The 72,089-nt window shown below is 40.3% G+C and overlaps 1 non-coding gene across 1 annotated transcript; it reads right to left on the reverse strand.

Annotated features, from left to right (window-relative positions):
* Window positions 1-19,319: 19,319 nt before the first annotated feature.
* Window positions 19,320-19,393, reverse strand: Trnat-ugu (transfer RNA threonine (anticodon UGU)). Its single transcript has one exon. It is a non-coding gene; the product is annotated as a tRNA-Thr (tRNA).
* Between the last annotated feature and the right edge of the window lie 52,696 nt (window positions 19,394-72,089).

The raw sequence follows: 72,089 nt of genomic DNA on the forward strand, positions 1-72,089 counted from the left end.
TATATGTTCAATATCCCTTGTTCGTCCTATCTGGTACTGATTGCAATTCCCCAGTATTGTACCAATGAACCGCACGCGCTTTACCTACAAATATGCTTATATGATCGTTCCATTTCATACCCCTACAAATTTATACACTCAAGTATTTACACGAGTTAACAAATTCCAGCTGTAGTCATCGGACTACGTAGTCTCATTTTGTGTAATGTTGATTTTGTTGATATCGTCCCTGTAGAATATTTGACTATGCTAACAGAGCCTCAACCTCACCTCTGCTTGCACGGCTTCGAACTATAAACGTCCTCGAATGTGTTCCGTAAGTTTTGGAGACAGACGAAAATGGGATGGGACCAAGTCGGGGCTGTGTGGAGGTCAATCGATGGCAGTGAACGAACGGCATCGGAGTGCTGCAGACGTCGCAGCGCTCGGCTGTAGTTCGGCGTTGTAATGCTGAAGAGGAGGGTGTTCCACGTGCGGACCAACTCTTCCAGTTCGTGCTTTCAGTTGTCTGAGCTGTTCCTCACGCACCGACACAGTTACATCACACACCGCTATGTTACACGGTACAAATCGGAACCCTGTAGCAGCAGAGGGCTGCAGATATGTAGAATAAAGATGTAGAATGTTACTAACGTTTTTTAACTGGAAAGCTTAAGAGTTTTCAAATAAAACATTTGGAGTAATTACTTATCAGCACGCCCTTGTGTTATATGCACAAAACCAAGAAACGGTTTCCGAGCAAAGTATGCTATCCATTTAATTGAACATCTTTATAACGTACATCAGTAGTAAACCTTATGGTGATGGTGAAATTTCGGATTTATATTTACATTGAAAAACGATTAATATCTGGCCAATACACAATTAAAATGGCAGTAGCCAGGTGGATATTAACTGCAATACCGCCCACATTGCCACGGTAAGTGGAAGAATTTGTTTTCCGACACATGTCGCCATGTAACTGTCGCTCATGGCGATACATTAAAGAGTTCTCTGTCTCCACGTCAGAGAGCCAGTACCCGGCATCACTCTAACGAAATAAAGACGCAATTTCTGTGTGCCGCATTTGAAGGTGAGTCTGTAAAGGCTACAAAACTAGTTAATGGAATTAAAAATATTTCAAAGAGTGAGTTGTTGCAGTTTTCCATTTTTATATTCAATAGACTAGTCATAGGCTCTAGATCCTCGGTGGATATGCTTAATCGGTTGTGATACTATTTGAATTGTTGAGCGCGTGATGTGTCCCTCCGAGATTAATTTTGCCTGGGCTTTAAGCGACTCACCGGTCAGCATTTACAGAGCTGCCAACTACATCTCGCATATTATTAGGCTCATTTTGAACCGCAGCTAAGGGAAGCGAACGCAGATCGAACGTGCATTCGCAATCATTCCCTCTATTGACTACCATTCGCCTATATTCAACATTTAAGGATTCCTCCGGAAATATTTCAAGTAAACTTTCTCTGGATATTTTACGTTTGTTTCCAAGCGCCTGCCAGTTCAATTTCATCAGAAACTCTGTGACACTCTCCAACGGGTCAAACAAACCTGTGACCATTCGTACAGCCCTTCTTTGTATACATTCAGTATCGCCTGGCAGTCGTATCTGATTATGATTCAAGAATCTCTAGCAATATTGGGGGATGGGTCACACGAGTGATTTCTAAGAAATTTCTTTTGTACACATATTGTGTTTTCCTAGAATTCCACCAACGAATGGCAGCCTGCCACCATCTTTCCCTAAGACTGCGTCTATGTGACGGTTCAATTTCAAATCTCTAGAAATTTTTACACCTAGGTATTCGTGTGAGTTGAGCGATTGAGAATTTTACTCGCTGACACTATACCCGTAGGATAAGGTTATTTCGTTTTGTGAACCGAACAATTTTACATTTCGGGAACATTTGAACCAAGTTGTCATGCTATGCACTACAGTGATATCTTATCAGAGCGTCTTTCAGATAGTACTTCATTACAGACAACTGCATAATTTGCGGAAAGTGTGAAGTTTCAAATAGACCGCGTAACAACCACCCCCTTCTCCCCTCCAAATTGCTATCTGAAGACTGGAAGTCCCATATGTAAACCACCTTCAGAAGTTCGTTTACTTTCCGTATCAGTTAATGTGTTAAATACTTCACCTGAAGAAGCATAGCCTTTTGCAGTTGAAGACGCTCTGTTTTAAGAGAAGCTAGTTTTTCGAAAACATCTGAATGTTTATGAGCTAGGTGTTGTACAATGCTATAATATTTCAGGTACATTCAGCGATATATGTGGATACTGTCAGACAAATGAGTAGTAAAGAAGTAATAAACTCAAAATTCATGCCTAATGCTGACGCCTTACTGCATGAACAGCTAAAATGTAGGAGTGATAAAAGTCTTTTTTCCATTCATCATTCTGTCAGGGATGTCAGCGGGAAAAAAAGTTTCGGAAATTTTCGAAATTGTGTGAGGTTTGTTGGAAGTCGCCAAGTGCTGCCATTCAGAAATGCACGCTTAATATAATCTGGATAATTTTCGCGCCATGAAATTATGCTGTCATAGGCGTGTACGCAGTTTCTAACTTTTAACGCCCGACTTATTGCGTTAAACCTATGCCTTTAAATAAGGGACGGAAGGAGGATTGTATTTAATGTGCCATCGATGTTGAGGTCATCAGAGACGCAGCAGGAAATGGCACTGCGTCAAGGAAGGGTAAAAGAAGTCCGACGTGTCTTTTTAAAGGAATCATCCCGTCATTTACTTGGAGTGATTTAGGAAAATCACGGAAAACATAAATCAGGGTGGCCGGACGCGGATTTAAACCGTCGTCCTCCCCAATGGGAGTCTCGTAGCTAGCGTTTCTGCTCTGGAACGTGGGATTCCGGGTTCGATTCCAGCCGGGTTGAGGACTTTCTTCGCCCGAGGACTAGGTGTGTGTGTTGTCCTTATCATTTCGTCATCATTCGTGAAGGTGACGAGATTGGACTGTGTAAAGATTAGGGCTTTGAACAGGCGCTGATAACCGCGCAGTTCAGCACCCAACAAACCAATCTTCATCATCATCATGATCATCATCATCGTACCATGTACTAACCACTGCGCCAGCCCGCTCGGTATACTTTTAAATGAGTCGATTATGTCAGCATTTTTACTATTTACATTGACTTCATTCTTCATAAATGAAAGCATGAACTACGAGAAGACAAAGGAATTGGGATAACGAATGAGAAATATCTGATTGTGCTTCTGTTTGTATATGACATGATTCAAGTGAATGAAATGACCTGCAAAGATCTGCATACTACCTGAACGAAATATGCAACGAATGCAACTTTAAAATTTCTAGATTAAAACTAGTTTTGGATAATTTTGCTTTAGAACTGGTCTCTTAATCTTTCATTTAGGCTACGCTGTAAGATCTGATTTTTACTCTGATACTGAAAATAAATTTCACAAATTCTAAGCTGTCTGTGGCACCATTATCAGAACGTTGGGCAATAAAGTACGAAAAGAGATTGTCCCGAAATTCTGTAAAGTGGTCGCGGTTCCTGTGTTACGCTATGAAAGCGAAAACATGGTTAAAACAAAAAAAATTCAGACGGCAGTGATGAGGTTTCTAAGAAATTCGAAGGGCTGCAGAGCAAGAAATGATTAGGAATGAAGATACTAGAGAAAAATGAGAAAAATTAAGTATTTTCAACAGAAACTAAAAAATTCCAAAATATCGTGAAGACTGGTGAGAATGCTAAGTCCCAGACTTCCCCAAAATATTCTGAACTACAAGCGGAATGGGAGACGTGATATTGAAAGGCCTTGGACGTGGGAGCAATTTCGTTTGAGAGACTATCCCGCGTGGCGACTACTGAAGTACTTATACAATTCTTAAGTTATACACCAAAATAAGTAAGTTTTAATGTAATATACGTTCATCGATGTAAAAAAAAAAAAAAAAAAAAAAAACATTTCTTGCTTTCTAAAGTGGGCTATGTTCTTTCTCAGGGTTCAAACTGTCTCCATGCCAAATTTGAACAATATCTGTTAAGCGCTTTAGTCTCGAAAACGAAACAGACCGTGTTACAAAGAAGAAAAACAACTGAGAGAAAGAAGCGGCGTCACTTTCTGCAGGACGCGCCCATCATTTTGCAGGACAATATTCGGCACGCTTGGTGCAAGTCGTGATGATTTGTTCGCTATGTGGGGCTGGAAAGAGCCGCACCACTCACCACACACTCCGGACTTATGCCCTCGCGATCTCAGCTTGATTCCTAACGTGAAGGACGAGCTCTGGGGTATTCGGTTCGGAGCTGTTATGGAGATTCGTTGGACAATAGACCGCTCCATTCGAACTACCTATACAACTGGCGTAGCTACAGGTATCTTGCTCTTTTGACATTACTGGCGACGGCCTATATACGAGAGCTGCTCAAAAAATATCCAATCTCTAGTAATTGTTGAAATCAACAATGGTATCAGGGCGTGCGTGCGCTCATGTTTTCAGGCATACATAGCACACATACCTGATTTTCTCCACTACTCCGGAACACTTGCAAGTGGTACACGTCGGATTTAGTAATGTCAGCAAAATGACGCCATTGCATGACATTTGGCTTCAAGCTCGGCGATTCTCAAGTTGAAACCATCATGTGACTGAGGACGAAGTAATGGGTAATACACGGCTAAAGGAGTGGTACAACCGTTTCGAAGGCGGCCACTAATCAATGAAGACAGAAGCCAGTTAATGTACGCCCTCAATATCCGCATATCAGGTCGTCACTGACCCCGAAAGAACCCTAATGAAGCAGAATAGACGAATCACAACCAGAGTAGTTGCAGTCTAATCTAAAAGCCGTAAATTCAACTAAATACATAGGTATTACAATCACGAACAAGTTAAACTGGAAGAAACACATCGAAAATGTTGTGGAGAAGGCTAACCAAAGACTGCGTTTTATTGGCAAGACACTTAGAAAACGTAACAGACCTACAAAGGAGCCTGCCTACACTACGCTTGTCCGTCCTCTTTTAGAATAGTGCTGGGAGATGTGGGATCCTTACCAGATAGGACTGACGGAGAACATCGAAAAAGTTCAAAGAAAGGCACCATGTTTTCTATTATCGCGAAATATGCGAGAGAGTGTCTCAGAAATGATACAGGATTTGGGCTGGACATAATTAAAAGAAAAGCGTTTTTCGTTGCGACGGAATCTTCTCACGAAATTCCAATCACCAACTTTTTCCTCCGAGTGCGAAAATATTTTGTTCACACCGATCTACGTATGGTGGAACGATCACCACGATAAAATAAGGGAAATCAGAGCTTACGGAAAGATACAGGTGCTCATTCTTTCCGGGTGCTATACGAGATTGGAATAAGAGAGACTTGTGAAGGTGGTTCGATGAACCATCTGCCAGGCACTTAAATGTGATTGGCAGAGTATCCATGTAGATGTAAGTATAGGTGTTCACATTATTTTTCCTATCCCCTGTATGTGCATATCGCTTCCCACGAACTTTGTTACCTCAATGTCGATATCTGCACCATTTTCGAAATATGTAAGCTTACTTATATTATCTGTAATGTTAACATACAACATGAAAGGTAAGGCTCCCAACACACTTCCTGTGGCACACGTGGCTACTTTTACACGTACAGATGAACCTCCATTCAAGATGAGATGCTGTGTCCTCCCTACAAAAATATTTTACTGGCTGTACTTTATACGATACAGGCAAACGCTCAACTACAATTGCTGTTAACTGTGCGGTAACTTGTAGCGTATCAGAAGCGGTTTAGGAAAATTGTTTCAAATGAGTATACGCACTCGTATTTCGGCAGGTGCACAGTTTTGCCTTTCAATTTTCGCACGTTTCCCAGATACTTTTTCGAAAATGTCGAGCAAAACAAATCGAAATGTTTATTACATCATGAAACAACGAAGAAGCAAATGCGGGTTTGTTCGCAAACCCGAAGCAACATCTGGTGCAAGAGTCATGGGTTTTAATAAAGTAGCTGTCGATAGTTTTTCTTTTCGTTGCTAACAAATGTAACTGGCAAACACATACTAATGACTTCTCAAATATCTAATTGTGATGGAATAGGCGTTTCGGTTAATCCTAAAAACCAATCGAAGATCGCAGCTTGCAAGGGGAAACGTCAAGTAGGATCGTTAACATCTGCAGAAAGGGGCGAAACAGTAACCAGCCTCATTATTACGTCAGCAAGCGGAGCTTACATGCCTCAAACTTATTTTTCCACGAAAGAAGAAGCAGAAAAAAATTTAGTTAGGACTGGCAGAAAGAGGTTGCGCTGAGGTCCACAGCACCGCATGGATGGCCACAAAATCATTCCTTGTATGGTTCCGAAAATTTGTGGAATTTTCAACGGCATAAAAGGACTTTCCAGGTCTCCTTATATTAGATGGCCACTCAGCACATACGACATACATTGACGTTATGAACTATGCGAGGGAGAGTTGCGTTTCGTTGCTATCTTTACCACCACATTGCTCTCACAGACTTCAGCCGCTTGATGTTTTTTTATGAAGCCTTTAAGCCTTCGTTACAGTGAAGAGCTTCGAAAATGGCTACGAAGCCATGCAGGGAAAGTCGTAACTATCTTTCAAATTTCAACGCTTTTTGGTTCAGCTTTCGTCCAAAATGCTAAAATGCAACAATGAAAACAGCTATTAAATGTTTCGAAGCTAATGGAATACGGCCCACAGACCCATCCATATTCACCGATGCAGACTTCCTTCCGGCAGACACATTTGACATCAAACAAAATAGGTCGTCAGATAAAGAGGTTATCATATCTGAACAATTGGAATTGCCTCCACCTAGCACACCAGCTAAAAAAGACGACGCCAACGGGCTGGATAATCAAGCGGGCGAGGTTTCAGCGAATTGTAACAATGAACTGCCGCCTAAGAATGACAAAGTTATTGAGGCTAATTGTTCTAATCCTTGATGCTTTTGGATGACAACTGACAACACCTCATTTCATATTTCACTACAAATTCTGATGCCCGTGCAAAAGTTAACGAAAGCAAGAAAAGAGCGAAACTGAAGATGGGGAAGTCTGTTGTTTTAACTGATTCGCCGTACAAAAAAAGAGTTAGAAGCCATTATTAAGGAAAAATGGAAGAAGAACTTTGCCAAAGAAGAAAGTGCAAAGAAAAAACTATTTGCAAAAGAGAATAAAATTAAGAAAAAAAAGAAAGGGCCTGAAGATAAATGGAAAAAAGGACAGAATACAATACTAAGGAGAGTGATTATGAGAAAAGTTCCGACTGTGAATGTTTATATTGTCGTGGGTTTTATTCAAAATCAGTTGAAGGTTGGGTCGCTTGTTCCACGTGCAAAAAATGGACACACGATTCTCGTGCAGGAACAGATAGAGAAGATGATGAGTCTTTCCTCGTGTGTGAATTTTGTAAACAGCCTTAAGAAAAGGATACAATACATGAAAGCTGTAGTTTGACATTAATATTCACTTTAAACTCAATAAATACCGAGCAAGCCAATATTTTCTGCATTTCCGATAATTTTATACGGTTTTGTAATCACTTGTACTTACCACCCCATTCTGCCGCGTGCACAGGGCAGAATGGGGCAAATGAAATACATTTCTGTTTTTGAGTGAAAAATAATGTTGTTTTATTTTATGGCAATGTTCTTGTATTTTTGTGATTAATACATCATAAGGTGTTCATATAAAAATTGGTAACTCTCTTATTTATCACTTTTGTAATTTAATCAAAGTTTTCAATTTTTTACCCCATTCTACCCCAGGTTCCCGTATGTGTCGGATAAGAAAGATAAAAATACAATCGCTACTCGTTTCTTTAACGACAATTTAAGCTGTGCTCTCGGGTTCCTCCCATCGTTCATCACGATATATTACGAAAAAAATCATAGTTAACGATCATTATAAATTGCTCTAGAAACGAAGGCAATCACAGTTAACATTTAATAAGGCGACTGGTATCCTTCGAAACGCTAACTAATGACCGTCATGCTAAACGTCATGGGTCAAAGTGGACGGGTGGAATCGCAATACGCCCTTTGCCCACGATCGCTACTTTCTGTCAAGTTGTGCCATTAATTTCTCTGCTCCCTAATCTGTTTTCGTATCTCCCAATCAGCTATTCGATATAAACTTTTTTAGCATTCTTCTACACCACCACATTTCGAAAGTTTCTAGCCGTCTCCTGTTTGGAGAACTAGGCATATTAACTACTGATTCGCAATAAGAACTAGGCATATTAACTACTGATTCGCAATATATTTATTCCGAAGGGCAGAAGGTACCTCGAAAACAATGAAAATAATTTTTTTATTGGTGATTGTACCAGTTTGAGTTACACTTAGTGCGAATATAAAAGTATTTTAGTCCAAATCCTTATTTGAAGGTCCTAAATGTCGGTTTAAATGGCAGCTTGCTATGTAAGGCATGCCCACTTGTTTCTTTGTGACAGCTCTTCGTTGAGATGATAAGCCTAGGGACATTTTTTCACGTTGCTTTGAGCTTTCACCTATTGAATACATTTTTTCTTGTCTCGTAGTCAGTTGTTTGCTACAGTAATAACGTATCATGGGTGTTTTTCGTTTCTGAACAAAACAAATGCCAAGATCTACCCACAAAGTTTTCGAGAGAAGTTCTAGAAGACTTGCAAGAAATAAAATAGTGAGTATCATGAAACAAATGTTTTGTTTTTGTACGGCATGCGTACTATTGCAAAGGAACGAAAAGCTTTACGAGAGATGTAAAAAATTTAAAAAAAACTTTACAGTGCGCTGCTTGCAATAAACAGGAGAGGAATATATGACACATGCAGTGAAAGAAACTATGAATTTAAATGAATGCATGTACGTCGCTAAGTGCAATACAACTTTAAATTTTCCGTAACTTTTCTAACTAAATGTACCTTTCCTCTCAAACCATTTATCCTAGAACCATGGAATTCTAACGGTCAGTTGTCTTACTGGAGGGCATGAAGAGTCGACGGGCATGAAAGGGAAGCAGTAGTGGGGAAGGGAGTGAGACAGGTTTGTAGTCTATCCCCGATGTTATTCAATCTGTTTATTGAGCAAGCAGTAAAGGAAACGAAAGAAAAATTCGGAGTAGGAATTAAAATCCATGGAGAAGCTTTATTATAAAGAACACTGTTGTCTTTTTATTTTTGAAATTTGCCCATAAAACTTGTCTTTCTGAATTTTTCCAAAAATTTCACTATTAATATATTATTCATGAAAAGTAGTCAGCTTGTTGGGAAATAGTGGAAATGCATGTAAGAAATGTTTCATGTTTTACCGTTAATATAACACAGCTTGAGATAAGGGACGTGGAAATAGATCAATTTAACATGGCGGAGATAGAAGATACCTTCTCCCCCTTGAAATTTGTCTTTAAAAACAAATGAATATTTTCAAATCAACAGCTCATTTCAAGCAGTCATTACTAGAAACATGTATAATCTCAACAAAATTTTGGAAGCTAATTACTTTGGTGCAAGAAAGTCTCCATCATTCAGGAAAACGAATTTTCAATAACTTGGCAGCAGCCATAAAAAGCTTTACTACTGACAAATTTCAGTTTAAGAGGAGCCTAAAGGATTTATTAAACCATCTCCTCCGACACTATTAATGAATTGAATTTTTTTAGGAGAACTAGGGCGCGCGCGATTGTGAGTGAGAGAGAGAGAGAGAGAGAGAGAGAGAGAGAGGCGGGGGGGGGGGTGTCAAGTAATGCGAGTACAATCACAATTATGTCAAAATTTTCATTCCTCATTCCATGTCCATGATCAGTCTACTTGCGATCTGTGGAAGGTAAATTAGCATATTAGTTTCCCACTGAGTATCTCCTCATTATGGATCAATTGCAACGGAAAGTACATATAATCTAATCTGACCCACTTGTCTGTCCCAAATCTGTTGAAGGTTACACATGAGACAGGTGCCTTCATATTTTTGTTGTTGTAGTCTTCAGTCCAGAGACTGGTTTGATGCAGCTCTCCATGCTACTGTATCATGTGCAAGCTTCATCTCCCAATGCCCACTGCAACCTACATCCTTCTGAATCTGCTTAGTGTATTCATCTCCTTCCTCGATTTTTACCCTCCACGTTGCCCTCCAATATTAAATTGATGCCTCATAACGTGTCCTACCAACCGACCCCTTCTTCTAGTCAAGTTGTGCCACAAACTCCTCTTCTCCCCAATACTATTCAATACCTCGTCATTAGTTATGTGATCTATCTATCTGATCTTCAGCATTCTTCTGTAGCACCATATTTCTAAAGCCTCTATTCTCTTCTTTATCGTCCATGATTCACTTCCATACTTGGCTACAGTCCATACAAATACTCGGATAAAAGACTTCCTGATACCTAAAGCTATACTTGACGTTAACAAATTTTTCTTCTTCAGAAACACTTTCCTTGCCATTGCCAGCCTACAATTTATATCCTCTCTACTTCGACCATCATCAGTTATTTTGCTCCCCAAATAGCAAAACTCATTTACTACATCAAGTGTCTCATTTCCTAATCTAATACCCGCAGCACCACCTGACTTAATTCGACTACATTCCATTACCCTCGTTTTGCTTTTATTGATGCTCATATCATCCTTTCAGGACACTCCATTGCGTTCAGCTGCTCTTCCAGGTCCTTTGCTGTCTCTGACAGAATTATAATGTCATCGGCGAACCTCAAGGTTTTAATTTCTTCTTCATTGAATTAAATTCCTGATCCGAATTTTTCTTTTGTTTCCTTTACTGCTTGCTCAATAAACAGATTGAATAACATCGGGGATAGACTACAACCCTGTCTCACTCCCTTCCCAACCACTGCTTCCCTTTCGCGTCCCTCGACTCTTACAACTGCCATCTGGTTTCTGTACAAATTGTAAATAGCCTTTCGCTCCCTCTATTTTACCACCGCCACCTTCAGAATTTGAAAGAGTATTCCAGTCAACATTGTCAAAAGATTTCTCTAAGTCTACAAATGCTAGAAACGTAGGTGTGTGTTTCCTTAATCTAGCTTTTAAGAGAAGTCGTAGGGTCAGTATTGCCTCATGTGTTCCAGTATTTCTACGGTATCCAAACTGGTGTTCCCCAAGGTCGGCTTCTACCAGTTTCTCCATTCGTCTGTAAAGAATTGGCGTGAGTATTTTGCACCTGTGACTTACTAAACAAATAGTTCGGTAATTTTCACATCTGCCAACACCTGCTTTCTTTGAGATTGGAATTATTATATCCTTCTTGAAGTCTGACGGTATTTCGCCTGTCTCATACATCTTGCTCATCAGATGGTAGAGTTTTGTCAGGGCTGGCTCTCCCACGGGTGTCAGTAGTTATAATGGAATGTTGTCTACTCCCGGGGCCTTGTTTCGGCTTAAGTCTTTCAGTGCTCTGTCAAACTCTTCACGCAGTATATCATCTCTCATTTCATCTTCATCTACATCCTCTTCCATTTCCATTATACTGTCCTCAAGTACACTGCCCTTGTATAGATCCTCTATATACTCCTTCCCCCTTTCTGCTTTACCTTCTTTGCTTATAGCAGGGTTTCCATCTGAGCTCTTGATATGCATACAAATGGATCTCTTTTCTCCAAAGGTTTTTTATTTACTTATTGTTCCGTGGGACCAAATTAAGGAGAAATCTTCATGGTCATGGAACGAGTCAATATATGAAATTATAACACGATAGTAGAAACAGATAAAATGAAATATAAAAACATAATCAGGCAACAAGCCGTAAGTATAAATAAAGAAAATCAACAATGTAACACTGGAATTAGCTTAATTTTTTAGCTCTTCCAGGAGCTCCTCGACAGAATAGAAGGAGTGAGCCATGAGGAAACTCTTCAGTTTAGACTTAAAAGATTTTGGGCTCCTGCTAAGATTTTTGAATTCTTGTGGTAGCTTATTGAAAACAGATGCAGCAGAATACTGCACTCCTTTCTGCACAAGAGTCAAGGAAGTGCATTCCACATACAGATTTGATTTCTGCCTAGTATTAACTGAGTGAAAGCTGCTAACTGTTGGGAATCGCCTAATATTGCTAACAACAAACGACATTAAACAAAATATATGCTGTGAGGGCAATGTCAGAAATCCCAGACTATTGAATAGGGGCCGACAAGAGGTTCTCGAACTACATATAGCTCGAACAGCCCGTTTTTGAGCCAAAAATACCTTTTGAATCAGAAGAATTACCCCAAAAAAATAATACCATACGACATACACGTATGAAAATATACAAAGTAGACTATTTTTCGTGTTGAACTGTCACTTATTTCAGATACTGTTCTAATGGTAAATAAAGCAGCATTTAGTTTCTGAACGAGATCCTGGACATCGGCTTTCCACAACAGATTACTATCTATCCGAACGCCTAGGAACTTGAACTGTTCCGTCTCGCTTATATTATGCCCATTCTGTCTGATCAAAATATCGGTCCTTGTTGAATTGTGAGTTAGAAACTGTAAAAACTGAGTCTTACTGTGATTTAGCATCAAATTGTTTTCCACAAGCCACGAACTTATTTCATGAACTACATTATTTGATACTGTTTCAATATTACACACAAGATCCTTCACTGCCAAACTGGTGTCATCAGCAAACATAAATATTCTTGAATCACCTGTAATACTAGAAGGCATATCATTTATATAAATAAGAAACAGCAGTGGCCCCAGCACCGACCCTTGGGGAATGCCCCACTTAACAGAGCCCCATTGCGACTGAACATCACTACCACTCTCAATATTGCGGAGAATTACCTTCTGCTTTCTGTTCTTAAAGTAAGAGGAAAACCAATTCTATGCTACTCCCCTTACTCCATAACGGTCCAACTTCTGCATAATATTTTGTGGTCAACACAGTCAAAACCTTTCGTTAAATCAAAGAAAACACCTAGCGTTCGCTACCTTTTATTTAATCCGTCCAAAACCTCACAGAGAAAAGAGAATATGGCATTTTCAGTTGTTAAATCATTTCTTAAACCAAACTGTACATTTGACAGCAAATTATGTGAATTTAAATGCTCCAGTAACCTTATATATACAACCTTCTCGATAACTTTATCAAACACCGATGGCATGGAAATAGCTCTAAAGTTGTCAACATTATCCCTGTCTCCCTTTTTATAAAGTGGCTTCAGTAGAGTGTACTTTAATCGGTCAGGAAACCGACCACTACTAAAGGAAAAGTTACAGATATGGCTAAGTACTGGGCTAACATACACAGAACAATACTTCAGTATTCTGCTAGATACCCCGCCATATCCATGAGAGTTCTTGGTCTTTAGTGATTTACTTATTAAGTCAATCTCCGTCGACCTGTCTCTGCAGACCAGCCACTTCCTTTACGACTGACCATATGGTTTTAATTTTATCCTGAGACTTAGCTATTTATCTGCATACCACTTACTTTTTGCCTTCCTAATAACATTTTTAAGCACCTTACATTACTGTTTGTAATGGGCTGCTGCATTTAGATTTTGACTGTTTCTAACGTTTTGATATAATTGCCACTTTGTTCTATAAGATATTCTTATCCCTATAGACAGCCACCCAGGCTGCCTGTTTGTGCTAGTACCCTGTTTTGAACGTTCTAACGGAAAGCAACTTTCAAAGTGAACGAGAAAAGTCTTGAGAAAAGCACTATATTTATCGTCTACTGTCTCAGCGCTATAAACATCTTGCCACTCTTGTTCCTTGATAAGGTTTACAAAGGTCTCTGCAGCAACTGGATCAGCTTTCCTACACAGTTGATAACTATATTTATCATGTGTTGCAGCACAAAAATCTTTTAGAGTTATAATTTGTGCATCATGATCTGAAAGGCCATTCACCTTTTTGCTAACAATGTCCTTCTAGTAATGAGGAATGAACAAAAATGTTGTCTATGGTTGTTCTACTGTTCCCTTGCACTCTCGTTGGAAAGAACAAGGATTGCATAAGATTATATGAATTAAGGAGGTCTACCGGCATCCGTTTTCTTGCAGAATAACTTACACAATTAATATTGAAGTCACCACATATAACTAACTTTTTGTATTTCCTATAAAGTGAACCTCCTCTAACTTTAGCAAAATGTTGTGAAATCGGCGTCTGGTGATCTATAAATAACAACAATTAGAAGTTTAGCTCCATTAAATTTAACCACACCTACACAACACTCAAACACCTTTTCAGTGAAGTACTTTGAAACATCAATTGACTCTAATGGGATGCCGTTTTCCACATACATGGCTACTCCCCCACACCGCAAACAGCTCCTAGAAAAGCTGCCAGCCAACCTGCATCCGGGTAAAGGAAGCCTCTGAATTACCTCCTTAATGAAGAAGTGTTCAGATATACCAATAATTTCTGAGTCAACATCTATAAGTGGTTCACTAACTTTATCTCTAATCCTTGTACATTTTGATGAAATATACTAATTCCCTCATTACTCGGATGCCTAAGCTTTGTCAAAAGTGGTTCTTTTGTTAGAGAGAATTCCCTTAAGCAGGAATACCTATCAGCTGACTTCAATCTAAAAAAGGTGCAGCTCTAACACCCACTATTGCAGGAATTTTCCCATGAGTTCTCCCACCACACCCACCTATGCTGTCACTTTAATTTTCCTGTAGGCAGTATCTATCTTACCCCTAGTGATATGCGCCTCTACTTCCTTACATTTGTCCTCTAGCCATCCATGCTTAGCCATTTGCACTTCCTGCCGATCTCATTTTTGAGACGTTTGTATTTCTTTTTGCCTGCTTCATTCACTGCATTTTTGTCATTTCTCCTTCATCAGTTAAATTCAATATATCTTCTGTTACCCAAGGATTTCTACTAGCGCTCGTCTTTTTACCTACTTGATCCTCTGCTGCCTTCACTATTTCATGCCTCAAAGCTACCCATTCTTCTTCTACTGTATTACTTTCCCCCATTCCTGTCAATCGTTCCCTAATGCTCTTCCTGAAACACTCTACAACTTCTGATTCTGTCAGTTCAACCAGGTCCCATCTCCTTAAATTCCCACCTTTTTCCAGTTTCTTCAGTTTTAATCTACAGTTCATAACCAATAGATTGTGGTCAGAGTCCACATTTTCCCCTGGAAATGTCTTACAATTTAATATCTGGTTCCTAAATCTCTGTCTTACCATTATATAATCTATCTAAAATCTTGCAGTATCTCCAGGTCTCTTCCACGTTTACAACCTTCTTTCATGATTCTTGGACCAAGTGTTAGCTATGATTAAGTTATGCTCTGGACAAAAACCTACCAGGAGGCTTCCTCTAATTTCTTACCCCCATTCCATATTCACCTACTACGCTTCCTTTTCTTCCTTTTTCTACTATCGAATTCCAGTCACCCATTACTATTAAATTTTCATCTCCCTCCACTATGTGAATAATTTCTTTTATCTTATCACACATTTCATCAATTTCTTCGTCATCTGCGGACTACTTGTACTACTGTGGTGGGCTTGGGCTTCATGTCTATCTTGGCCACAATAACGCGTTCACTATGCTGCTTGTAGTACCTAACCCGCAATCCTATTTTTCTTATTCATCATTAGACATACTCATGCGTTGGCTTCATATTAGACTTCCTAATACTTATATCTATATTCGATGCTAACAATGACGCCGGTGGATAGACTACCATGAAATAACTGACCGTCGAGAAAGTCACGAATATAACCGACAAGCTAATGGGCCCTTCGCAGGAAAAGGTTTTTCGCCGCAAAAAGCGGAAAACTGGAATCCAGCAAATGAGTAAAAAATATATATTCACTGACAGTAAATTAGTATACGTACACAACGTACACCACAGTAGACTGGGATTGCTCTATTACGTAATAGTTTTTGTCTTTGTATCTTGCAGCTTTAGTTATTTTTAATTAAAAGAGATTTTAGAAGGACCGAAAGAACATTTTGGACTACGCTACAGATCGTTTTGTTAGCACGGTCTTGACTTCGTAATCACTTTCTTTGACTTCGGCAACTCTCAACCAAAATCTCCAACCTAACCGAGACAATGCGCTACGATACAGCCGAGATCATGACAAGAGAATGGGCTACATTACACTTGAAGTAATTTTATATAGATACGGATCTCCATGACCTGTGTACGTCTAATATAAAAGATCTCCGAACCACTCTCCTCAAATAGATCGCAATCTTCACTTGACCTTTAACTGTTACTATTTCAGAATTAACAACCGAATTCAAAGAAAACTTGGCTACCAGTCACAAAACTAGAAAAATAAAAATAATAAAAGTGAGAACGTGAAACAGGTTAGCAATAACCATAAACAGGAGATTCTACAGGAAATAAAAGTGAGAAAGGAAATTATTAATATTATCGACCGTTTAGGAACTGTAGGCTACGAAAGGGATGAAATCATTTATGGAATAATTGGTGGAAGAGTTAGTGTGTTTTAAGATTAAATACAAACAAGAATTAGAGAAAAATATATCGAAGCTAGGCCGATATTACGAAAAATTGCTAAATCTCGAGACAAATTGTGTCCTGTATTAGATGAAGAGTTTGTGCCCATAGTACGGATAAAACAGTATCTGCAGCATCAACAGAAACTTCGGACATGTGTTTCATATTTCATCCAAGCCTGCAGGCTATAAATACTTAAACAAAATACCACTATAGGGAAATTACCTACGAAGAAGTTCTTGGTAAAGAAACACAGGACACAAATACGTGTGTGGGCTTAATATGCACTACAACTGTGTTTAAAAACCACTATACTAGCTTTGGACTAACGACGACCGAATATCAATATAACCTGTACGCTTTCCAAAGCTGTTATCCATGAAAAAGCTAGACGGCGTATCGTGAACAAAATACAATTGAACACCGAAACAATGAAATTAGCTGACAATGGGCACTGACTTTAGTCAATGGGCACTGTTGAAAATTTGTGCCAGACCAGGATTAGCACCCGAGTCCCCTGGTTACTAGGGAGAGGCAATGATCATTGTGTGCGAATTACGCAGTGGACAACCTAATTGCACCAACTGCCCGAGCATGCCGTTCATCAGATCCAAATCCTCAATTTCTCCATAGACTGCTAATGCAGTGCTCCTTGAACATTATCCTCCTCGCCTTAATTATACAGTATATGGCAAAAAAAAATAAAAAAACTGACACCGAATATATACAAACTTGGCCTTACGAACATTGCAGACACATGTCGCACTTCAAAGAATTGACCGTTGCATTGTTTACTATAGACCACGAATAAAGTAACGTAAAAAAAAGCTCTGCGTCTATTGAGATCATGATTCAGAATTAAAAAAACTGTAATAAGTCGCCTGCATATTACAGTTGATGCCGAAAGAGGAGAACCACTATTTTCCCACAAACGGAAATATAGTTAAAATTACGCTTCTATTTCGGCTAGTTTCGGCGCTTACTAAAAATTGTACTGAAAGTTACATAGTGGACTCTCCCCTCACCCCACCAGAAACGTAGTTTTCGTGGCTGTTGTGCGACTTTTGTACACAGCTAGAGAAAATGTGTTAAATATGGCGCGGACGGAAACACTAGGCTACGCTACAGGGCAATCTGCTAGCACAACGTTTACTCGGCATTCATAATCGTTGGCATAAACAACTCTCAATCAAATTACCTCCCTACAACCTAACTTATATCTCGGGCTACACTACCCATCGGCCTGTCATCACAACCAAAATTTCATCAGGAGCGGGGATTTCCTGTATCTCTCTCTAGGCAAATATGTCAGTTATTGTAGATTGATTGTCAGTCTCAACTACAAGATTTACTAATGATAAACACTTTCGAGACGGCTCATAATTTTAGAATAGTTCTCTTCGTCTTACTTGGCATAAATTGTTCGCTGGCATCCCTACAGCTAGCTCCCTCAGTGTCTGCTTCTGCCATCGCACCACGCCAGTCTGTTGCTTTCTTAGCAGACCGAACGCACCGCACATCCGACACCTTCGGAATCACTCAATGGCCAGTTAGCAACTGAGCCGAGCACTGTTCACATTGTGAAAGGAAAACTATGCAAAGATGTACACTCAAATGGCACGACTGAGTAGCACACACACACAGTAATATCTGTGGAATGTCCATCGACGCGCGTGGAACGAAATTCTTCTCGCGAACGTACAACGTCTCCGAAAAAAATCTCGTGACTATATTCCGCCATTACGGCCAGGTTCTCATTCAAATGAGCAAAAAATGGTACATTTGGAAATTTTTTTGAGACAATGAAAATACATTCGAAGGATCTGTTTGGAAATTACGAGTGATCATACTATGAGCTTTATTTTAGATTTTCAGTAAAAAAAAAATGGCGCCCGTAATTATGATTTGATCAAGGGCCTGCGAGTTGAAGTACGCAGAGTGCGTGCAGTGTGGCCCCTCAGATGTTACCTGAAATCAAAAATGGATAACATCAGTTGATACTACATTATTTCTCTGAAATTAAAAATGGATAACATCAGTCGATATTACATAAAATTTGTGGGAACGCATACCGAACCGCAATGAAACAACCTTAAATTTAACGATACAGTGCTAATTCGAACTTTGAGTTCGATTTTTGGGGGTTTGTTTCACTCCTTATGCCCACACAAAAATTAGTTAATATTAACAAATGTCGTATTATAGCTATAAGCTCCTAAGAAAAATGTTTACTTTTCGGGGTCCGTGGTAGAAGTTAAGAGGTTGAATCACTTTTAGTTTATGCTGCATGCCGTTCTGAGAAATAAACGTTTCTCAAAAAAAAAAGTGTTCGAAGTTTAGAGAAAACTTTAAGTTATATTATTACTTCGATTTGCATGAACTGAGTGTTACATATATATTTTTAATGTTGCTGAACATTAAGCTGAAGTCAGATTTTCAATATTCAAAGCGGCTAATCCAATACGGAGGGCACAGGATTATGTTTTGACCAATTTTTACCAAAAATGCATTTTCGTTATTTACGTTTAGTCTGCAATTCAAGGAGTGCTTATGAGCCCTACCTCTAGCTCGAATTGTTCCTACATAGCAATTCCCTGTTCTTCTTGGCAGGAAAGGCCGATCTGTGTAACTTGGATATGCAGCAATCGTTATTCGTCAGTATTTTCGGCGAGTCTGTTTGCATGCATTCTGTAGTATGAATCGTTTTGAGCACGTGCGACACGGGACGAGTTTTCATCTACATCTACATGGATACTCTGCAAATCACATTTAAGTGCCTGGCAGAAGGTTCATCGAATTACCTTCAGAATTGATAATTAATTGGAACCCTCAGATGCCGATAGGTGTTGTTGATACAACCTCGATGGGGACAGCCGAAAATGTGTTCCCCAACCGGGACTCGAACCCCGGATCTCCTGCTTACATGGCAGACGCTCTATCCATCTGAGCCACCGAGGACACAGATGAATAGCACGACTGCAGGGACTTACCCCTTGCACGCTTCCCGTGAGACCCATATTCCCAACTGTCCACAATCAACATACGTAATGTACGTAATAGGTATTTGCCCATCCACTCATTACTCGGGCACACTAAGGTGACGATTCCCGTAAGAGTTCGGGCAATCTTTGCGCATTCGCACAGACGAAGGTTAATGGCTGGGTAGCCTTTAACTACATATATGAAGATAGTAACTGTTCTCGAAGGAACAGATACCACTGATTACCGTGCAGCTTTTCTAGAATAAATTATAATTAATTGAAAGCCTCAGCTGCAGACAGGTGTTGATATACCTCGATGGGGACAGCTGAAAATGTGTACCCCGAGGTACATCAACACCTGTCGGCAGCTGAGCGTTTCAATTAATTATCATTTATTCTAGAGAAGCTGTACGGTCATCAGTGGTACCTGTTCTTTCGAGGCAGTTACTATCTTCATATACCTTCACAATTCTCTATTATTCCAATCTCGCATAGCGCGCGGAAAGAACGAACACCTATATCTTTCCGTACGAGCTCTGATTTCCATTATTTTATCGAGGTGATCGTTTCTTCCTATGTAGGTCGGTGTCAACAAAATATTTTCGCATTCGGAGGAGAAAGTTGGTGACTGGAATTTCGTCGCAACGAAAAACGCCTTTGTTTTAATCATACCCATCCCAAATCCTCTATCATTTCAGGGACACTCTCTCCCATATTTCGCGATATAACGTGCTGCCCTTCTTTGAACTCCGACAGTCCTATCTGGTAAGGATCCCACACCGCGCAACAATATTCTAAAAGCGGATGGACAAGCGTAGTGTAGGCCTTCTTCCTGAGCAAGCGTTTCCGACTCAAGAGTGTCCCATGGCAACTGTCCGTCTGTGGTAAGCTCCTGTGGGACCTAACTGCTGAGGTCGTCAGTTCCTAACCGGCCGGTGTGACCGTGCGGTTCTAGGCGCTTCAGTCTGCATCCGTGTGACCGCTACGGTCGCAGGTTCGAATGCTGCCTCAGGTATGGATGTGTGTGGTGTCCTTAGGTTAGTTAGGTTTAAGTAGTTCTAAGTTCTAGGGGACTGATGACCTCAGAAGTTGAGTCCCATAGTGCTCAGAGCCATTTGAACCATCAGTCTCTAAACATTCTGCGTGGTGTCTGCTTGTTCTATATCGTGTCTCCCTACCACTTTCGCGCAACGACGCTCTGAGCGTGTTTTTTAGGGTATTGACTAGTTTGAACCTGGGACCTGTTGCTGGTAAGGAGACGCCAGACCACACATGACATGTAGAATTCAGAAGAGTTCAGTGAGACTAGCGATAATATAACCAAATACTTAATGATTTCAGCGTCAGCTCCACTGCACTCCCTGTAAAAGAATCTTAATACTAACTAAATTTAGTGGAAGGGGATCAAGGCTTTCCTATTTTTAGTTAGCTGGTAAAATAACGTCGAAAAAGCAGTTAAGTTTACCACTGGAAATTTTATTCTAATCACAAAACATTGTTTATAAATTGCACTATTGATAAAAGGAGATGTTTTAATACAGGATGGTAAAAACCAACAAAAATGTGAACGAATATTCCCTGAATGGGTTTCCAAGTTCTACAAAGTATCGAAGTATGACCTATGCCATATCACATCTATAATGTAGGTTTAAATTAAGTTTCACAAGAGAGAAAACTATCAAAATGGTCTACAGTGACCCTCAATTATCTTTAATTACTTATCTAACTTGTCGTAAATTACAGTGGCTGATGTGGCTTCTCAATAACTATAAAACAGAAAAATCATCGCGTTTCAGATTTTTACTTCAAGTGGCAAATGTGAACACCATGAGCTTTAATTGACGATCGACACTAGTATTACGCAAAAAAGGGATGTAACAGATGAGACTTCTGCAGTTCTGAGAGAAGCTTTATGCGCTGTTATGTGGCATCGCGTGCGTTCATTACCTTGTCGGTGTTCGTCAGGGGGCGACGGGCAGCACAGCTCCGCTCACCTCGCCGTCTCGGAAGTAACTCTCCCTAACTTCTCCTTACTACAATTTACCGAAGTTGGTTTAAAAAAAAAACTATCTGGCTGTGTTTTCATCTTACCAATCAGGGTCTCAATGTTAACCTTAAGCTCTGCCTACAAAAATTCTGTCTATCCAATGAGAAACATTATACTTTTCGTGGTGGGGCAATGTTTTTAAAGTTTGCAACGTAGCAGACGCGAAAAAGTCTCACGCTAAAACTTGCAGCTGGTGTGGTCCTTTTAGCGTTATCGTAAGATCTGTACTGTCCTTCTGGAGGGCTCTATCTTTTAACATGGGCTGGGGGATGGTCCTAACGTAACAGAGACGCGAAAAAGTCTCACGCTAAAACTTGCGGGTGGTGTGGTCCTAGCAGTTAGTTGGCGACGTGGGTGTCCGTCCGTCCCTTATCGTAGGGCCTTCCAGCTTAACACGGTTCTGCTCTCGGCTTCTGTTCTCGTTTCTCCCCTCGGAATTGCGTCTGTCTCATGGTGGGAAGGTATGACAAGCATTTAGGCATTCTTGTGTTAGTCTGTGATATTGCATTTCCTCACTCGTTACTCGTATTACTTTCGTTAATTTAATGTCACGATTTATTCGGAGCTATGTGACATACTACTGGATTTGCTTATCATGTCAGGGTTTTCATGGAAGGTGTTGGATTTGCCTGACACTTCACAAGTCCCTATGCTTACACACTACTTACAGTAACGTATGCTAAGGACAACACACACACACACACACACACACACACACACACACACACACACACACACACATAACCATGCCCGAAGGAGGACTCGAACCTCCAACGAGGGGAGCTGCGTGAACCGTGACAAGGCGTTTGAGACAGCGCGGCTACGCTGGGCGGCTCATGGCAGCCGTGACACTGCTTCAAACAATGGGCTGTAGAAACTTTTGTAACGCGAGGATTAAAAAAAACCTTTCCGTTCCAAGAGTCTAGACAAGTACACCCTTAAAAAATGCAGTTACAAAGAAATTGAATTTTCGAACGTTTTCAATCACAACCTGTCCTTAAGGAACACCGTTGATCAAATTTCACACGGATTATGTACTCAGGTTTCACATGTGGGTTAACAGTTTCTAATCAACATACAGAAAGAGCAGGGCTTAAAACTTTGAAGCGTTAAATTTCAAGGGCCGTTCTCTTGTTTGCAAATTGTTTCACAGCGGAAATTTCTCTTGTTTTTTTTTGCCATAGGAAAAGGAAGATAGCAATGGGAGGAGGGGGGGGAGGCGAGAGGGGGGGGGGGGGAGGAATTTTGCGTCTCCCACCTTGGAATCCTCAATACATAATTTTTATTCATTACGAGATTCTCAGCCACTTGTAGAAGTGATTTCCCTTGATTCTGCAAAACTTTCCCTTTAGCCAATCGTAGCAACTATTGGATTTGGTTCCTGCTACATGACATGTCACGGAACTTAAACTGACCAACTCATTTGCATAAAGAGCTAGCTTATCATCCGCTTCTTTACTTGCGAAGACCGTATGGTCCGCAAAGAATTTTTCTTCTTTAATTGTTTTTTATGTCTTTTGTAAATTGCAACACTTTCTTAACTTTTCAACGCCATTGAAGCATGGTCTTTTACTGAATGTTCTTATGACCAAAAAGCAGTGCCAATAGCTGAAGTCCAAGGTTTTTGTTAATCAAGCCGTTTGTAGTCTTGTGGTGATATCTCCGTAGAATCTTTCATTCCCTAACGCATATTTCTTTATATCTAATTAAGAAGTGAAATACCGGTTTTCATAGATGCAGACTTAAAATATTTTAATATAATGCAGTAAATATTTCATTAAAATTTTTCATCCCCTTAGGATTGAAGTTCCAAAACCAGTGCAACATTGAAAAATTCTAACAGAGGAGCCAAATACGAATTCTGAGATATATTTAGTAATGCTTTCACAATGAAACGTTTTCAGAAACATCTCACACCTTTTAGGGGTTGAATTTTCAAAAACAATTAAACATGTATTCTTCTATTTACAACTGAGGAGCCCAATTCAAATCTTCGTCGATTTAGTTCTAAAAATGCTTTCATAGTGAAATATTTCATAAAACTTTTCGTCCCCTATTTCACGCTATTGGTGAGTTAAATTTCCAAAAACAACGAAACACTTTTTTTTACATCCAACCGAGAATTCAAATCCAATTTTCATAGATGCAGCTTTAAAAATGCTCTAGTAGTTCTTTAATAATGATTTATTTTCAAAAAACCTTCAGTAATTATTTTATTCCCCTAATGGAAGAATTTCGGAAAATGCTTAAAACCTGTTTTTTTTTGTTTCTGACAAAGAAACCAAATGCCATTTTTCGTAGTTTTGTAGTTCTAGCTTCAATAGGGACATATTTTAAAAAACCCATTCAACCCATATTTCACCCCCTTAGGAGCGGAATTTCGAACACTCTCTTCTTAAATGATGCTTACATCGTAAGATTTACACCTTCATCAAATTTCAAGTTCGTATACTTTGCAGGTTGGGCTGGAAGGCGATGAGTCATTGAATATGTGTGCCCTTATTGCACCTCATGGGAGGTTGTAGTTCCAAAAACAGTGAAACATGTATTTTTCAATAACACAATTTTCATAGATTTAGCTTTAAAAATTCTTTCACACTGAATTATTTTCATAAAACATTTCATCCTATATTCCACCCCTTTTATGGGTTGAATGTATCAAAAACAGAGAGACTTTTTTTTTTACTTCAACTGAGAAGCCAAATTCAGGTTTCAATATATTTAGCTTTAAAAATGCATTCATAATTAAATATTTCATGAAACATTTCATCCTCTATGAAATGAGTTATGGTAGTGACACACCAAAATCACAATAGTAATCTGTTGTAGTTGCTACATATTTTATTACAATCGAAAGCATTATAAAATCACAATCACAATAATACAGGAGACTGCCTTATAAGGCCAGATCAGTTGGAAAAATAATAAATAAATTTCTTTACATGGAAAAGACCCGTAAAACTTGAAATTTGGATATGACTAGGCAAATATACTTATTTAGCTTTACGTAAATAGTACAAATGTCCATAGAATTCCCAGCAGAACTGTCATTGCTTCCAATCAGCTGAGAAACAGATTAAGCGTAAGAACACAGATTTTTTAATGTTTGGCTAGCCAACATTCCTAAACAAAACTATATACAAATGACTAAAACAATTAAGGAGGTGCTTTAATTTTGACCAAACCGATCTTCAAACTTGCTTACTCAGTTGATTAATCAACAATATTCTTAGAATGATTACAACTAGAACATGATCATATGACAATACCCCTAAAATGAGGTTGCTTCAAAATTTCGTGTGAATTGGCGATAGACATGAGCAGACAAAGGATTCAGATCAATACGAGAGATCCACGAGATAGGAAATGACATAGAAATATACTCAACTTTGAAATGCAACTGAATTTCGGATGCTATAATCCTCCACCAGAAAGATGGATCACGCAAAAGTGACAACATAACCCAAGATGTAAAGGAGAGGACATGGCCTTAAATATCTCTCTGCCCTCGTGGTGCTCTGCTCCCAGTATGCATGCGTCGACTGCTGCCAATTATCTCTAACACAACAGACATCAACGGCAGACAATATTCTGAGATATAAACTACACAACTTTATCTGGAGAACAGGTGAGCAATACAACTGAACTGAAACAAATGAGCCTCCGCGAGTTATTTGGCCAGTGCCAGAACTTGATCTTTGATTAATAAGTTCGCTAAAAATCATGCCGAAGTTAAGATGACTTTATCTCCTGGTTCGACATATTAGGGGCAGTGACAATGAAGTGGCCAACGCTCTCAGCCGTATGTTCGCGGGAGAGTCTGGGGAAGGCAAGGGCCACGTGGAGACGGATCTTGGGGTGAATTTCCTTCTCTCCGAGACACACGGTTTCTTCTGCGACTTAGCTGACAAACAGGATGAGGACCCTAGATGGGGACCGATTCGGCAGCAGTTGGCGGATGGCGATGTCGTTACTGGCTATTGCCTTCGTGGGGGCCTCTTGTGTAAAGTGGGAGACAGCCATGGTGAAGTCAAAGTCTGTATTCCACAGGAACTAGTTAGCATGGTACTCATGATTCGGCGGTCGGGGGTCATTTGGGGTTCTACAAGACCTACACCCGGAAGAGGAAGTCGTCCTACCCCAGTGGAAGTTAGTGACGAGGTCGCCGTTGCTCCACTGACTACGCAGCATTTGCCGTGGGTAGAGCTCGTGCAGTGAGACGATAATCATCCATCCCATGGTCAACACCACAGATATTCTGCGATTTACTTTACTCTGATACCCGTACAACATCCAGACAGTGCAGCAACTGAAACCTCACTATGCGCAGCAACATTATGAATTCGCTCTTCGGTTTCTGGTGCGGATCGAAGTTGGTGACTTATAGCTGGGTAATATTCTGTACAGTGAAGAGGCTGATTTTACACTACAGGGTGCAGTGAATAGACAGACCTGCCGAATTTGGGGTACTGTTAAATCGCGTGTTGTGCATGAAGAGCCGTTGCACTGACCCTATGTGATGGTGTGAGGTGGATTCACAAGCATCTTTATTCTCCATCCGTTCTTCTTTGAAGACAATTCACCATAAATACCTGTCAGGTGTACCGTGACGTCTGCACGTTATCGGGACCTCTCTGTACAGCATGTGAGTCCGCTTTGTACACGACCAGTAACGCTCTTGTCCTTGTGCCTCCTTTGCACTTAGATTTCTGAAGATGGAAGTAACTCCAAAACGCTTCATGCATACTTTGCATTTGATCTGGTGACCTCGCTGTTTGGTCCTCTCTTCCCAAATCAACCAATCATACTTTGCAACAACCAATAAAGTCATTCTTCACCTGCTGTGTGGGATTTTATGCTATCTGATCAGCAGACCTAAGCATATTAATAGAACTAGTATCGCGTGTGGTCAAAATTCGACCAATTGCGTCAATGAATCTCATATGCGATGGATAATGTCATGTATCTTATAGTGAAATTTTAGCCGCAGAACAGATCCCTGGCAAATGCTGCGTTGTAGCTACGTGTGTCTATGAAACAGTTCTTTAATTTCTCTTTAATTATTCAAGCATTTAAAGGGAGTCTTTGATACACTACGTTGACAAATTAATTTTACCATTATGAAAACACAATGTGAATGCCATTGTATCATATAAGGTCATCTCAGACGCGAAATGATTTGCATTACAATATCTGCGTTGTAAATTCATCAAAGCGCAATTACAGTTCTCAAAATTATTTGTAATTATGTTCCATGCACATTTAATTGTATCTTTTAGAACGACAATAGAATTATCGTTACTGACATCTGACAAAAATTGTGTGTCTCTAGCTCTTCGTCTTTCAGCCCGACCCGTTAATGTTCTTTTTCGAGGCATAGCCTGAAACAAGTACAGTTTCGTTACAATACAGGACGTCGTAGCTACTCAAAATGCAGATACTGAAAATTAGGAACACCCTACATTTGGTGGTGACGGCGGAAAATGAACACAGAGTTAGTTCCGTTTTCTCTTTGACCAAAGTAAGTGAAAAAACGACGTTAATAAAGAACGTTTGCTGTCCCCGACGACTTCGTTACTACGTTTCGTTTTCCACTGTTGACAACTTCAACGACATAGCAGCTTCGGTCCTGGAAGTTGGTAGCAGTGTCAGAGACAAAGGAAAAGTTTTCACATGTGTGTGCTTCTATTTACCTATCCTAATGGTTATGGACACACATGATGGTTTCCTTTTTTTCACATCTACGGCGAAGTTCCTTACCCGTTATGCAAGTCTGATTTGTCATATTGTATAATTAATTTTAAGAATCAGTATTTCAGTTTTCAATAAACAGATGCGTTATCATTATGAATGTTCACATTGCTATTACTTTCGCGACGCAAAAACTGTGTCTGCCTAGCTCTGCGTCTTTCACTCTGACCCGTTAGCATTCTCCTTCTAGGCATACACTAAAACAAATATGGTTTCCGCATACTAAGGGAAATCTGAAGTCTTACATATTCAAAGTGAAGAAATTACAAATCCGGAACTTACTTCAAAGTTTCTGATAATGGCAGCAAACGATCACGTAATTACTTTTACACAAAACTAAGCGAAATAACGACGCCAATATACAATGCTATTTACAGACATCATCATTGACTTAGCAGTTGCCGCATTTTACATGCCAGATATGCATGTTGTACTGCAAATCCATGTAAGCACGAAAGCCCCTAAAATACGATCTCACGAAATGTTGTCACTTTCATTTGTCAGTTCTACTGTAGCACTTGATCTGTGCGCTAGGCAGAGGTTGGCAGCTCTACAGTTTTCAATTTTCAGGCATTGGAGATTTTAATGCGTGATAGAGAATGAAAGATTAGTGTTACGAATGTGAAAGCTTCTATTTCCTTTTACGACTCTTAATGGCTAAATACAGATATTATTTGTTCTTAGCGCACGTCTATGGCAAAGTATCTTTCGAATCACATAAGGATCATTGTCCTCGTTGTACGATTAATATACAAAGTCTGTACTTCAATTTTCTTGTTCGCGTATTAAAATTATGACTTGACTTTTGTTACATCTTTGTTACTGACCATTCACCCTCGAAAACACTGAACATAGCTTACAGCGGGCTGGAACGTGGATGGTCAACTCTTGTCCCTATTGTCGCATCTGCAAGCTACCAGATCATCTTCCACGGATTAATGTGGAGATTACAAAGTCGCACTCGAAACGTAATCTGCATCCAGCTATATTTTTAACGCTTAAGGGCCGTTTACCCGAGCTAAAAGTCAGGCGATATTTGTATCTAATCCCTGAAGGAACATGACGTTTCTTGTTTATTAATAGATTTATAATCTGAGACGTAATCAACTGCAAGCAAGCCCCACTGACTGACGCAAATGCTCCTTTCCAGACAAGATACAAAGATTAAATCTGTAAGTTTTAGTTTTGTTTGCCGATATGAAACTTACTGACTGACGTAATTCAACATTTTAGTAGAAAACAGCCGTCTGAAAGAAAGAATTCTGTGGGAGATGAAAACAAAAAGAGAAACACATTAAGGCGCATTGAAACGAAAGCGAGACAGTTGGGAAAAAGTAAGGAAATTATTATTATTATTATTTCAAAAATAATCACCATAATTGTTATTACGTTTATACAAGTATGCGACAAGACGGTAATGCCTTCATGGAAAAAATGTTTGCGGTGCCTACAGGACCATTACGATACTCAAGCGTGCGCCTCCTCGTCCGAAACAAATTTACGGCAACGAATGTCTTTCCGCTCTAAAAATATGGACGTCGGACGTGGGAGATTGCGACCGTATGCAGGATCTGTAAGCGCTCTTCCCAGCGAAACTTCTGCAGCATAGTACTGTAAGTAGGCTATTTATGTTTTCTTATTGGCAACGCCACGTAGCGCTCTGTATGAAAATCACTGGCTGTGCTGTGTGCAGTCTGTGGCTAGTTTGCATTGTTGTCTGCCATTGTAGTGTTGGGCAGCTGGATGTTAACAGCGCGTAGCGTGGCGCAGTTGGAGGTGAGCCGCCAGCAGTGGTGGATGTGGGCAGAGAAATAGCGGAGTTTTGAAATCTGTAAGACTGGATGTCATGAACTGCTATATATATTATGAGTATTAAGGTAAATACATTGTTTGTTCTCTATTAAAATCTTTCATTTGCTAACTATGCCTATCAGTAGTTAGTGCCTTCCGTAGTTTGAATCTTTTATTTAGCTGGCAGTAGTGGCGCTCGCTGTATTGCAGTAGTTCGAGTAACGAAGATTTTTGTGAGGTAAGTGATTTGTGAAACGTATAGGTTAATGTTAGTCAGGGCCATTCTTTTGTACGGATTTTTGAAAGTCAGACTGCGTTGCGCTAAAAAAAAATATTGTGTGTCAGTTTAAGGACAGTCATGTATAATGTTTCTAAGGGGACGTTTCATATGGCGCGCCTGCCAGGATACCTCACTGGAATCTTCTGATTTTTTTTTTTTTTGTAGTTTGTGTAATTAGTGTAGCTATTGTTTATTGCTAGCGCGTAATTGTAGAGAAAATCTCCTTTGTAGTTGCAGTCTTTCATTGTTGCAGTCTTTCATTGTTGTTGTGGCATGCATGTAGATTTGCACCAAATATTTCGCAGCTGCGCTTGCAATTAACTAGATATTATTTTCAGTGCTATGTTAATGTGTTTTCTTATTTTGCTCTTCAAATTGTGCTTTTCTGTGTTGTCGTGTGAAATATTGTGACAAGAATGGCGTGTGAAAAACGTAATACTAGGCTCCAAAGTAAACTGAGAAATGACAGTGAAGACGAAAGCAGTGTGTTAGCACCACCGTGTAATGAATTAACTTATGTTCAAACTAGTGATTTGGTAATTGTGCATAAGGAAATGGAGCGGGCGGCAAATAATGGCATAGACAGTGAAACAATTAGTGAACAGGGAAGCATTATCGATCGATCGGTCGGCAATAGCTCGCCTCAGGAATCCGAAATGACAGGACACAATCTCCGAAATACTGTAGATTCAGGTTTTGGGTCCTCACCGTTTTCTCAAATAAGTCAAGACACTTTTTCTGCTTGTCAAAATGTGAATGTTGCCGGAGCAAATTCACTGCCGAAAAGCACTGAGGAACATGTTTCAGATACCAGTGCATTGTTATTACAATTAATACAACAAATGGGACAAACACAGCAAAAGCTTCAAAAGTGAGACACAATGGAACAAATTCTTCAAAAGTTAGACACAATGGAACAACACCAGAGACAAACACAGCAACAGTTAGACACAATGGAACAAAATCTTCCGAAGTTAGACACCACACTTGAACAAACACGTGAATATTTAATTACTGAGTTACATAACATTGAATCGAAATGTCAAAAAGTCTGTGATGACGTAAAATCACAAATTTGTGAGCATTTCCAACCTATTTTTTCGCGGCATGAAAATGCATTACAGAATCACGAAGCAGCCATAAAAGAACTGCAAACTATTGTTCATGAAAATCAAGACAACTTGCAAGCTAAAATTGACTCAGTTGCATCTACCGATTCGGTTACGCAACTTGCAAAAACTCAGGAAAACTTAAAGGACACAGTAGATACGATTTCAACACAAATGGACACTCTGAAACTTGGTTCAGAAAAACACACAGAAGAAATAATTTCACTACCGGATAAAGTAGCCGACAGTGACAGTGAAGGAGAATTTTACCATGCCTTCCTCTCAGCATATTGGTCTCAAGCCACACAAGACCGAGTAAAACATAGCATCATGATGATGAAACACTTTGAACAATCTGAATTTTCCAGTCTTGTCAAATATTTTGAAGACATGTTGCATAAGAATCAATATCTTTCAAACCCATACAGCCCTTCAGAACTCATCTGCATTTGCTTAATGAAATTGCCTGAACATTTAAGAAATATTATTTTGGCAGGACGTTGCAAAGACGACATTGAAGCTTTTCAGTGACTCTTACAAGAATTAGAAATTGACACAGACAGTCGCGGGATGCGAAAACAGGAAAACAATCACTACAGGTCACATCCGTCACAATTCCGTGACGACAGAAGCAATAACTGGACACGACAAGTCTATTCTTACAACACACATCGTGACCAAAACAGACACCACCCATATGACAACCACTGGCAGAGTAATAATAGTTACAGAGAAAGATCGCATTTCCGTAGTAATGAATATGACAGAGATTACCATCCAACAGACAATATGGGAACAAAAACAATTATTATCAAGGGAGACAGAACAACTTCAGACGCAACAGTTCCACGCACAGTTACGATTCCGGGCGAAATTCTCCACCACATGACCGACAAACAAGAAACTATGTAAACTACCGACAAAACGACAGACCTGAATTCAATCAGAACTGGCGGGATTCAAACAGAGCAGGGCACTCTCGACAAGGTGAATTTGTAGAAGTTAGGTCTTCTAATCCCAATAACGACGCACGCCAACAAAGAGACAGACAATGACTTGCACCGCAGGCAGACACGTGCGCCGGCTGGCTCAGGGAAAAATTACATAGACGCTAACCTTGAGAAAAATTTTAGCATTTTTTACCGATGTACCATATACCACATGATAATTCCACTGAAGCTGAAACTCTGCATACTAGGAAGAGTAAAGGTTTACACCACATTTCACATGTAAAACCGTTTATTGAAAAATAATCTGCTTTTTAACTTTGTCTTTGCCATAAAACTTTTCACTTCACATTTCTAGTATGCATTGTCAGACTTAGAAACTGTTACCATGCAAGAATGTTTAAAATTAAATATCCAATCAAGAACCAAGAGAACTTATTTAAACAAATTACGAATGCATTGTTATAGTGAACAGACGTCACAGTGTTGTTGTGTGTGTACATTGTTGCTTGTTAGTTGCACGATTATGTAATGACTATAATGCTTAGATGCTTGTACTGGTACTGCTAATAAGATTTTAATGCTATATTTTGGTTTTAAAGTACTTTCTGTGAGATACCTGATGAGACAGTGGATAGTTTATGTGACAGCCACACGATTTTATCATGACGCTACTAATGAGTGACAATTTACAATGATGCTTTTGCAGTGTTTCTGTTTTATACCTGCACAGTTTTTCTGTATTATTCTGGAAAGTAAAACATGTTTTAGTAGTAACTTTTGTGGTATAACTACAATGAGACTGCCTTTTCCGTAGCACAACAATACGTTACAGCACAGTACTTTCTTCATCACGGCAATAAGCGTAATAATTAAGATATCTATATGCTAAGCATTTCACTTTTGTTTATCATTAAGTAAGTACATTGGCTTCTGCAGAACTTAGCTTTCGTAGGACAATAACTACAACACATCCACAGTTACAACAAGAGCACAGTTTAGCGCTGCAGGACATGTATCTGAGTGATTAAAAATAAATGTTTTAAGTACAAAAATAAAGATATTTGAAGTACAATGATACAAAGGTTTTCCGTGATACATTTCATTCCATTGCTGTAATCTGTGACACCTGAGGGTATTATTCATTAATCCTCAGGGGGGTACACGCTTACTTTGTGTACCATGTGTTTGGCAAGCACAAGGAGCCCTAGCTAATATGGAATTTGCTTATACAACTTTACACATCTGTACCATGTTTCTCTAACACACAAATTACACAGCTATCTGATCATTTAACTGAGAGATAAACATTTTTTGTACTACATCAGTGACACATGTTTACGCAATTACACAGTTGGATAACTTCACACTTATGAAATTGTATTTTGTCTGTACTTTGTGAACTGTTCATATTTTTTCGGAACCATTGTGATACTATGAGAGCTTTGAATGATGTATTTGGTAAGGGAGCATGATTTTAAAGTACGTTTGAGGTAGATGGCACTATTGAAATAAGCGGAGAATTTTTTTTTAGGTTTTGACATTATTGCAGAAAGCTACGACGTTTTTGAGATTTGACTGAGGTGTTTACGATGACGATGTGTATTATGCTGTTGAGGTATGTTTATGATCAATAAGATGATGCTACCTTAAATCAGGAATTTGATTATGCTACGTATTTATTTTGATGAAATATTGAAGAAGTGTCAACGAATACATATATGAATAATGAGTAGTGGTTAGGGACTCTGATTTGTGGAAAAGGATGTTGGAAACCAAGAATCGTATTTTTAAGAGTTATGAAATGTGTGTAAATGCGCGAATTTATCACAGTGCCGACGAAAACTTTTTGAACACTGTTATATTCATAGGATTTTGTTTCTACACATTTGCAACGCAAATTCTCGACCTGTGAAATTTTTTATATGAGACTGTCACTGTAATGCAAACTGGTGTCGTAAATATTTCAGTAAGAAAGTTAAGTGACCACCTTCACGTAATGAGTCGTGGGCACCCAACTGTGCGACAGTCGCCTGGAAAAAACCAATTAGTGTTTGCCTTTCAGAGGCACAGGTGGAGAAAAAAAGAGGCCGTTATCCTCGCTACTGACATTTCTTTGTAGAAAGCATCGCAAATACGACATGCTCATTACTTGGAAACATGATTACTCGTACTTTGTGCTACTTACTGAAATGCTTATGAACTGATGTGAAATATTCGTACGTCTGCACACCTGATTATGACAAGTGTCTTTCTATGAGAATTGAGAGAATTTCTACTGACTTATGAAATGCCACATAGCTGTTGATTGATGTTTTTATGCTTTGGTTTGCGTATTTGCTATTTCATTTGGTATCTGTTTTCCAGCTGTGTTGCAGCATTGGTTTTATAAAATAAACTTACATGCATTTGCTAACGTGAACACTTTCTGTCAACAGATCTATTAAATAATTATTTTATGATCCACATTCGAGAAAGGAGCACTTGGAAAGGAAAGAACAATAAGAAGGGATTAATAACAGTAACTGCATACATAATTTTCTTCAACTACTTGGTAATTTGTTTGTTAGATTAACTTGTTGTGGTGAACCACTCCAATTACATAGACATTAATATGTGAATAGACATTTCCCTTATCTGCATTGTTGTCTTTAGTGTAATATTTTTCTGCTTGAGTTTAGTCATGTTTAGGTATAAGTTATTGCATTTGCTGCTGCTGCTTGCCAGGCATAGTGCTACTAAAATTGACTTTGTATTACTCTGTTAAGCCAGTTTTTCTAATGATTTATTTTATTGTTTGCTGCACATTGCCTTATATTAGTTGTAATATTGCAATTGCTCTGCTAATTTAGACTTAATGCTGCTAGCTTTGCCAATTTGCATTTTTTTTATCATTGCTGTTTGTGTTAATTGTTTTGTGCTGCTGCATTGCCTTGTCCCTTAGTTTAGCATCTCAGCTCAGTAGATTTAAGTTAGCTTAAGTTGTGATGAATTGAAAGAAATGCATTGAGAAGATATAAGAAAATGGTTTGGCCAAAAAAGTATTTTGAAAGAGGATATGAACAAAAAAAGTAAGTTTTAGGGACAACAGGTTTAGATAGGATTTTCTTCGAAATAAATGATGAGGTAAGATAATGGAAAATAAATAATGAGGTAAGGAATGTGTGAACATATAAATACAGAAAGCATGCTTGAATAGAAATTTTTTGGTGGAAACACATGTTGAAATAAGAGGAAAGATATACGGAATGAAGTTTTGGGGTGGACTGCAGTACCAAATGTTAACTGAAAACAAACCCTGTCCTTTTCTCCTGTGTTATTCTGCTATGTGTTTAAATCGGTACCTCGAAAGAAATCGGTTCCTCAAAATAAATCGGTACCTTTAAATAAATCGTTATCTCGAAATAAATCGATGTCTCGAAATAATTCCTGCATCGAAATATGCCGACATCTCGACATAAATGGACATCTCGAAATATACGGATACCTCAAAGTGTATCGATATCTCGAAATATACCAATATCTGGAATTTTGTCGAAATCTCGGAATATGGATATGTCGAAATAAATCAATGTCTCGAAATAAATCGACATCCCGAAGTATGCCAACATCCCGAAGTATGCCGACGTCAAGTAATATGTCGACGTCTCGAAACAAACCGACATCTCGAAAAGAATCGGTATCTCGAAAAGAATCGGTATCTCGAAAAGAATCGGTATCTCGAAAAGAATCGGTATCTCGAAAAGAATCGGTATCTCGAAAAGAATCGGTACCTCGAAAAGAATCGGTATCTCGAAATAAATAGATATCTCGAAGTAAATAGATATCTCGAAATAAATAGATATCTCGAAATAAATCGATATCTCGAAATAAATCGATATCTCGAAATACATCGGTATCTCGAAATACATCGATGTCTCGAAATATATCGATGTCTCGAAATATATAGATGTCTCGAAATATATCGAAATCTCGAGATATATCGATATCTCGAGATATATCGAAATCTCGACATATATCGACATCTAGAGATGTATCGATACCTCGAAATATATCGACACCTCGAAATATATTGACACCTCGAAATATATCGATGTCTCGAAGTATATCGATATCTCGAAATACATCGATATCTCGAAATACATCGATATCTCGAAATATATCGATACCTCGAAATATATCGATACCTCGAAATATATCGATATCTCGAAATGTATCGATCTCTCGAAATGTATCGATCTCTCGAAATGTATCGACATCTCGAAATGTATCGACATCTCGAAATGCATAGACATCTCGAAACATATCGATATCTCGAAATATGTCGATATCTCGTAATAAATCGATATCTCGAAGTAAATCGACATCTCGAAATAAATCGACATCTCGAAATAAATCGACATCTCGAAATAAATCGACTACCCGATATAAATCGACGTCTCGAAATAAATCGATATGTCGAAATAAATCGATATCTCGACATAAATCGATATCACGAAATAAATCTATATCTAGAAATATATCGATATCTCGAAATATATCGATATCTCGAAATAAACCGGTATCTCGAAATAAATCGATATATCGAAATAAATCGATATCTCGAAATATATCGATATCTCGAAATATGTCGATACCTCGAAATATATCGTTTCCTCGAAATATATCGATACCTCGAAATATGTCGACATCTCGAATTATATCGATATCTCGAAATATATCGATATCTCGAAATATATCGATATCTCGAAATAAATCGATGTCTCGGAATATATCGATATCTCGAAATATATCGATACCTCCAAATGTATCGATACCTCGAAATGTATCGATACCTCGAAATATGTCGATACCTCGAAATATGTCGATGTCTCGGAATGTATCGATGTCTCGAAATATATCGATATCTCGAAATAAATAGATATCTCGAAATATATCGATATCTCATATATCGATATCTCGAAATATATCGATATCTCGAAATAAATCGATATCTCGAAATACATCGGTATCTCGAAATGCATCGAAGTCTCGACATACATCGATGTCTCGAAATATATCGATGTCTTGAAATATATCGATGTCTCGAAATGTATCGATGTCTTGAGATATATCGATATCTCCAAATATATCGAAATCTCGAGATATATCCACATCTCGAGATGTATCGACATCTTGAGATATATCGACATCTCGAAATATATCGACACCCCGAAACATATCGACACAATCGAAATATATCGACACCTCGAAATATATCGACACCTCGAAGTATATCGATATCTCGATATATATCGATATCTCGAAATATGTCGTTACCACGAAATATATCGATACCTCGAAATATATCGATACCTCGAAATATGTCTATACCTCGAAATATGTCGATACCTCGAAATATGTCGATACCTCGAAATATATCGATACCTCGAAATATATCGATACCTCGAGATATATCGATACCTCGAAATATATCGATACCCCGACACATATCGATACCTCGAAATATATCGACACCTCGAAATGCGTAGATACCTCGAAATATATCGATACCTCGAAGTGTACCGATACCTCGAAATCTATCGATACCTCGAAATATATCGACATCTCGAATTATATCGATATCTCGAAATATATCGATATCTCGAAATATATCGATATCTCGAAATAAATCGATGTCTCGGAATATATCGATATCTCGAAATATATCGATACCTCCAAATGTATCGATACCTCGAAATATATCGATACCTCGAAATATGTCGATACCTCGAAATATGTCGATACCTCGAAATATGTCGATACCTCGAAATATATCGATACCTCGAAATATATCGATACCTCGAAATATGTCGATACCTCGAAATATATCGACACCTCGAAATGCATAGATACCTCGAAATATATCGATACCGCGAAGTGTATCGATACCTCGAAATATATCGATACCTCGAAATATATCGATATCTCGAAATATATCGATATCTCGAAATATATCGATATCTCGAAATATATCGATATCTCGAAATAAATCGATGTCTCGGAATATATCGATGTCTCGGAATATATCGATATCTCGAAATATATCGATATCTCGACGTTAAAAATTTTTTTTTGTATTTCGAACTATACCGATACTTCGGGAAAAACGCCGACTTCGGGAAAAACGCCGACTTCGGGAAAAACGCCGACTTCGGGAAAAACGCCGACTTCGGGAAAAACGCCGACTTCGGGAAAAACGCCGACTTCGGGAAAAACGCCGACTTCGGGAAAAACGCCGACTTCGGGAAAAACGCCGACTTCGGGAAAAACGCCGACTTCGGGAAAAACGCCGACTTCGGGTATTTGCTGACATGCATTACTTTTCTGAATGTATATTATGTGCAAAGTCTGCCACCAATTGAACAGGAATTCTATTACTGTGAAATGTTAACACAACATCAGTTTGTAGTTATTGCCCAGTACAATTAATTTAACACAGACACTATTCATAATCACCATCAGTTTCTCAAATTGCAACCAAAGTTTTGGTATTTATCTTTACACAAAAAATGGTCCTGACGGAAAACTCTCATTCTTTGGAAAGTTTATAATGAGATGTGCTAAATATTACAGGTAATCTATTTACAATAATCTACAAGTACTGCACAATGAGAAGAGACTGTCAACCTCAGCACTTAGAAGTAGTGCACAGCCAGGACGACAGAGGTTGCATTGCTGTTTCTAACCTCTGGTGCTTGAGATGCAGAATCCAGGATTGCCTCGAATGAGAATGGCTGGAATGAATATCCCGCACCAGCATAGAACTTACTCTGGAACTCCACCCTGTACAGAAAATCACAAGGCACAGTTATTTCACATCATTCTCAGCAAACTACAGAATCTTCTAAGGGACGTAACGACGTCACCTTCAACTGCGAAATTTCTTAGCAGCTATTGACTAGAGCTTGGTCTTTTCCATTCAGAGTTTGTTTAGAATGGGTATCACGGGAAGCAGATCCACTGGGCATTTAGAGCAACCTGCTTTAAACAACGGCAGGCCGCGGTGGTCTAGCGGTTCTAGGCGCTCAGTCCGGAACCGCGGGACTGCTACGGTCACAGGTTCAAATCCTGCCTCGGGCATGGATGTGTGTGATGTCCTTAGGCTAGTTAGGTTTAAGTAGTTCTAAGTTCTAGGGGACTGATGACCACAGATGTTAAGTCCCATAGTGCTCAGAACCATTTAAACAACGTGAGCAGGCAGTAGACACAGAATTTGACTGACTGTTCTCCTCCTTATGTTGGCAGTATGTTAAGCTTGTGTGTTTCTCACAAAAGAAATCTGGCGAAAATGCTTGAATGGGGGAATGAAACCAAGACAACCAGTGCAAGCCTCAGACTGTATAGCACGATATCTGTGCTTCATTTCTCTGGAAGGTGGCTGGACGTCAAGTTTCCCTGCAATGACTTCACAGCACCCCTTATACTGGCACCTTACTAGCATATAAATAGGCTTGTTGGAAATCCTCTGCACCCTTGCACCTGAAGGTGACTAGCATGCTGCCTCATTGCCAACACCGTTTGATGTAACACACATCGGTTCTCCAATCTTCTAATGTCACAGCAACAAAAGCATCAGGTTTTTTAAAATGTTTTATGACAGTTGCATGTCATGCACGCCACCCCACCCTCCCCTACACACACACACACAAAATTGCATATCTTGTGATAAACACATTTTTTGACATTGCTGCACAGTCAATATAAATAGATTTTGCCTTTTTTTTCACCCTATAGATCGGCGGTGTCAAATATTTAAATATTGTGATTTATAAATATGATAAAATTCACATACACAGAAAATCTGAGTGGAAAAAGAATGATACAAAGGGAAAAAAAGAGTACAAATGAAATTATTTACACAGTGATTCAAGTGATGTGATAAAGGAAAAAAAATTAGATTTAAAACCATTAATGGAATAAAAGTAATGATGAAAGTCATTTCGATAAAAATTTAAAGTCGTTATGAGTTTCAAACCTACAACTTTACCCTATTCGTTACGCCATGTAACCAGCCAATATTATACTATTATATTTAAATTCTATTGAGTGTCACATAAAATTCTGGTTTCTTTTTCCATTGATTACTCTCAGACTAGGTCCCACCAAGGTGAATGACTGCAAGTGCAATACCTGGTATCATAACCTACATCATCGTACAGATGGTTTCACAAACAGTCAGTCTCACCACTGAGGATCTCTCCTTGTAAGTGCTCATCTGCCGCTGAATGCCCCTGTTACGCAGTGATGGGACACCTTTACTCTTTCTGCTGTTCCCTGTACATTTCAACTAATTTAATAATGGGCAGTTGTTTAAAAAATTCAATACTCATGCTGACACTTTACAACTGCTTATGACCAATTTACACTTGTGCTGTATAGCCATGGTTACTAACTGAACGTAACTGCATTACTTGCACTCTACTGACAGGGCACTCATCAGTGATGCCGCAATGTGTGAAGGAATGCAGATAGTCCCTCCATAAGCACCAAGATGCCCACGGTAAGCACTGCCCAGAAGGCAAATACCAGCCATAGGGCAAAACCTCCAGTCCAGCCCTCCACTACCAGTCCATTCTTCATCACCATACTCCAAAGCACCTCAGACACCTCTGGAAAACCATTTCAACACATGGAGTAAGCAATCTATTGGACATAAAATACCTGAAGACAAAGGGCAAGAGCTTACTGGGAACAATGCACAGAATCTCTATAACAAATAAAAAAAGGTACAATGAACTGTTTATACTTTTCATCCCATGTTGTACAGATTTTATGAAATTATTAAATATGATAGATAATACTCAACAAAGCACAACACTTCCAATTACAATTATGCCTAAGTTTTCATACTACAGTTTTTGCTCTCACAGTACAGTACTATCATTTGTGGTTCAGTAAGCATGTGTCTTATGTGATTTATATGGGGTGACTTTGGCCACTGTATCAAAATTACCTAAAATATAAAAAACTGTCAGAAATTAATATTTAATTCTTAACTGTGAAAACACCTAACTGCAGAAAGCTGAGCTCTCAGTAGTTCAAAATGACATCTTCCATTCTTGACACACATATCACAGTACTGTATTAGACAATATTCCGACAGGACAGAACTCCTAGTTCAAAATCACGTAACTGCATTACTTGCACAAGTTTCTTGACAGTGTGTAACTGCTGCATCAGTACATTCCACAATGTGTTATTCAAAGCTGATGGGTTCTTATTAATAAATCTGTTCCCTAGCAATCTGACACCTTCTCCTCAAATGCTGCTGTGCAAGTAATTCTTTGCTGAGAACCTGAGCTGTATCGGTGGCGTTATTTATCAGCACTATTACTTAATTTTAATGTCACTCTATGAAAGAAATGAAAGAAAATTCTGGGAGATGAGTAACACTGCAAGATGACCTAATAACAATGCTATAGCTTATACAATCATGATCGTCCTGGCTGGAACACCTCTAATGTTATCATGACAGGTATCAAATGGATGTCTTCCTCTTGCCTCTGCCTTTTCCCTGACCTGCTAACTGCATCCATTTTTCACGTCATCCAGCAATCCAGATTGTCATTGTTCTCCCCCTCCCTTTCTTACTGTATTTCTTTTCATGGCTTTATTGCAGATAATTTTTCTACAATATATACATTCTATCCGAGATATTTTCCTTATTCATATCATTCCATACCTTTTCTTTCCTCTTCTATTCCTTGAAGCACTTCTTCCTTCATCATTGTCACTCCATTTCACTTTATGTATTTTTTCCACCACCATATTTCAAAACCACCACAGGATTATTCCTCTTTCTTTCTTTCTGACTGTACGCAATTCATTGCTTTATAATACTGCACTCCCGACATGAAATTCTGAAAATTTACGTGTAAGGCTGTGAGAGCTGGCATGAGTCATGCTCGGATAGCTCAATAACATAAAGGACTTGCTCACAACAAGCAAAGTTCCGTGGTTTTAATCAGTCAGGTTGTTCCAACAATATCCTTGTCTACCACCTCTCATATGTTTCCTCACTGACAATTTTCTGTGCTTGTTCTTGCTTTTTATACAGCCCCTTTATCGCTCTTTTGTCCTTCCAGTCTGCAACTACATCCTCCAAGGTGTTCAAGGGAATACGTTAGTCAACCAAATCAAACACCTTTCCTCAATAAATAAAACACTAAAATTTAGCATTCAGGTAACTGATTTTTCAGATAACTCATCATTTACAGTAACATACTGTACTATGGGCTATAACACATATTGCAAACCTACTCATACAGCCTGATATTTATGTAACTTCTAGAATCATCATATGATCACCATACCTTTAACAAGTGAAAAAGGCCACATCAGCTCCAATGAAAGACAATTTTTGAAACACAATGGATATTCCGTGAAGGATTAATGTGGTAAACCACAATACCTGGCAAATTGAGACCTTCAAAGAAGAAATTCCAGTCACAGCATTTCTAATGTATATCCCCAGGGTGACGGACGGAATCGGCCACATTCTTTGAAAGCACAGCATCGAGATAGTGTAGATACTCACCGACATAAAATTAGTGAGTGCTTCAGATCAACCAAAGACAAATGGCACCCCACTCATTGCATCAGCAGATTACACTTGCTGTATACACTGAGACGACAGAAGTCACGGGGCAATGATGTGCACATACACAGACGGCAGCAGTACCATATACAGGAGGTGCAAAAGGCCAGTGCATTGGTGGGGCCATCACTTTTACTCGGGTGATTCTTGTTAAAAACATGTCAATGTGATTACAGCTGCATGACAGGAATTAAACTCTGAACATGGGGCTGTAGTTGGAGCTAGACACATTTCTGCCAACAGAGGCACAGGACCCTAAAATGAAGTATTTCATTTTTATTTCATATTTGATATTTGATTTATTAAAATAATGCTTCAATATTTGCCAATTAACATTTCCATTAAATTTGAAATTAAATTGAAAGTAACGGTACTGACCAAATTCCACAATCTGTATTAAATACTTTAACAAAATTAGATACCTGGTTTGATTTAAATTTGTTAAAATTAAACATGAAAAAGAATGAGTTAATGGAGTTTAAATCAAAACAAGCAAATTTATATTATATCTAGGACAGTCACAGAAACCAGGATTTGCAAGAAGCTATGTGAAATTTCTAGGAATGCAATAAGATAAAAATCTATAATGGTCATCACATACACAGTATCTTCCAAATAAATTAAATAGCCTAGCATTTGCAATGAAGATATTGTAAAATGATACCAGTATAGGCCCAAGAAAAGTAGTATATCACAGCTACTTTGGATTGGTAGTAAGGTATGGAATTTTATTTTGTGTTAACTCAAACAATGTGTGTCTAATACTAAAACTTCAGAAAACCATCATTACAAATACGAACAATGTAGGGCGAAGAAAATCATGCCAACCACTCCTAACAATTCTTAGCGTATTAAGTGTTCCTTCACTGTACATATGAGCTGATTATCTTTGTACACAGTACCCCTGATTTATTTGTAGCAAATCATTTTCAACATGATTGCAACACCAGAAATCAAAATTATTTTGTACCCAACGATCATTTAAAACTCTGTGCTCAAACTGCATGAAAATTTATAACAAAGTTAAAGGATGCAAATTGCTCAGCATAAATTTAAAACACTGAAAAACCTTATATGAGAAACTAGTGCAAAATGTGGCTGTTCAGTAGAAGAATTCATAAATGACAATCTAAAAATTTGATAAGTAATTAGGACTTCATAATTTTTCTTCGAAAGTAACAAACTTTTAAAAATTAATTGCTTAATTAATTATTCAGTACCATATATTACTGATATTACAAGGAAAAGTATAAACCAGTTTTTGTGTTTTCACAAATCTCCTGTACATTAAGTCAATAGCTTGAAACTGTAGGTTAAGAGACAATAAACTTCTATTCTATAATAAATATGGAATTTTTAGAAAGTAAGGAAAAATTGTTTCCCATCCAGTGAGTCTGTGCTTAGCTTGGTAGCTTTGTGGAAAAGCTCAACATGTAGAACTCCAAAACACACAACTCTGAAGTGATGTATTGTTCTGCTTAAGGAATTTACATCCCAACACTGACTTTCAGTCCCCTTGTAAGTTACAAAAATGCCAAGTTAATGATATCATCTGGTGAAATAAGCAAGGTGCTCCCTCACCAATATGCACTGCACTGGGGAAGGCATTATGCATCTCATCTCATAGGTGACAATGTGAAGTGAAGGACCTCTCATTAGATTAAGTGCCACCAAAGTTTATTACGTTCAGTGGCACCTCTATGAAATATAATTTCTCCTACTCTATATTTAAAATATATTGCCATAGTGAAATAAATTATTTGAAAAACAAGTAAAAGATAGCCACTTATACTTACGGACGTGCGCCAGTGACAGTGCCCAAAGTCACAGATAAGAGGCAGTGTGAGAGACAGAGCCTAACACGTACTCTATTGTGTGGATCCCCTGATGGATGAAGATTTCTCCAGGGTTGTGGTCTTCACTGCTCTGTGGCGCGGGAGCCCCATCTGCACTGTCCTTGTGTGCTGTCCCTGACATCGATCCCACCTCCGCATCAATGCCGTTCTCTGCAGGTACAAGATGGCTTGAAAGGTGGGAGAGGTCAGAAGATTGTCTGTTAAATGAAAGAGCAAACTGACTCAACACTATCATCTCCTGCGAGATATTTACCCTCAAATGTGTCAAATGCCTCAAAACATTGCAGGGGGTACAGATTAATACTTACCGTTTGGTGGGCTTTGCAGTGCCTCATTATCAAAACAATGGGTTTTGCAAGAAGCATCCAAGCAACACACAGTAGAGCAAGAACAACAAAGAACCTCTGCAAGCCTTTCTGCAATACAGAAGAAAGAAAAAATTGCATATACTAAAAGTAACGGAAAAATGCAAAACTGGTGAAATTAAGTTCCAGGGCTTGTTTGGAAACACAGATTAATTCTATTTGAGGTAAGACTGAAGATAATGTAGAGTGAAACCAAACAAATTCAATGAAACTTTTTTCCACTCTTGCTCACCTGTCCACTATACATGAACTCATCACAACCTTTGGGAGGAACACTACCTTTGAACAATACCATATTGATGAAAGTGATTAACATTGATGGAGCACACGCAGGGCCTGCTGTGAAACCTGAAAAAGGAAAGGTTGTGTTTAGTTATCTATCAAATCACAAGCTATAAATTTATTCTAATACTCCAAAAGTGAAAACCAAGACGACTTTAACAAAACCTCCACTGTAATCACAAATGCTGTCTATTATAGTAGAATTTCAAAATGTCCAAAATTTAATTATCACTTACCAAATGTCAGTCCCTAATTCACCCATTTGACAAACATCAAGATACAGTTATAGAGGAAAAAGAAGATCATAAGTTATCTGTGGGCCGAACTCACATACGATGTTAATGGAATTTTTGAAATACCTGGAGAACAGAAATGGAGCCATGTAAATAAATTTGCCTTATCATCACCTGTTTAATAAACATGGAGTCTGTTATAACCTTTAATCACTAATAAAGTGCGTGGATATACAAAAGTAGAAACACTAGCGGGTTACATGTTACTAACTCCGTATCTGTCATTCGACTGCCCTGCCGTGACATGCGGCCGGCGCCGTTCATAACCAGGTGGCGCTCCCGCGCTCGGCCGAGCTGCGGAGCGCCTCTATCGCCGTGTTCGCGTACTAACGTAGCGGCACTTTCGAATGTCGTGGCACTGTCACAACACTTTTCCCCCCTTGAAAAAAAAAAAAACTCTCACTTCCGTGGAGACACGGACAATGCGGAGACATCCATGGCCTCTTGGGAGGTCCCGAGAAGATCCCGCGGAGAAACACGAGAGTATGGTCGAAAATGTCCAGGACGGAAGCTTGCGCGTGGAACGTGCCTCCTGGACGAGATGATGGGTGAAAACTCCGGAGCAGCATCCATAGGTGTCGTGGACCTGGGGGTGTGCTCCAGCGAGATGGGTCCCGGAGAAGGCGGCGTCGCGACTGGGGCCGGTTCCGGCGTACTCGGAAGCGGTAGCGACGGCGGCGGCAGCAACAACACGCCCGGAAGATCGGCAGCAGCGACAGGACTGGCTTCTCGGGCTGGTGGAGACGAAAGAAGGGGCGGTGGTACCGGCGTGGCCACCACTCGTGGGCGCATCTGGTCGTAATGGCGAACAACCATGCCGTCGTCCGTACGTATTTCACAAAGCCGGCGGCCGCGAAGAGCCTGGACCACCCCTGGAATCCATTTAGGGCGAGATCCATACCCCCGTGCCCACACGTCGGCGCCCACCGGGTATTTTCCCGCACTAGGGGACACAGTACAAGGCCTGACAGGGTGAAGCAGATGCAATAGGGTGCGCGGTTGGCGGCCATGCAAGAGTTCCGCAGGGCTGCGATCACCCAGAGGCGTGAAGCGATAAGAACTCAGAAATTGCAACAGAGCGTCATCTGTGGAAAAATCACTAAGGAATTTTTTCATTTGGCTTTTGAAAGTGCGGACAAGGCGCTCGACCTCCCCATTCGATTGCGGATGGAAGGGCGGTGCTGTAACATGATGAATCCCTTGTCCAGTACAAAAATCACGGAAGGCCTGCGAAGAGAACTGAGGGCCATTGTCCGTGACAATCGTGGAAGGAAGACCTTCTAGCGCAAAGATTTTTGACAAAGCCAGCGTCGTCGCCGCAGTGGTGGGCGACGGACATCGAACAACAAACGGAAACTTCGAGAAGGCGTCAATCAACAGTAGCCAGTAAGTGTCGAGGAAGGGGCCGGCAAAGTCAGCGTGCACCCGTTCCCACGGCTGCGCCGGATCAGGCCACGGAGAGGGCAGAGTACGAGGCGCAGCCAGTTGTTGAACACACTGATCACACGCAGCGACCATGTGGGCGATGTCCGAATCAATACCGGGCCAATAAACGTGCCTGCGGGCCAGGGACTTAGTCCGAGAAATCCCCCAATGGTCCTCATGCAATAGTTTGAGAACATCTTTGCGAAGAGAGGCGGGCACCACAACCCGTGGAGATGCGCCATCCGTGGCCAGAAGAACAATACCCTCACGAACAGACAGACGAAGGCGCAAGGCATGGTAGTTGCGAAGGGGATCCGACGCCCGGCCCTTGGTCCTGTCCGGCCAACACCGCTGAACAAAACCGATCACCTGACGCAGGACCGGGTCCCGCGCAGTAGCCGACGCGACCTGCGAACCTGTAAGTGGGAAACCCTCGACCGCACGACGTTCTTCCTCATCAATGTGGAAACAGAGGGGTTCATCTCGATCGAAAACCGGGTCGGGGCCCATCGGCAAACGCGACAACGCGTCAGCGTTGGCGTGCTGGGCCGTGGGACGATAGTGAATCTCATAGTGAAAACGAGACAAGTATAAGGCCCAACGTTGCAAGCGGTGAGCTGCCTTATCCGGAAGCGACGCCGAGGGGCTGAACAGAGACACCAGCGGCTTGTGGTCGGTGATGAGGTGAAACTTAGAACCATACAAAAAACGCTGAACTTTTTCAGAGCATAAATGATAGCGAGCGCCTCCTTTTCTATTTGAGAATAACGCCGTTGGGCATCGTTGAGGGTCTTGGAAGCGTAGGCGATGGGTCGTTCCGACCCATCCTCATACCGATGGGCGAGAACAGCCCCTAGGCCATACTGTGACGCGTCAGTCGCCAGAACCAAGTGCTGACCCGGACGGAATGTGGCAAGACAAGGCGCCGACTGCAAATGAGCCTTCAGGCGGACAAAAGCCTGCTCACACTCGGCGGACCAACAGAAAGGAACGTTTTTGCGTAACAGCTGATGCAGAGGATGAGCCACCGCCGCCGCGGAGGGAATGAATTTGTGATAATAAGCAACCTTGCCTAGAAACGCCTGAAGTTCTTTGACCGTAGACGGCCGGGGTAGAGCGGTAATGGCCGCAACGTGCTGTCGTAGAGGACGTATACCCTCACGGGACAAGTGGAAACCAAGATACACAATGGAGGGTTGGAAGAACTGAGACTTGTCCAGATTGCACTTCAACCCTGCTGAATGCAGAACCCGAAACAGTGAACGCAAATTGCGAAGGTGCTCCTCAGTGAAGGCCCCCGTGACAACAATGTCATCCAGGTAGTTGATGCAGCCGGGAACGGAAGCCGTGAGCTGTTCCAAAAACCGCTGAAAAATGGCCGGCGCGCTAGCGACGCCAAATGGTAACCGCTGGTACTGATACAACCCACAAGGAGTGTTGATGACGAGAAATTCCTTGGAAGATGCATCCAACGGCAACTGATGGTGCGCCTCCGATAAGTCAAGTTTGGAAAAGAACTGGCCCCCAGCGAGCTTGGTAAATAACTCCTCAGGACGGGGAAGAGGATAAGTGTCAATGAGGCTTTGAGCGCTGACAGTGGCTTTAAAATCACCACACAATCGCAGACTCCCGTTAGGTTTAGAAACCACCACGATGGGCGATGCCCACTCGCTGGAGGTAACAGGAAGGAGAATCCCCGAAGCTGTTAACCTGTCTATCTCAGCTTTGACAGGCGCACGCAACGACATCGGAATAGGGCGTGCCCGGAAAAACTTAGGGCGAGCCGTAGGTTTAAGAGTAATGTGGGCTTCAAAATTCTTGGCCCAACCCAGACCAGCAGAGAACACGGACGAGAATTCAGAACACAAGCCATCCAGCTGTTGATACGGAATGTCCTGAGATATGAGGTGCACATCATCATCAATGGAAAACCCGAACAACTGGAAAGCATCATACCCGAACAGGTTTTCAGTGCCCGAATGATCCACCACATAAAACGTGAGGGGCCTAACAACAGACTTGTAGGCAGTGGAAGCATCAAACTGGCCAACGATAGGAATTTTCTGCTTATTATAAGTTCGTAGATTTCGCGTAACTGGTGACAAGGAAGGGGAGCCTAACTCCAAATACGTGCGAGAATTAATGAGAGTTACTGCAGAGCCAGTGTCCACTTGCATGCGAATGTCTTTATCCAGAACACGAACAGTAACAAACAACTTATTCGTTTGAGAAAGCACACAGTCAACTTCCATGTCCGATGCCTCGTCGACAGGAACTTTAGGGGACTGACACACAGAAGCAATGTGGCCTTTTTTCCTACATGAATTACACGTGGCCCAACGTTTTGGACACGCGGCTCTGTCATGCTGTACGAAACAGCGTGGACAAGAAGGAAGAGCGGAACGAACCTGCTTCTGTGGTTGCTGTTTTCGCTGCGAGCGTGGCGGCCCAACGCGACGTTGTTGACGCGAGTGCACCGCCGCCACATCGTCGTTTCCCTGCGAAACAGGCACATTGTCTGCGTCGAAAGTGGTTTGTACAGCGCCTACATCACACCACGCGTCGATTTGCGCACCAGCAGCGTGAGACACTTCAAACGATTGAGCGATGCTGAGAACTTCCGACAACGACGGGTTTGGCAATTGTAAGGCACGTTGCCGAACTTCTTTATCAGGAGCAAGCCGTAAAATAGCGTCCCTAACCATTGAATCAGCGTAAGACTCATGATGAGTGTCCGTGACAAACTGACATTTCCGACTCAGACCGTGTAGTTCGGCCGCCCAAGCCCGGTAAGATTGATGGGGCTGTTTACGACACCGGTAGAACGCCACGCGGGCGGCAACGACATGGGTGTTTTTTCGGTAATAGTTAGACAATAAGTCACACATTTCTTGGAAGGACAGAGAGGCAGGTTCCCGCAGAGGGGCTAACTGAGATAGCAGCTGATAGATCCGTGGGGAAATCCTAGATAGAAATAACGACTTACACATAGGAGCGTCGATAACGCCGAAAGCCAAGAAGTGTTGCCGCAAACGCTTCTCATAATCCTCCCAGTCTTCAGCGGCCTCGTCATAAGGAGGGAACGGAGGCGGAGACGAGGAAGACAGACGATGAGTAAGCGACGTCGACAACGCCTGAATAGCAGCCGTCAGCTGTGTTTGTTGTTCAATAAGCGCTTGCATAAGCTGTTCCATGTCGGCCCCGACACGAACACACAAGTCCACAACGCAGGAAAAAAATTTCCGACCTCGTCGCCAAAAAGTGTTATAACCTTTAATCACTAATAAAGTGCGTGGATATACAAAAGTAGAAACACTAGCGGGTTACATGTTACTAACTCCGTATCTGTCATTCGACTAGCCCTGCCGTGACATGCGGCCGGCGCCGTTCATAACCAGGTGGCGCTCCCGCGCTCGGCCGAGCTGCGGAGCGCCTCTATCGCCGTGTTCGCGTACTAACGTAGCGGCACTTTCGAATGTCGTGGCACTGACACGACAGAGTCAAAACTCTATTGTAAAACAAATATGAGAGTGATATGTGAATTACTCAAATGGACGCTGATGAAAACTAACATCAAAATTAACACATGTACACTATGTACCAAAAGGAAAATTCAATTCAGAAATCATCACCAAAACATAGCTTCAGCTGGCAAAATACAAAGTACTGCTGATGGATAAACTTAAAACAATATAAACCTATTACAAGCGCGGGGAACATATGAATTCCTTCATAAGATATGGAAGTGGCATTAGTTTGGGAAGGCTGGAAAGGAGTGGCAGCATGCTCAGACCCACCTATTGTAAGCGTGATAGGAGGCAGAGATGAAAGATGTTGGAGAAAGTAGGAAGTCAAAGGTAGGCACTACAGCAGCATCATATTGAAGGGAAAGTGTGACAATCCAACACTACTACTACCTCTGCTCACTCTTTTACCTGCTTTCTCGCTAACCTTTGTTTCATCTTTTTCTCAACAGCTAGGTCGTTCACAACCTGGCCTCAGACACTGCCCTCACTTCAACTTTGTCCACCCTATCTAACTGCCCTCCTAAAGAAAGAATACAGAAGTTCTGGAAGTGTGTGATATCTTCTTCTTCTTCTTCTTCTTCTTCAAGTGCTTCTATCAGTGATACTCAGAATTTCACCATCAGGATGTAAGTGCAAGGGTGGATCAAATATATATCGGAATATTTGTTTTGTGTGCCTTTTTGTAAACGAAGAGTGGTGCGATCTCTCCTCGTTGTTGCTTTGGTTTCCAATGGCTGTTCTCCACAGCTAGATTGACTGAAGAAACAGTAACGTCAGAGCGAAAGGTAGGGACCTCTGTTGCACAACACATTATAATAAAGTTTGTCACAATAAAGGTTGTAAAACTGTTCAAATTTTTGGAAAGACTTGCAGCACATTTCAGAGACAACACCCCGAGAAAGAGTCAAGAATATGCATGGCACAAACATTTGTATCAGGACAAGAAGCAATTGAGAAGGCAGCTCACCAACTTCGCACAAGGACTAGCATGACATAACATCCACACTGTTTGCCAGCTTACTGAAGACAACCACTGAATAACAGTTGCTCAAATTGCTACTGGACCAAACAAAACATCATGACAATGCTTGACCGAACACAGCTGCCCAAACTCAACAAAAAAATCAGAAACTGTTGTGGACCACAGTAGAACATGCTCTCTACAGTCTGGACTTAACGCCCCACATGTTTCATTTGTTTGGACCACTAAAAAAAGCAGTCTGCACACATTTGACAATAATGGTGCTGTCAAAGCTTTCATGGACAACTGGCTGCTGCCACAGCCACATTATTTTACAGAAACAGATCAAGACACTGTCTAACCACAGGGAAAAATGTGTTTCCAAGTCAGTTGACCTCACAGAAAAGTAATTTTGTGTGTATGAATTTTTCTAAAGCTTAAATAAACTTAAGAAAATTCTGGTTTATATTTAATTAACTCTCTTACTGAGCATCCTGTCACATATATATTTTCTATGACATATGGAACTGAAGAAATTAGTAAGAGAATTCTAGTGAACTACAAATATATACAAGCTGTAAAATATGATTGGATAACATGAAATGTATCAATTTTGATGCATCAAGAAAACCTACACATCACAGCTTCATTCTCTTAATCCTGCTATGAGCAAGTTAACAGTTACTTCCATGATACCAATCGCAACTTGCGAAGATCACTTGTTTCTACGAACAACTAAGAATGAACAGAGATATGGAAAGGAGAGAGGTTAGGGTTCAGCAACCCATACACAATGAGATCTACAGTCTGGGCAAAATAAATCTGGCACAGAAAATAATCATAGTAAGACTGATGTGGGATTACAGTTTTTATGCACTACAGTACCTGTTTGGTACCATTTTGCCACTAAGTTTTGCATTGTACACTTTGCTGGAGATTTTACCAAAATACTTCCAGACAATCACTCCTGCACATGTTATCCATGAACTTTTTTGTTTGTTTGTGTGTGTTGTACTCATCTAGTCAGTAAACACATGAGCTCGTCTTACTCACTCAAACATAATGACACACGCAAGTACTCAACACAGCATGAGGGAGAGACACTTGCAGACATGTACTCACAATCGATTGGTGCAGCAAAATCACGGTTTCCAGCTTTTTTATGATGAGCAGCCCCCTGTTTATTAACAACAGTCAGTTCCGTGTCAAGTCTTACAAATATTTGCTGTTGCCTTGAAGAAATCATCAATGCATACCTACAGCAAGACAGCCAAATGAGACCTGAAACTCCATCCGTTTCCTTAAGGGGTACAAGGCAATTTTTAAAAAATCTCATTTGAAGACTAGATGCTTTCCAAGCATTCTTAAATACGAGACATTTATGTTTTATTCACAAATTTGTTGGCAGCTACGTGCACAGCGTAAGCAGACTATAATCATGATGATTTTTTGAATCTCACTACAAGTATAACATTCATTCTTACTTTTCTGAATTTCTCATTAATTAACTAAGAGAAATGATAGTTACCAAATAATAAGGACTCAAATTTGTTAATAAAAATTTATCTATTTATTTTTAATTACTATCTGCATGAAAATCCAAGTACTCACAAATTAAATTTTGTTACACAAATGTGAAACATCAGTTGGAAAAAACAAAACGTTATTTGAATCTAGAGGTTTATTTATTTACTCAAGCCAGAAGCCATACAAAATTCTACCATATTATGTGATACCACTAAAACCACAATTTACATGGTTTACATAATCAGCTACATGATCTTGGCCCACAACTGGGCCACAGCAACTGCACTGCCTTCAGTCTTCATCAGCTACCCATCACTACACGACTGCACTACTCAGGGCAGCATAAGCAGTGGCACAGGTGATCCATTCTTTATTGTCCACATTTTACAGAGCCATTCCACTGGAAAATTTCCATTTGGCAAGATTGTCCCTGGATTTACAAACACCCGATCGTAGCTTCTTTAGTCATCTTGGCTGACCAATCTAAAGTACTTCCAGATGGTAGAAACACAGGAAGTTTACCCACCTTTGAAGGGTGTCACATCTACCTGCCCACAGTTGTTCTCTGCCAGTGCATAGAGACATATATATAGTGTGGACATTTAAGTAAAGAAACTATTTCTGGAGTTCACCCTGTATCTTGGTGGTTTATGGCCATGGAGTATGTAATTTTTTTATCAATTAACAAAAAGTATTTTGCATGTGTCATTTTCACACTAACACTAATTAAATATAAAAAGTTTGCCATTAGGTGGCGACAATGGTAAGTAGCGGACGAAAGAAACAGATTGCAGACGACAGGCAGTTAGCTTGGACCTCAGTCAACAAAGCCTCATTCAAACATTAGTCGATTTTTGTCTGCATCGTAAAGTTGTTCTTGATTGAAGATGTCAGTTTATGAGCCTAATTCTCGTCATTTGCAGGTGGTGTTACGATTGTGCTTCAATATGAAGGAAACACAAGCTGAGCCTCATCGAATGCTCTCAAGTACATATGGTAAGGACGCTATTAGTGAAAGAACGTGTCCTGAGTGCTTTCAACACCTCAAGAACGGTGATTTTATCGTCGTAGGTCGGCATAGGGGTGGGAGAGAGAATGTTTTCGAAGATGCAGAATTGGAGACATTGCTGAGTGAAGACTAGCGTCAAACTCAAGAAGAATTGGCACGATTAGTGGGGGTGGGGGGGGGGTGGGGGGTGACACAGAAAGCCATTTCGAAACATCTCAATGCTATGGGCATCATTCAGAAAGAAGGAACTTGGGTCCTGCGTGAGCTGAAACCAAGAGACGTTGAACGGCATTTGTGTGTTTGTGAGCAATCGCTTCAGAGACAAAAACGGAAGGGATTTCTGCATCGCATTGTGACCGGGTACAAAAAATGGGTTCATTACGATAACCCTAAATGCAAAAAATCATGGGAATATCCCGGCTTCCATGTAGATGGCCAAACCGAATATTCGCAACTCCAAAATCACACTCTGCTTTTGTTGGGACCAGCTCAGCGTTGTGTAGTATGAGGTGTTAAAACCAAGTGAAACCATAACAGGTGCTCGTTATCGAATGCAATTAATGTGTCTGAGCAGAGCATTAAAAGACAAACTGCCGCAATACATGGAGAGGGACGATGAAGTGATTTTGCAGCACGACAACGCTTCACCCCTCGTTTCAAAGGAGGTCAAAAACTTGGAAATGTTAAAATGGGAAGTCCTACCCACTCGCCGTATTCTCCAGACATTCCTCCCTCTGACTATCACCTGTTAGGTCATGTGTAACCAATTTATTTCATTAAAGCATCAAATATTGGGGGAAAAAAGGCAGAAGCAAAGTTTTACACCTCGTATGATTCAATATTTGTTAATTTCCATTTCCTTTTTTGAATAAATATATTTAAAAAACAGGATGCCGAGATCTGAACCAATCTTTCAATGATTTTGCACCTAAATTATACTTGCTTTATACTTGTTAGTGCCCAGAAATCATCTAACTTTAATAGGACATTTAAATTTTTTTATATGTCTTATTGCTTTACGAATCTCCTGTCCTGGCACTGACCTTCAAATCTTACAAGTCTGCCAAAAATTTAAGATGACCAGTCCTTAACATCCCATTGTAAAGACATCTTCAAATTTGAAGCTTCTATTCTGAAGCTTCTATTTTGAAGAAAATCTCTGCACTCTCTTTGCTCTTTTGCAAGCACTGCACGCTGAGTACAGGACCCTCTTCCATAACTATCATTGTCGATCTACAACTAGCAACAATACAGTCTGCAAATGACAAATTACATTGACCTAAGCAATTTTGTGAAAGGGCAGATTATTAGGGTCCAGCGACTCTGATTGAGCACCTCTGAAATGGTGAAGCTGGATAGCCATTAGTGTTGTGTGAGCATTTATGGAAAGTGGTTGACGGACAGTGAAAGAACAATTAGACAACATGGTGTTGGATGTCCCTGCTGCATCACAGAATGTGTAGGTCAGAGGCTTGCCCAATCTGTAAATCAGGGTAGGTGCAATCTGTGGCAGAACTGATGACAGTAGAAGACTGGTGCAAGCTGAAGTGTTTCGGAGCACACCATTCAGTGGCGGGACATTCACATGGACTTACAGGGCAACTATGGTAGTAATCAAAGGCACACTAACAGCTGAGAACATTATTGTGCACCTCCAGAATGTCTTCGCACTTCGTGGCCTCATCTAGCAGAATAACTGACGGTGTCACAAAACGAGAACAGAACTACATTCGTTTTAGGAGCACAATAGTGAATTTACATTCATGTCTCGGCACCAAATTTGCCTGATGTGAACCCATAGGAACACGTGGGGGTACTTTTTGTCACCTTTCTTGGCTTATCTTGGGTCATACAAAGTCTAAATTATGAAGAAGAGAGCAGACATCGTACACCTTGCAATGCTTTAGTCTCTCCCACTGAAAATAGGTATTTTAGTCACACTAGCAACAAGTAAACAACATACATTTCTGCTCTGAATTTTACTACTGTCTGATCCATTAGCTACACTTACTGATACTCTAAAGATAATGTTTGTGTTCTTTAAACAACCTTTCTTGTGGTTCTGACATGTCAGTTCCGTCTGACAAACTGATGAGCCCTTCATATTACCATACTACTGAAAATAATTCCAGATCATCTCCTGTATATTTTCAAGTTACCAGACTTCAGCGATTACTTAACAAGTCTTCAGGTCACACTATCAGATCCCTTTTGCCTATTTACATACATTACATTAAACTGGATATGTTGTTACCTACTAGTTACCCTATCAAGCATTTACAGGGTGGCTTCCTACATACATAAAGAAAAGTCTTTTCTGAACACGACTGTGTCATTTCAGATAAAACTCTCAACTTTTAATAGTGTCTCTACCACTTGTCTTCAGGGATAAAATGAGTGCCCAACACACACACACACACACACACACACACACACACACACACACACTAATGACAAACTGCAAGAAGGTACCTGATGAGTAAAAGCTATAGAAAGAACACTGTCATGTTATCTTTCTGCTCTAAAAGCAGAAACACTCTTCAAAAACACTTCCCAATATCTACTGCTCCCAATCTTTTCAATTTTATTTTATTTTTAGGTCAATTTGACCTAATGCTGAGCCGCTATTTAAATATTTCTTGTGAATGTTTCCCAAATTAATCCATTTATTGAAGTGCATCAATATATCATCTGACCACATTCTGTATATCTTGTGTGATGTCAACTATTTTTGCTTTTCCCCCACAAGCAAACCAATTTGTTCTGCAAAGCTGTCTTACTGGTGCCATTTTTATACATTCTACTTTTTTATCCAATAGCTGAGATAACTGAGTATGGGTAACCTCAAAAGTTTATTCCTTAACGAAACAATTAATTGGCATTTTTGTTTCATTTACGATGCACCACACAGCATTCAGTGCCATAAATATGAGGAGAATTCAATATGTAGTGCAACAAACATTTCTTTCTCCACAAATTTTGGTCGAGATGTGCGCAATTTGTTGTGGGAAATTGTGGAATATTACCACTTCTGCCACCATAGCTCATCAAGTTTGATAGGTGGCAGTACTGTGTGTAGTCTTCAAAATGGTGTCTGTAACAGAGGAGTATTCCGAGCAGGGAGCTGTCACTGCGTTTCTTGTGGCAGGATGTCTACAGAGACCTGTTAGTGAACAAAAGCACGGTGAGTCATTGGGCAGGCATTCGTCACCATCGCAACAAGGTTAAGCAAACCTATCTAATCTCCCACGTGCCAGCAGCTGCACACAGCTAGGACTCCTACAATCTAGGAACTTGCACTCTCAGTCGAGTTGGGTGACTGTTCACAATCAAAACATTTCACTGTTCAACTGGACATCTGTTGATAGTGATGTCACAGTCATCCACTAGATGGGTTACTCAAAGATGTGTGCCCACTGGATTCCACACCTAACAGAAGACCATAAAGAGCAAGGAAGGACCATCTGTGGAGAACTGCTTGCGTGTTACGAGGCTGATGACAATTTGTTGTCAAACATCATCACAGGCGATGAAACATGGGTTCGTCACTCTAAACCGGAAACAAAACTGCATTCCACAGAGTCGTCCCATGCCACTTCTCCGAGGAAAAAGATCAAAGCCGTACACCCGGCCATTAAAGTCGCGGCGACAATGTTCTGGAATTCTGAAGGGATTATTCTGTTTCATGTCCTCCCTTGCGGTGCAACAATTAACTGACATTTATTGCGCTACACTCAGGAAATTGAAGAAACGACTTTAGGGTGTTCGTCGCCACAAAAATGCAAACAAAATTCTCCTTCTCCATGACAATCCAAGACCTAAAACAAGCCTATATCCAAGAGGAGCTGCTCACGAAACTGCATTGGACTATTGTTCCTTATACAGCCTACTGACAATCTCACACATTCCGACTTCCATCTGTTTGGCTCAATGCGGCTTGCACTCCGCAGGAAGTATGTGGAAGATGGTGCAGTTATTGGTGCAACAGGATATTCACTCCGATGTCAACCAGCAGAGTGGTACACGCAGGCATACAGGCGCTCCCAGTAAACTGGCATATGCCCATCGCATTGCCCATAGATTATTTTGAGAAACATGGTTTTACGGAGAAACATGTTTTTACAACCAAGAGAATGGGAAACAATATCGTTACTGGCATCTTAAATAAGAAAGTTGCTTCCAGAAAAAATTTTGTTGCTTTACTTACTGAATGCCCCTCATATTTCCAGTACAGTAACACTTTTTGTTAAGTAAATAAAAACTTTTCTTTAACTATTGTACATAGCACAATCATTAAATCTTAGCATGAAATACACTGGCTGTGCAAGTAAGTTTTAATTGTGTGATAAAAATTGAACAGCTGTTCTTTAAACATTTTTGTTGTTTAAATGTTCAGTGTATTTTTCTTCTTATTTTCTTGCATGTACGAGTACGTGTTAGAAGTGCGTGAGGAAGCGCAATGGAAAACAACATTGTAAAACTTTATACATACTTTTGAAGACTTTCACAAGGGCTGGATTGGGTTGGAAGGGGGCAAGTGAAGACTGGGTTAGTCGAACACTTTTTTATTCAGAACACACATTTGAAGAAAAGAAATGTGAGTAGGGATCTTGGCTAGAATCAGACAGCCACTGCTCTGAAATTGCAGTAATATTTGACTAATGGTGTATGGAGCATTTGTTTAAGTGCATCTAAGGAAAATATTTAGCCAACATAGTCTGTACACTGAAACCTTAGCAGGGTTTTTCCTTTAATGTAGTAAAGTTGTGTCACAATCATGGCTGAATAGGAAATACAGATAAGTGCTGATCATTAGAATGTACCACTCGCTCTCTTTAAATGTGTTTCTGTACTGTGTTACAATCAACATTGTGTTCTGAACTTATTTTGTGTGTAAGTGTCGTTAATATGAAACCACAGGTCGTTAAACCGGCCCCAACAATTATGATCTGTTAACTGAATGCATCATGTGCCGATGTACAACATTCAATGCTCATACAACAGCCATGTGCAATTACTAATCTGATGTGGCACTAAAATCATCATTGCACTGCCATGGTATAGTATTAATAAAGGCTGCTTGAAATGGGTAAGGTTTTATTGTACATGGGAGTGGCAACTCATTAAATAGTGAAGGTGCAAATGCGCAATGTGGATATGCAGATTGCCTTAACTGAAAGTGTCTAAATTATGGTTTGAGGTTTTTTTTCCAAGTTACATCAGAAATATCTCTTCAGTGTTGACCAACCCTAGAATCACAGTGCCATTCTATAGCATCACATCTCCAGTTTATTAGTACACGTTGTAACTGCATCTTTTATACGTGTTTGAACAAACAATAAGCTAATAAGTATCACAATAAATTCTGCATCAGCAAGCAGTATGTGCATTATTATTGAAACAGCTATGAGCCCTAATGCAAATGTTTTGTGCATTATATACTCATAGTTATGGGTGTAGTCGAATTAAGTCGACTGATGCTGAGGGAATTAGATTAGGAAATGAGACACTTAAAGTAGTAAAGGAGTTTTGCTATTTGAGGAGCAAAATAACTGATGATGGTCGAAGTAGAGAGGATATAAAATGGAGACTGGCAATGGCAAGGAACGTTTCTGAAGAAGAAAAATTTGTTAACATCGAGTATAGATTTAAGTGTCAGGAAGTCATTTCTGAAAGTATTTGTATGGAGTGTAGCCATGTATGGAAGTGAAACATGGACGATAAATAGTTTGGACCAGAAGAGAATAGAAGCTTTCGAAAAGTGGTGCTTCAGAAGAATGCTGAAGGTTCGATGGGTAGATCACATAACTAATGAGGAAGTATTGAATAGGATTGGGGAGAAGAGACGTTCGTGGCACAAAGTGACCAGAAGAAGGGATCGGTTAGTAGGACATGTTCTGAGGCATCAAGGGATCACCAATTTAGTATTGGAGGGCAGCGTGGAGGGTAAAAATCGTAGAGGGAGACCAAGAGATGATTGCACTAAGCAGATTTAGAAGGATGTAGGTTGCACAGGATATAGTAGCATGGAGAGCTGCATCAAACCAGTCTCAGGACTGAAGACCACAACAACAACAGTTATGGGTACTAATTAAGTGTTACTAGGCACATATCATCCTTGTATTTGACTTCACGACAATGCATGCTGATAGCCAACATACAAATCTTGCTTTTTTGATTAATTTTCATGGTACTTAATGTTTTCATCTGTTTAGGGTTGTATGTATTTTATGTACACGAAAATGCGTGTGTATTATGGAGCTACTGAGTGCACTTAGGCTCCCATACTGTGTAACACACTATTAACAAGTTGTCAGCTTTTTTCGTGTTCCATGTTACCTCATTAATCATTTACAGTGCAGGCATATACTAACTGCTCAACAATTATTCAAGATTGTCATGTTTTGTATTCTACATGCCAAATTCTCACAGATCCAATAAATGTGTGTTCTGTTCGAGCTAATGATGGTGGCGGCTGAGTATGCATAAAGTGTGCTTGCTTGTGTCAATGTGTGCATTTTCTTTGATGAAAAAGGCTTTCTCCAACAGCTGCATGTGTAACAGTCTCTTCATTGGTCTTTATGTTGTGCCTGACCGCAACTCAATGGATCATCTTTACATGTCCTGTAAACAATTCTTTTACGTTTTGTAATAAATGTGCAGAGTCGTTTACGTTAATTCCACAATGCTTAAAACTTGTGGCAAGAATTGAACATTATTTTATCCAGATTTAAGCTGTGTGTGTGTGAGTGTGTGTGTGAAAAAAAGGCACGAAAACATTACGTTGTAATTCTCACTATTGTGAACTATGTTGTGCACAATGAAGACGCACATAATTCAGTGCTTGTAATAATCTATGGGCACAATTATCTCGTAACTATTACTATCAATATTTTTCAAATCACACACTAAGAAAAGTTCATGACGAAAACATTATCTGACACTTAAAGTAAATCACATAATCAGGACCTCACAAGTGATTCTAAAGACTCAGAAGAACTCCAAACAGCATATGCAGTACAACAAGAATGATTGCAATTTTCATCTTTGAAAAATTCATGAAGATGATTTTATTTTCAGCCACCTGAAATGGAGGGAATGTATGTATGTATATTTAGATTTACTTCATACACAGAACAATGATTTTTCCTCTTACTATTAATAGAATGTAATCTAGCTATCCATACAGCAGATTCATTCTGCAATCAGCTTCAAACGCTGGTTCTCGAAATTGTCTCAATAGTGTTCTTCAGAAACAATGTCATCTTTCCTTCAGCGATTCCCATTTGAATTCCAAAAGCGCATCTATAATCGACGTAATGCTTTTCTCTCTGAAACGGTTACATTATCGTCTGCAAGCCCTTGTCGCGTGCTGCAATATGCGGAGACACTTCAAGCAGCACAGTAGAACACAGTAGAAGCATCTAGGTTGATGCAATCGGCCAGTAAGAAGAGCTACATATCAAACTTTCGTTATCGATTACTGAATTATTTGCCAGTTTGGTGCCTTGGACATGACCAAGGACCTTAAGATTTTGCATGAACCGAGGACTGGCAGCCACGTAACACGAGAATATGTGAAAAGTGTTAATATGTAGCAAAAACCTAAGAAAATACTCCCGTATCCGGCATTTACTATCGAATCGACGTAATGCCATTTCGTCACATTGGTCGCTTTTCTCTCTGAAACGGTTACATTTATCGTCTGCAAGCCTCTGTGGCGTGCTGCGGTATGCGGAGACACTTCAAGCAGCACAGTAGAACACAGTACAAGCATCTAAGTTGATGCAATCGGCCAGTAGGAAGAGCTATATTTCTAGTTTTAGTTATCGATTATTGATTTATTGGACGGTTTGGTGCCTTGGACATTACCGAGGAACTTAAGATTTTGCATGAACCGAGGACTGCCAGTCCTCGGTTCACGCAAAATCTTAAGGTCCTCGGTCATGTCCAAGGCACCAGACCGTCCAATAATTCAATAATCGATGACTAAAACTTGAAATGTAGCTCTTCTTACTGGCCGATTGCATCAACTTAGATGCTTGTACTGTGTTCTACTGTGCTGCATGAAGTGTCTCCGCATACCGCAGCACGGGACAGGGGCTTGCAAACGATAAATGTAGCCACTGAAGCGAGAAAAACGACCAATGTGACGAACAGGCATTACGTCGATTCGATAGTAAATGACGGAAACGGGAGATTTTCTTAGGTTTTTACTACATATTAACACTTTTCACATTTTCTCGTGTTCCGTGGCTGCCAGTCCTCGGTTCATGCAAAATCTTAAGGTCCTCGGTCATGTCCAAGGCACCAAACCGGCCAATAATTCAATAATCGATAACTAAAACTAGAAATGTAGCACTTCTTACTGGCCGATTGCATCAACTTAGATGCTTCTACTGTGTTCTACTGTGCTGCTTGAAGTGCCTCCGCATATTGCAGCACGCGACAAGGGCTTGCAGACGATAAATGTAACCGTTTCAGAGAGAAAAGCACTACGTCGATTACAGATGCGCTTTTGGAATTCAATTGGGAATCGCTGAAGGGAAGATGACGTTGTTTCTGGAGAACACTATTGAGACAATTTCGAGAACCAGCGTTTGAAGCTGATTGCAGAATGATTCTGCTGCATGGATAGCTAGATTACATTCTATTAATAGTAAGAGGAAAAATCATTGTTCTGTGTATGAAGTAAATCTAAATATACATACATACATTCCTTCCATTTCAGGTGGCTGAAAATAAAATCATCTTCATGAACTTTTCAAAGATGAAAATTGCAATCATTCTTGTTGTACTGCATATGCTGTTTGGAGTTCTTCTGAGTCTTTGGAATCACTTGTGAGGTCCTGATTATGTGATTTACTTTAAGTGTCAGATAATGTTTTCGTCATGAACTTTTCTTAGTGTGTGATTTGAAAAATATTGATAGTAATAATTGTGCCCATAGATTGTTACAAGCATTGAATTATGTGCATCTTCATTGTGCACAACATAATTCACAATAGTGAGAATTACAACGTAATGTTTTCGTGCCTTTTTCACACACACACACACACACACACACACACACACACACACACACACACACACACACAGTGAGAATTACAACGTAATGTTTTCGTGCCTTTTTTTCACGCACGCACGCACACACACACACACACACACACACACAGCTCAAATCTGGATAAAATCATGTTCAATTCTTGCCACAAGTTTTAAGCATTGTGGAATAAACTTAAACAAAACGACTCTGCACATTTATTACAAAACATAAAAGAATTGTTTACCGGACTCTTGTGCTTCAAATGATTATTCCTGATAGATCATTGACAAATGACCATTCCTCCTGGGACATCGTATATATGATAACAAAACACTAGAAACTCCATTTTGTAATAAGAACGATACAACAGATAGGATAGATTGCTACTCAATGTAAAGATGATCCATTGAGTTGCGGACAGGCACACGTAAAGACCAATGAAGAGACTGTTACACATGCAGCTGTCGGCGAAAGCCTTTTTCATCAAAGAAAATGCACAGATTGACACAAGCAAGCACACTTTACGCATACTCAGCCGCCACCATCATTAGCTCGAACAGAACACGCATTTATTGGTTCTGTTAGAATTTGGCATGTAGAATACAAAACATGAGAATCTTGAATAATTGTTGAGCAGTTAGTATATGCCTGCACTGTAAATAATTAATGAGGTAACATGGAACATGAAAAAAAGCTGGCAACTTGTTAATAGTGTGTTACACGGTATGGGAGCCTACGTGCACTCAGTAGCTCCATAATACACACGCATTTTCGTGTACATAAAATACATACAACCCTAAACAGATGAAAACATTAAGTACCATGAAAATTAATCAAAAAAGCAAGATTTGTATGTTGGCTATCAGCATGCATTGTCGTGAAGTCAAATACAAGGATGATATGTGCCTAGTAACACTTAATTAGTACCCATAACTGTTGTTGTTGTGGTCTTCAGTCCTGAGACTGGTTTGATGCAGCTCTCCATGCTACTATATCCTGTGCAACCTACATCCTTCTAAATCTGCTTAGTGCAATCATCTCTTGGTCTCCCTCTACGATTTTTACCCTCCACGCTGCCCTCCAATACTAAATTGGTGATCCCTTGATGCCTCAGAACATGTCCTACTAACCGATCCCTTCTTCTGGTCACTTTGTGCCACGAACGTCTCTTCTCCCCAATCCTATTCAATACTTCCTCATTAGTTATGTGATCTACCCATCGAACCTTCAGCATTCTTCTGAAGCACCACTTTTCGAAAGCTTCTATTCTCTTCTGGTCCAAACTATTTATCGTCCATGTTTCACTTCCATACATGGCTACACTCCATACAAATACTTTCAGAAATGACTTCCTGACACTTAAATCTATACCCGATGTTAACAAATTTTTCTTCTTCAGAAACGTTCCTTGCCATTGCCAGTCTCCATTTTATATCCTCTCTACTTCGACCATCATCAGTTATTTTGCTCCTCAAATAGCAAAACTCCTTTACTACTTTAAGTGTCTCATTTCCTAATCTAATTCCCTCAGCATCAGTCGACTTAATTCGACTACACCCATAACTATGAGTATATAATGCACAAAACATTTGCATTAGGGCTCATAGCTGTTTCAATAATAATGCACATACTGCTTACTGATGCAGAATTTATTGTGATACTTATTAGCTTATTGTTTGTTCAAACACGTGTAAAAGAATCAGTTACAACGTGTACTAATAAACTGGAGATGTGATGCTATAGAATGGCACTGCGATTCTAGGGTTGGTCAACACTGAAGAGATTTTTCTGATGTAACTTGGAAAGAAAACTTCAAACCATAATTTAGACACTTTCATTTGAGGCAATCTGCATATCCACATTGCTCATTTGCACCTTCACTATTTAATGAGTTGCCACTCCCATGTACAATAAAACCTTACCCATTTCAGGCAGCCTTTATTAATACTATACAATGGCAGTGCAATGATGATTTTAGTGCCACATCAGATTAGTAATTGCACATGGCTGTTGTATGAGCATTGAATGTTGTACATCGGCACATGATGCATTCAGTTAACAGATCATAATTGTTGGGGTCGGGTTAACGATCAGTGGTTTCATATTAACGACACTTACACACAAAATAAGTTCAGAACACAATGTTGATTGTAACACAGTGCAGAAACACATTTAAAGAGAGCGAGTGGTACATTCTAATGATCAGCAGTTATCTGTATTTCCTATTCAGCCATGATTGTGACACAACTTTACTATATTAAAGGAAAAACCCTGCTAAGGTTTCAGTGTACGGACTATGTTGGCTAAATATTTTCCTTAGATGCACTTAAACAAATGCTCCATACACCATTAGTCAAATATTACTGCAATTTCAGAGCAGTGGCTGTCTGATTCTAGCCAAGATCCCTACTCACATTTCCTTTCTTGAAATGTGTGTTCTGAATAAAAACGTGTTCGACTAACCTAGTCTTCACTTGCCCCCTTCCAACCCAATCCAGCCCTTGTGAAAGTCTTCAAAAGTATGTATAAAGTTTTACAATGTTGTTTTCCATTGCGCTTCCTCACGCACTGCTAACACATACTCGTACATGCAAGAAAATAAGAAGAAAAATACACTGAACATTTAAATAACAAAAATGTTTAAAGAACAGCTGTTCAATTTTTATCACACAATTAAAACTTACTTGCACAGCCAGTGTATTTCATGCTAAGATTTAATGGTTGTGCTATGTACAATAGTTAAAGAAAAGTTTTTATTTACTTAACAAAAAGTGTTACTGTACTGAAAATATGAGGGGCGTTCAATAAGTAAAGCAACAAAATTTTTTCTGGAAGCAACTTTCTTATTTAAGATGCCAGTAACGATATTGTTTCCCATTCTCCTGGTTGTAAAAACATGTTTCTCCGTAAAACCATGTTTCTCAAAATAATCTATGGGCAATGCGATGGGCATATGCCAGTTTACTGGGAGCGTCTGTATGCCTGCGTGTACCACTCTGCTGGTTGACATCGGAGTGAATATCCTGTTGCACCAATAACTGCACCATCTTCCACATACTTCCTGCGGAGTGCAAGCCGCATTGAGCCAAACAGATGGTAGTCGGAATGTGTGAGATTGTCAGTAGGCTGTATAAGGAACAATAGTCCAATGCAGTTTCGTGAGCAGCTCCTCTTGGATATAGGCTTGTTTTAGGTCTTGGATTGTCATGGAGAAGGAGAATTTTGTTTGCATTTTTGTGGCGACGAACACCCTAAAGTCGTTTCTTCAATTTCCTGAGTGTAGCGCAATAAATGTCAGTTAATTGTTGCACCGCAAGGGAGGACATGAAACAGAATAATCCCTTCAGAATTCCAGAACATTGTCGCCGTGACTTTAATGGCCGGGTGTACGGCTTTGATCTTTTTCCTCGGAGAAGTGGCATGGGACGACTCTGTGGAATGCAGTTTTGTTTCCAGTTTAGAGTGACGAACCCATGTTTCATCGCCTGTGATGATGTTTGACAAAAAATTGTCATCAGCCTCGTAACACGCAAGCAGTTCTCCACAGATGGTCCTTCCTTGCTCTTTATGGTCTTCTGTTAGGTGTGGAATCCAGTGGGCACACATCTTTGAGTAACCCATCTAGTGGATGACTGTGACATCACTATCAACAGATGTCCAGTTGAACAGTGAAATGTTTTGATTGTGAACAGTCACCCAACTCGACTGAGAGTGCAAGTTCCTAGATTGTAGGAGTCCTAGCTGTGTGCAGCTGCTGGCACGTGGGAGATTAGATAGGTTTGCTTAACCTTGTTGCGATGGTGACGAATGCCTGCCCAATGACTCACCGTGCTTTTGTTCACTAACAGGTCTCTGTAGACATCCTGCCACAAGAAACGCAGTGACAGCTCCCTGCTCGGAATACTCCTCTGTTACAGACACCATTTTGAAGACTACACACAGTACTGCCACCTATCAAACTTGATGAGCTATGGTGGCAGAAGTGGTAATATTCCACAATTTCCCACAACAAATTGCGCACATCTCGACCAAAATTTGTGGAGAAAGAAATGTTTGTTGCACTACATATTGAATTCTCCTCATATTTATGGCACTGAATGCTGTGTGGTGCATCGTAAATGAAACAAAAATGCCAATTAATTGTTTCGTTAAGGAATAAACTTTTGAGGTTATCCATACTCAGTTATCTCAGCTATTGGATAAAAAAGTAGAATGTATAAAAATGGCACCAGTAAGACAGCTTTACAGAACAAATTGGTTTGCTTGTGGGGGAAAAGCAAAAATAGTTGACATCACACAAGATATACAGAATGTGGTCAGATGATATATTGATGCACTTCAATAAATGGATTAATTTGGGAAACATTCACAAGAAATATTTAAATAGCGGCTCAGCATTAGGTCAAATTGACCTAAAAATAAAATAAAATTGAAAAGATTGGGAGCAGTAGATATTGGGAAGTGTTTTTGAAGAGTGTTTCTGCTTTTAGAGCAGAAAGATAACATGACAGTGTTCTTTCTATAGCTTTTACTCATCAGGTACCTTCTTGCAGTTTGTCATTAGTGTGTGTGTGTGTGTGTGTGTGTGTGTGTGTGCGTGTGCGAGTGTGTGTGTGTGTGTGTTGGGCACTCATTTTATCCCTGAAGACAAGTGGTAGAGACACTATTAAAAGTTGAGAGTTTTATCTGAAATGACACAGTCGTGTTCAGAAAAGACTTTTCTATATGAATGTAGGAAGCCACCCTGTAAATGCTTGATAGGGTAACTAGTAGGTAACAACATATCCAGTTTAATGTAATGTATGTAATTAGGCAAAAGGGATCTGATAGTGTGACCTGAAGACTTGTTAAGTAATCGCTGAAGTCTGGTAACTTGAAAATATACAGGAGATGATCTGGAATTATTTTCAGTAGTATGGTAATATGAAGGGCTCATCAGTTTGTCAGAAGGAACTGACATGTCAGAACCACAAGAAAGGTTGTTTAAAGAACACAAACATTATCTTTAGAGTATCAGTAAGTGTAGCTAATGGATCAGACAGTAGTAAAATTCAGAGCAGAAATGTATGTTGTTTACTTGTTGCTAGTGTGACTAAAATACCTATTTTCAGTGGGAGAGACTAAAGCATTGCAAGGTGTACGATGTCTGCTCTCTTCTTCATAATTTAGACTTTGTATGACCCAAGATAAGCCAAGAAAGGTGACAAAAAGTGCCCCCACGTGTTCCTATGGGTTCACATCAGGCAAATTTGGTGCCGAGACATGAATGTAAATTCACTATTGTGCTCCTAAAACGAATGTAGTTCTGTTCTCGTTTTGTGACACCGTCAGTTATTCTGCTAGATGAGGCCACGAAGTGCGAAGACATTCTGGAGGTGCACAATAATGTTCTCAGCTGTTAGTGTGCCTTTGATTACTACCATAGTTGCCCTGTAAGTCCATGTTAATGTCCCCCACTGAATGGTGTGCTCCGAAACACTTCAGCTTGCACCAGTCTTCTACTGTCATCAGTTCTGCCACAGATTGCACCTACCCTGATTTACAGATTGGGCAAGCCTCTGACCTACACATTCTGTGATGCAGCAGGGACATCCAACACCATGTTGTCTAATTGTTCTTTCACTGTCCGTCAACCACTTTCCATAAATGCTCACACAACACTAATGGCTACCCAGCTTCACCATTTCAGAGGTGCTCAATCAGAGTCGCTGGACCCTAATAATCTGCCCTTTCACAAAATTGCTTAGGTCAATGTAATTTGTCATTTGCAGACTGTATTGTTGCTAGTTGTAGATCGACAATGATAGTTATGGAAGAGGGTCCTGTACTCAGCGTGCAGTGCTTGCAAAAGAGCAAAGAGAGTGCAGAGATTTTCTTCAAAATAGAAGCTTCAGAATAGAAGCTTCAAATTTGAAGATGTCTTTACAATGGGATGTTAAGGACTGGTCATCTTAAATTTTTGGCAGACTTGTAAGATTTGAAGGTCAGTGCCAGGACAGGAGATTCGTAAAGCAATAAGACATATAAAAAAATTTAAATGTCCTATTAAAGTTAGATGATTTCTGGGCACTAACAAGTATAAAGCAAGTATAATTTAGGTGCAAAATCATTGAAAGATTGGTTCAGATCTCGGCATCCTGTTTTTTAAATATATTTATTCAAAAAAGGAAATGGAAATTAACAAATATTGAATCATACGAGGTGTAAAACTTTGCTTCTGCCTTTTTTCCCCCAATATTTGATGCTTTAATGAAATAAATTGGTTACACATGACCTAACAGGTGATAGTCAGAGGGAGGAATGTCTGGAGAATACGGCGAGTGGGTAGGACTTCCCATTTTAACATTTCCAAGTTTTTGACCTCCTTTGAAACGAGGGGTGAAGCGTTGTCGTGCTGCAAAATCACTTCATCGTCCCTCTCCATGTATTGCGGCAGTTTGTCTTTTAATGCTCTGCTCAGACACATTAATTGCATTCGATAACGAGCACCTGTTATGGTTTCACTTGGTTTTAACACCTCATACTACACAACGCTGAGCTGGTCCCAACAAAAGCAGAGTGTGATTTTGGAGTTGCGAATATTCGGTTTGGCCATCTACATGGAAGCCGGGATATTCCCATGATTTTTTGCATTTAGGGTTATCGTAATGAACCCATTTTTTGTACCCGGTCACAATGCGATGCAGAAATCCCTTCCGTTTTTGTCTCTGAAGCGATTGCTCACAAACACACAAATGCCGTTCAACGTCTCTTGGTTTCAGCTCACGCAGGACTCAAGTTCCTTCTTTCTGAATGATGCCCATAGCATTGAGATGTTTCGAAATGGCTTTCTGTGTCACCCCCCACCCCCCCCACCGCCACTAATCGTGCCAATTCTTCTTGAGTTTGACGCTAGTCTTCACTCAGCAATGTCTCCAATTCTGCATCTTCGAAAACATTCTCTCTCCCACCCCTATGCCGACCTACGACGATAAAATCACCGTTCTTGAGGTGTTGAAAGCACTCAGGACACGTTCTTTCACTAATAGCGTCCTTACCATATGTACTTGAGAGCATTCGATGAGGCTCAGCTTGTGTTTCCTTCATATTGAAGCACAATCGTAACACCACCTGCAAATGACGAGAATTAGGCTCATAAACTGACATCTTCAATCAAGAACAACTTTACGATGCAGACAAAAATCGACTAATGTTTGAATGAGGCTTTGTTGACTGAGGTCCAAGCTAACTGCCTGTCGTCTGCAATCTGTTTCTTTCGTCCGCTACTTACCATTGTCGCCACCTAATGGCAAACTTCTTATATTTAATTAGTGTTAGTGTGAAAATGACACATGCAAAATACTTTTTGTTAATTGATAAAAAAATTACATACTCCATGGCCATAAACCACCAAGATACAGGGTGAACTCCAGAAATAGTTTCTTTACTTAAACGTCCACACTATATATGTATGTCTCTATGCACTGGCAGAGAACAACTGTGGGCAGGTAGATGTGACACCCTTCAAAGGTGGGTAAACTTCCTGTGTTTCTACCATCTGGAAGTACTTTAGATTGGTCAGCCAAGATGACTAAAGAAGCTACGATCGGGTGTTTGTAAATCCAGGGACAATCTTGTCAAATGGAAATTTTCCAGTGGAATGGCTCTGTAAAATGTGGACAATAAAGAATGGATCACCTGTGCCACTGTTTATGCTGCCCTGAGTAGTACAGTCGTGTAGTGATGGGTAGCTGATAAAGACTGAAGGCAGTGCAGTTGCTGTGGCCCAGTTGTGGGCCAAGATCATGTAGCTGATTATGTAAACCATGTAAATTGTGGTTTTAGTGGTATCACATAATATGGTAGAATTTTGTATGGCTTCTGGCTTGAGTAAATAAATAAACCACTAGATTCAAATAACGTTTTGTTTTTTCCAACTGATGTTTCACATTTGTGTAACAAAATTTAATTTGTGAGTACTTGGATTTTCATGCAGATAGTAATTAAAAATAAATAGATAAATTTTTATTAACAAATTTGAGTCCATATTATTTGGTAACTATCATTTCTCTTAGTTAATTAATGAGAAATTCAGAAAAGTAAGAATGAATGTTATACTTGTAGTGAGATTCAAAAAATCATCATGATTATAGTCTGCTTACGCTGTGCACGTAGCTGCCAACAAATTTGTGAATAAAACATAAATGTCTCGTATTTAAGAATGCTTGGAAAGCATCTAGTCTTCAAATGAGATTTTTTAAAAATTGCCTTGTACCTCTTAAGGAAACGGATGGAGTTTCAGGTCTCATTTGGCTGTCTTGCTGTAGGTATCCATTGATTTCTTCAAGGCAACAGCAAATATTTGTAAGACTTGACACGGAACTGACTGTTGTTAATAAACAGGGGGCTGCTCATCATAAAAAAGCTGGAAACCGTGATTTTGCTGCACCAATCGATTGTGAGTACATGTCTGCAAGTGTCTGATGTGTCGGCAGCTGGGCCGACACCTTGTAGTTCGAGATGGCTGAAAATGCACGCTAGACTAACGCAGACGGGCGTGAAGTACAGGAACAGGCTACGTAATTAATGTTATTAAGAAAAGTACGTAGCTGTATTGATACTTATCTTTAATATCATTGTGGTACATCGATCTTGACGATACACAGGAGACTTCAATTACAATCACTGTAAGGCTAATGGCGCCTTGCTAGTTCGTAGCCATTAACTTAGCTGAAGGCTATTCTGTCTCTCGGCTAATGAGAGAGAAAGGCTTCGTACATCTAGTCGCTAGCTAGGTTCTCCGTACAACTGGGGCGAGTGCTCTCTCGTATCTCGAGACCTGCCTTGGTGGTGGCGCTAGGTCTGCGATTACACAGTGGCGACACGCGGGTCCGACATGTACTAAATGGACCGCGGCCGATTTAATCTACCACCTAGCAAGTGTGGTGTCTGGCGGTGACACCACATTCCTCCCCCGCAAATCGGCGAACGGACGTGAGATAAGGCTTCCGCCCGCCGTGGGGAGGACCCCATGTTGACGTATGCGATGAGGTGGGGAGCCTAACAACAGGCTAGGCTGTGCCACCCGCACCCGGCCATTCGGTCCGAGGGGAGCTAGGAAACGCCTGAAAAACTAGTCCAGGGTGCACGTCAACATGCGGTGTATGCGCCCGTAACCGTAAAGAGACAGGAGGGACCGAAGGGTCGACCTCCATTGCGTCGGGGTAGCCGACGCGCGATGACGTCATGTGGTCCGGAGCGGGCGGGAGTTCCATGGCGGAGGACAGCTGGTCACGGGAAGCGATCGGCATCGCTGGACCCTGGGAGGCGCTTGGCGGCTGCAGCGAAGCGTCGAATGTGGGCGGCGGCGGCGGGAGAACAGGCGGCGGCGGCGGCGGCGGCGGCTGCTGCGGCGGCGCGTCGCTATGGGGCAAAATGGAAGGCATCGTCGGTAACACCTGGGGATGAGGCGAGCCAGTAGATGGGTCCCCAGGGCGCTGACCGGACGGCACCGTCGCTGAAAGCAGACGGGGAGCGGCAGAACCCGAGCGACGACAGAGGCGCAGCTGATTGAGATGCCGACGCACCTCACCAGAGGCCCCCAAAACCAAATACATCGCGCGGCCGAGGCAGCGAAGAATGCGCCCTGCGAGCCAACGCCGTGGACCTCGATAGTTGCGGTAAAATACAACGTCGCCTGGAGCAAAAGCAGGAGTCTGCCGCTGCACAGGAACCTGATGCGGCGGATGCAGCAAAGACATCAAGGTGCGATGAGGACGACCGTGGAGCAACTCAGCCGGCGAGCGACCATCTCGGGGCTGAGAGCGATACGAAGACAA

Source organism: Schistocerca serialis, chromosome 12 (genome assembly GCF_023864345.2).
Source record: "Schistocerca serialis cubense isolate TAMUIC-IGC-003099 chromosome 12, iqSchSeri2.2, whole genome shotgun sequence".
NCBI classification, from domain to species: domain Eukaryota; kingdom Metazoa; phylum Arthropoda; class Insecta; order Orthoptera; family Acrididae; genus Schistocerca; species Schistocerca serialis.